General features: G+C 27.1%; 5 protein-coding genes and 1 long non-coding RNA gene across 6 annotated transcripts in view; 3 read left to right on the top strand and 3 right to left on the bottom strand.

The window, feature by feature from the left end:
* The first annotated feature begins 1190 nt into the window (after positions 1–1190).
* LOC136083407 (probable serine/threonine-protein kinase drkA) lies at positions 1191–3060 on the top strand. Its single transcript, XM_065802803.1, has 3 exons — positions 1191–1860; positions 1997–2881; positions 2989–3060. The coding sequence occupies exons 1-3, from the start codon at positions 1645–1647 to the stop codon at positions 3058–3060; spliced, it is 1173 nt and encodes a 390-aa protein (XP_065658875.1). The 5' UTR covers positions 1191–1644.
* Positions 3061–8023: 4963 nt separating this feature from the next.
* Positions 8024–38299, bottom strand: LOC136083934 (intraflagellar transport protein 140 homolog). Its single transcript, XM_065803892.1, is given in 15 exon segments — positions 8024–8137; positions 8405–8546; positions 9117–9282; positions 12388–12423; positions 12426–12603; positions 12681–12883; positions 12960–13140; positions 16687–16741; positions 26086–26159; positions 26352–26628; positions 29365–29460; positions 29538–29644; positions 30116–30199; positions 34091–34271; positions 38145–38299. Coding segments are annotated over 15 exon segments (1986 nt in total). The 5' UTR covers positions 38270–38299; the 3' UTR covers positions 8024–8056.
* A 1217-nt stretch (positions 38300–39516) lies between these two features.
* LOC124817685 (uncharacterized) lies at positions 39517–40416 on the top strand. The gene has a single exon (XM_065802804.1). It carries the CDS (start codon positions 39517–39519, stop codon positions 40414–40416), a length of 900 nt encoding a protein of 299 aa, XP_065658876.1.
* Positions 40417–46178: 5762 nt separating this feature from the next.
* LOC124817685 (uncharacterized) lies at positions 46179–48021 on the top strand. Its single transcript, XM_065802806.1, has 3 exons — positions 46179–47523; positions 47657–47718; positions 47830–48021. The coding sequence occupies exons 1-3, from the start codon at positions 46179–46181 to the stop codon at positions 48019–48021; spliced, it is 1599 nt and encodes a 532-aa protein (XP_065658878.1).
* Positions 48022–58361: 10340 nt separating this feature from the next.
* Positions 58362–58894, bottom strand: LOC136083935 (uncharacterized). The gene is made up of 3 exons (XR_010640219.1): positions 58812–58894; positions 58582–58692; positions 58362–58448 (listed from the first exon to the last, which is right to left on the bottom strand). It is a non-coding gene; the product is annotated as an uncharacterized LOC136083935 (long non-coding RNA).
* Positions 58895–71573: 12679 nt separating this feature from the next.
* LOC136083409 (zinc finger MYM-type protein 1-like) overlaps positions 71574–72089 on the bottom strand; it is a 1383-nt gene continuing 867 nt past the window's right edge. Inside the window, exon 1 of the mRNA XM_065802807.1 lies at positions 71574–72089. This exon is cut by the window's right edge and continues 867 nt beyond it. Within this exon, the coding sequence (XP_065658879.1) occupies positions 71574–72089 (516 nt within the window).

Below are 72089 nucleotides of genomic sequence, written 5' to 3' on the forward strand. Positions count from 1 at the left end.
GTTTTTAATTTTCATTTATAACCCCGACAATAAATAAACTCATAAACTTTCGTTTAGCATTGTAAACCCAATATTTTGGGCGCCGAAGCAAATTTGTTTTATTATTGTTTTTTTACCAAATATTCTGATTTTGTCGTGTCTTCAATTGATTGCAAACTGTAATTATATGGTAACGTTTGCAAGTTTCATAGTTAAAGTGTTTTGTAATTGGCAACTATTTTTATTGTGTTTGTATGGTTTAATGTGTAATTGTTAATGTGTTTATACAGGTTTTAATGTGAGTTGTTGTGGTTCTGTAATTGTATATAAGAATTTGTAAAAGATGAGTTGAATTTAGCTAGATAAGATAAAATACAAAGAGAAAATAGTAATTTTATTGTTGTACTTTATGAAAGAATATTACACAAACTGTTATATAGAAGATTGCAAACTGCTTATATAGAAGATAGACATGTTATATAGAATAACTTAGCAATAACAGTTGCTTTATTTCTCAAGCAATAGGTTTAAATGTATTTGATTACACTTTTTTTTTTATCGCAAATTAAACTTTATCCATAGTTTGTTTAGCATTTTTAGAATTTAAATAATAACATTAATCGTGCAAATGTTTTAGCTCATTTTTATAAAGCTTTAAACTACTGTTTTTTTCAAGTGCTTAATTAGTTATTTTTACCGACATCTTTACTTTATGTTATTATCTTTACCTGTTATGTTTTTATAACTACTTGATATATGAGCAAATGATGTTAAAAAACTTAAGCTATGTAAGCCTCATTTTGTGAGTTTATAAACCTCGTTTTATCAACCATTGTACTTCTAATTAAAGCTTAAAATTGTTTTCTTTAAGCAAACAACAAAACATAGATTTGTAAACAGTTTTATCTGTTTACAAATCTATGTTTTGAAAGTCGGTATCACACTTTCACTTTGACAAATTCAAATACAATGTATTTCTTTGATCTTAATATTTAGCAAAACTTGACTGTAGAAATTCTGCCTGAAGGTACACTAAATCAAACTTATTCTATGCTACATCTCAACAAAAATACTGCAACCCATACATACAAACATCTCTTTTTGTTATTAAGAAATGCCTTAGACCTACGTTGACAATGCTTATAATAGAAGTGTTGGTAGAGTTGGAATGGTCCACGGAAGCGCAGTTATTTCAAGTGGAAGCTCAGGTAGACAAAGTAGTTACACTGGTCATGCAAGTCACTCTTCTGGATCTACTTCATCATTAAACCGCAGTTACGTAGATAATGCTTACAACCGTAGTGTAGGTAGAGTTGGATTGGAAGTTGGCTCCATGGTTATTTCAAAAAATAATGACAGTTCAACAAAAAGTAATCATCACTCCAATGAAAAAACATACGCTGACAATTCTTTTAATCGCAGAGTAGGTAGAGTTGGATTAGAAGTTGGCTCCATGGTTATTTTAAAAAATAATGACAGTTCAAAAAAAAGTAATCATCACTCCAATGAAAAAACATACGTTGACAATTCTTTTAATTGCAGAGTAGGTAGAGTTGGATAAGAAGTTGGCTCCGTGGTTATTTCAAAAAATAATGACAGTTCAACACAAAGCAATCATCAATTTCCAGAGAAAAGTCAAAAACAAAAATACATGACGAAGAAAGAATGGGGGTAGAAGCTGTTAAATTAACAGAAAATAATCATAAATCAAAAAAAGTTTACGTAGATAACGCATTTAACAGAAGACACGGAAGAGTCGGATTACCACTTGGTACCAAACCATTAAGGAAAAAAGTAGAAGCTGTTGCTTTACCCACCTTCCCCTGCGAAGAAATATGTCCACAACCAAATGACTATAGTGAATATGACAATAAGCTTCAGGTAACTAATATTAAAAGTATTATTTTAAAGCCTAAACTTTGTATATATAAATGTTTTGAATTATTTACAACCTTCCTTGAAAATATAGTATAACTTAAGTTTTAATATATTTAACATTTATTAAATGTTTTAAAAGGAAATTATACAAAACTTGATGGATCGAAGAGCTATTGAAAATAATTTAGCACTTGACTCGCAAGAGTTAATTCCTATAAATACGTTACAATCATTTGCAAACATATCTGGAAAAGATGTTGCATACGAAGAATTGGAGCTGGTTAAAAAAATTGGATCCGGGGGCTTTGGGGAAGTTTATTTATCTAAATGGAAAGATACAATTGTGGCTGTAAAAAAACTACGTCTTCAAAGAATTTCAAAAAATCGTCTAAAGGATTTTACAAAAGAGGTCACAAACTATTATATGTTAAATCATCCAAACGTTGTCAAATTTTTAGGTGCATGCACAGTTACTCCGAACTTATGCATTATAATGGAATACATGGACATGAGTTTGTTTGAAGCTAAGATTGATATAGACTTTTCTGAGGAAGAATGTCTTAAAATCATATCACAAGTATGCAAGGGTTTACTTTATTTGCATGAAAACCGAATCGCTCATTGTGATTTGAAAACTCAAAATATTTTGATACGTTATAATGAAAAGGAAAACGTTTGCGTTGCAAAAATTTGCGATTTTGGATTAAGCATCATTAAACATAATACAGAAACTTCGGGCTCCAGTATTAAACAACATTTTGAAAATATCGGAACACCGCGCTATTCCGCTCCAGAAGTGTTAAGAGGGGAGCTAATAGCTGCATCTGCGTGGTTTATGTGCGACATTTACTCGTTGTCTTTAATTCTTTTTGAAATAATTTATGAAGAAGAGCCATTTAATAATCTTTCATATGTTAAGTTGCAAAAGCAAGTGGGAGAAATTGGTATAACTCCTGACATTCCAAGAAATGTCAAAACTGCTCTTAGCCAATCTCTTTTTTCTATTCAAGAACTTGGGAAACTCGTAATGTTCTATGTCTTCTTGATCTATGGTTTGACAAAGAACCTTAACTTTGCACAGCTTTGTAAAAAGATCTTGAATGTATTTAAAAGGCATAACTTAATGTGCAGAGGTGGAGTGGTGCAGAGGTGGCACTTTCTGAGGTTCTATCAGTCGCTCAATTTAAGTTTGCAAAAGAGTGAAAAGATTATCAAAAAAATATAATATAGTTGGAGGGGAAACGAAGTTTAATTCATTTTTCAGGTTCTTTGTAGTCTTTCAAAGTCTTTTTAGTAACATAAATTTTAACAAAATAACGCGTAACTACCATAATTAAAATTTAACCAGTCACATTCCGCTAAGCTTGGTCGAATCCATTCAAATTTGTTCGAATATTGATTTGGAAAATGAAATTTAAAGTGATCAAAATTTGTCTAATTTGAATTTGAGTCAAATTCGAACTAGAAATTTAAATTCAATTTTATTCAAATTTTGACAAATATTTTCTTTTCAAATTTTGTTTTTTTCAAATTTGTTCTTTTCAAATTTTGAAACTTGTTCTTTTCAAATTTTGACGAATTAATATCGATATCATTAGAAATTATTATCAATATCATTAGAACTTAATATCATTATCATTAGAAAACTTTTTAATATAAAATTGGCATTTCAACTTTATATTCGTCAAAGATATAATCAAAAATCGCGCTCGAAAACATGAGCGCTCTCCGTTAAATGGAATTGGCAACCAACTATATAAATACTAATGATGTGGCGGTGCTCAGTGATAAGGTCTTCTAATAGGTTTCTTAAAAAAATTGCATTGAAAAACTAAATAAAACAAAAAAAAAAATTTTTTTGTTGTACATTTTACAGATTTTTCAACAAAATAAATCAATTTTAATGCTTTGAATATAAATGTTTGATGAGGTTTCATTTCTGAAGGTAAAAAAAAAACTAGGACTAAAATCAAATTTGCTTTTTTTTTTTCTGTATTCGTCTCCTTGCCAAAACGATTTTGGCTGAACCTTCTACTAAGACGTTTTTTAAATTTTTTCCTCATCAAAAACAAAAACGCCAATAAATCCTTGGTAAACAAAGGTTATTCTAAAACAAAGGTTATTCTAAAATTTTCCAAAAAACAAACAAACAGGCTTATATAATAAGTTTCTCAAAATAAAGATTTGCAAATGAAACCAAGTATAAAAACTACAAGCGTCTTTTTGAATCAACTTTAGACGTTCTAAAAAAATGCAGGGCGTCGAGAAAACAATCCGGCTTCAACAGCACGTCGTCTGATTGTTCGGTCCGATACAGGCAGCTCTAATTGCTTTTGTATCTCGACTGATGATATTCAGGGATCCTTCTTGACGGATCTGACGATCATAGAATCCTCTCTAAAAGTGGTGGAACGCGGTCTTCCACCTTTGTTATCTGCTGCCAACTTCCCCGTAGAACGATATTTGGAACATAGTCTTGATACGGTCCATGTTTTCACGCGATATTTATCACAAGTACTTTTTTGTGACATTCCACTTACGTAATCACCATTAATTTTCTTTCTTAGTTTCAATCCAAGACTGTCGGATAATCACGCTTCTCAAGGCTTACCGTGTTACATTTACCTTGTGATGACACAATAATGCTCTGTGGAACACAACGTCTTGGTTGGATGTGGGCTGTATTGATGTAATGAAACACTTGTTGTATTTCGCTTCTTGTATTGATGTTCTTCGATAAAACACTTTGATAAAACTCACTTCAATAAACTGTCTTGATAATACTGACTGATTGACTTCCATATACTGACTGAATTACATGTCGATTTACATGTCTCTTATATAGTAAAATGAACCTGTGTGAACCTGTTCTGGAAGATTCTAAATACTTCTTTTTGATGCTTCTGGAAGCTTCTGGATGCGTCTGGATGCTTTTGAATGTTTCTGGATATTTCTGGATGCTACTGGATGCTTCCAGATGCTTCTTCTCGACACTTTTGGATACTTCCTTTAATTATTAAAAAACCTCCGTGACGTTGACACGGGCCAGACTTAAGAAAATGAAACAAATCAAAAAAGTTGCACTTGTTTTGTCCGCTGCAAAATGGCACTTGTCAACAAAATTCTGCCTGTGTGCTGTCACCTGTCAGCTGATTGCTCATGTCATTGCATGCTATGACTCCAGACTCCTGAACTGTTTGCTGTGGTAGTAAAGTTCGTTTCGTTTTTAAGACAAGTAAAATTAAGAACACTTTTTAGCATTGTTCGATGTTGGTTGCAAATGTTTTGTCCAATACTGTATATCGTATGATGAAAAAAAAAATTAAAATATATGACAGTCACGTGTGATGTTCTTTAAAGACCAATACTCGAACCACTACTCATTATCGCTTATATAAACAACCTATATAAGTTTTTTCTAATATTTTAACTTCAATTTTATTCGCCGATCACACAAGCTTGTTTTACTCTAATAGTAATATCGATCTCTTATTTAACACGGTCAATAAGGAACTCACAAATTTAACTGATTGGTTTATGTCAAATGAACCATTCTTAAATATAAGTAAAACCAGATACACACTTTTTCATAGACTCCACACAAAAAAATTATTCTTTTAAAATTTCCCATCTTGATAATAGTTATATAAAAAGAGAGCGCTCTTGTGCGTACTTAGGAGTATTTCTCGACGAAAATCTTTCGTGGTGAGAACACATAAGTACAATATAAAATAAAATATAAAAATATATTTCCTTATAATGAAAGGCTCAAAGATTTTCAAACCAAAACCGTTTATTTAAAATTATTTAAGAAAAAATTATTTTTATAATTTTTTTTATTTAAGTCAACTCTTTTATTTAATTTTTCTTCGTACATCGCAAGGTTTTTATTGTCTTTATTAAATTGTGTCAGCCTTTTTTATTTTTTGCTTTTGTTAATTTAAATTAAATATCAAGTAATTTTTAACGGTGTTAAAGAAAAATTATATCTTATAAAATAATTGCTTGCAATGTAAAAATACGGGGCTTAGTGATAAGATTACTGACGTCTTCTTTTATCCCGGCCATGTAAACATTTATACATTTTGGTTTGGTAGCAATATTTAAACTGCAAAATATATATAAACAAACAAACAAACAAAAGTATTTTCTATTCAGCATTCTCCTCTGCTTCATTTTTATTGATCTTTGCGAAGATCTTCACTCTCCGTCAAGTTGAAGTACCTGTTCATTTCTAACTGCATAGGGCTGATGGCTGAATAAAAACAGTGACTGGGTGGACTGGCTCGATTGAGAAGACCTTGTTCTTGCTCTGAAGAAATAAGATTATTAAATAAAATGATTTTCTTTTTTAAAAAGCAAATTTTCTCAATTTTTTTAAATTCCATTTTCCTAATTTTTGCTTCTTTGTCAAGTTCTCCTCATTAAGTCCTGGGCTGGTCCAACTTTATTCTCTTTGATCATCAGCTTAATTATTTCCCAGTAAGTCACATTTTCATATTGGGAAATGTGAGTTTTTTGTAAAATGGGTGAAGAATTGCTCTATAACCATAAATCTATATTTATGGTTTGTAGGACCAAAAACAAGCTTTATAGAGGATTTTATTTGGTCCCAAAAATTTTGGAAAACACTTTGGTCTCTTTGCTGTTTGATGACTTATTAAGTTGAGAACTCAGGTGTTCTTCAATGTTGAAAAGTTTGGACACCACATGGCAAATGGCAGGTTGTTGCTCAGAGTAAAAATATACACAAATATATTAAAAAAGACATCTTTTTAATCTTGACAAGTAAACCAATAATGACAACAATTTGTAAGAAAAAAAATTAAATTTTTTTAATATTCATAAAGTTTTGAATTATTTGGAATAAAGAATTTTAATAATTTTTAGTTCTGAAAAAAATCAAACTCAATAAAAATTACCTGTTCAAATTCCTCTTTAGGCTAGACCAAATCATTATCAGGCTAAATTTTGAGCAGGTCTTAACATTTATTATACAAAATAAATTGTAATATAAATTGTCTCTTAGATCTGTTACAATCTTGTTGATTTCTGCCTTCTTTACGAATTTTTTTTTTTTTCATAATAAAAAACTTTTTGACATACCCCTGTTTAATATAAGTTACAAACAAGAACGTTGGAAAGTATGGCAAGTTAAAACTTTTTGCTTGTTAAGCGAAACAAACAAATTAGAATGTTTCAAACGACATCTCGTACAACCTAAAGTATTTAAAGATTTCAAGTCTACTCAAAATTTTAACAGCGGAATATATTTTAAGCTTAAGATATATTCCGCAATTAAAAACTTAAGTAAAATTTCGCTATTAAAAATACGTAATTATTAAAGGAGATAAAAAAGTAAAGTTTCTATTTTATCAGGTTCCAAAATATTCCAAATTTTTTAACGATTCTTATCGAAATAGCTCCTCTTATAAGAGAGCTATTTTGAAAAGAATTTTTCAACGACCCTTATCAAAGTAGCTCCTCTTATAGGAGAAGCAATGATCGTTGATTTGGATTATTTTGTTTAGAACCTGGCAAAACAGAAATTTTACTTTTCGATTTTTTATAACCCTTAAGAATAACGTATTTTACAGATATGTCCTTAAGTACATTGATACACATCGGGAATCCCGGAATACAAATTAAAAATAATGTTATGGACGTAAGACGTAACTTATTTAAAGTATTTGGAATATTGCATTAAAAGCAAGAACCTTTTTTTAAATTCATTACGTCAATTTAACATATTTAAATATATTCGATTAAGTTATTTAAATTGACTTCAGACACAAACCAAATAAGGAGACAGTGAAGTAAAAAAAAGCTTCTTGGTATTTCTATATTATATATTTTAAATGTTTTAAAAATCTTCACTGAATATTCTTATTTACAATAAAAATTTACAAATAAATTATAGTTTTTTTAAATTAAAAAGCTGTGTGCGTACGTGGGCGCATATCAACGTAACTAAAACTATTGATTTGCAATTTCCTTTTCTTTTTATGAGAAAAGAAAATCAAATCCTCAATGTTCTTAATCCTGAAAAAAAAAACGTTTTTATAACTAAACGCATCCATCTTTTCATCTTTTATAAATAAATGTATCCATCTTCTTCATCTATCTCTTCCTCTGGATCTTTATCTACTTCTTTGTCTTTAGTTGGTTTTAATGCGATTCCAAGATCTGTATATACTTTTTAAATATGCCCTTTAGAAATAACTTTTTCAAGTTTTACGGAAGGACAGCACTTGCGAAAATCTTCCATTAAATGATATGCCTAATAAATATTTTAGAAGTTTAATGAAAGTACACACAAAACATTAAAAACGTCTACAAAAGAAAAACGAGATTAACAAAAATAACTTTTCTCACAACAATATCATGTGTATGTCAATAATATTATTTCCAAATTACAAACAATAATCTAAAATATTGACAATAACACCAACATCGTAACCTACAACATTAAGAACATCACAACTTCTACAAAACGATGCAATAGAAAATTAACTACAAAAAACACTTAATAAAACAATATTTTTACTTTTTTATAGTTACGAACATTAACGTAATGCTCTATTAAGAAAGCGTAAATATGTTTAACTTGAATTGCTACATTAACATCCGGATCTTCTAAAAGCAATTCACAAGAGCTGACGCTTTCATCAGGAGTGCTCGAATACTCTCTATAAAAATTTATCTATATCTATATCTATATCTATATCTATCTATCTATCTATCTATCTATCTATCTATCTATCTATCTATCTATCTATCTATATATATATATATATATATATATATATATATATATATATATATATATACACATACATACATAATTCTATATATATACATACATATATAAATTAGTAAAAAACACATATCTAACTTTTATCTTCTACTTTAAGTTTAACCAGTGCTGGATCATCAGGAAGAGTTATATATATCCAAGAAGGAACTCTTCCTGATGATCCAGCAATGGTTAAACTTAAAGTAGAAGATAAAAGTTAGATAAGTGTTTTTTACTAATTTATTATTGCTCTGTTCTTTGAGAACATTGAGCACTCTATTTGTAAAATACACTAACATAATTTATATATATACATATATACATATATATATATATATATATATATATATATATATATATATATATATATATATATATATATATATATATATATATATATATATATATATATATATATATACATATACACATACATACATTTATATACGCTGAAAAAACTCACTTTCTTGCATGTATATATTTTTTCATGAGAGTTAATTTTGTTTTGATTAATGCAAGTTTTTCTTCTTGAACTGTAACATTTTTTGGTTTAGCTTTTGAAAGACACTTGTAAGCCTCAGTAAGTGCACCAAACGCTTTTTCATAATTCTCAAACTCAAAATCTCAACCTGAATAATAGTACATTTATATAAAGGTAGTTATTAAAAAATCAAAAAGTTTAGATGAGACATTAGATGAGGACATGGGAATATCTCAAGGGAAAATTTAAACGTAAAAATTAATTAGTTATAAATTTCTATTTACTACTTAACATTACTGAGCTTTTGAATTTTAGAAGAGTTGGTTTTTTTTTGCAAATTATTTGTGAATATATGTATATATTTTTTTAATGTTAATTCACCTCCTCAAGGTCTAGAAGGCCGCTTCAGTAATACATATATGAATTTTCATATATGAAATCCCATATATGAAAATTCAACAAGTTTCTTGAACTTCAAAAACATCACTAATAGTAAATACTCATGTATTGCCTGCTCTTATTTTTTTATTTATGTAGTTTTTAAATCTTAAATTACTATCTGTGAGAGATATTTAAGTTTTTAAAGACTTTTACTAAACTTAAGCATTTCTTTCCACTAGTAGGGTTAGATTTTGTTTAAAATGAAATGTAAAACAATTTCTTTAGATAAAAGTTTAGACTGTAAAATATACCTGTCAGTGTCTAATTCAAAGGCTTTTTTAGGGAATTACATAATTTTTCAATGAGGTTATTTTCCACTTATTTATTTTCCACTTATTTTTCCTGATTTTTTGAAAAATCAAGATGAGAAGTATGTCTTTTATCTCCCAGTGTGGTTTTTGTATCTCTCCCAGTATGGTTTTTGTATCTCTCCCAGTGTGGTTTTTGTATCTCTCCCAGTGTGGTTTTACATTGAATAGTGTTGTTGTTTACTAATTGAACCAATGATAATTTTTTTTTTAAATTGTGGTACATGATGGAAAATAACATGTACTTTTTGTGTGACTGAGACAGAAAGATTTTTTTCAAAATCAGGATCCAAGTTATTATTTGACAACATCTCTGAACAAAGCAAGGTATAGATGAACAAAGTAGATTGATAGAAGCTGATTTTTTTCAGAGAGATTCTTTAAAGGATACAACTCTCTAAAAAGTTTTACACATTACCATTAAAATGCCCTCCATAATATTTAAAATTACCATTAAAATGCCTCCATAATAAGGTCGAATTGGAATATGCAGTGATGTTTTGTTATTTGACAAAATGATTCACTACCCCAAGTAGCAAATGAAGCTCCATGGGTGGAATAGCTTCAAGCAAAAGCTTGTTACCAGGAAACTCAAGCAATGGCTAATGGATAACATTCTTGAAGTTTTTTTACAATTTATGTCTCCCCAGAACTTATAAGATTTTATCACTATATTTCACAAAAAGTTTTAAGCTGACCACGGTTCAATAGTCAACATCATACTAACAGTATGGATGCTTATAGCAGTGGAAATGTATGCCATAAAAATATTTGCAAGTTTTGACATCTGACATTTCTCTTCAACCTCACTTAGGCTTGTGACAGTAAAGTGGCCATTTAGCTTTTTTCCAGCTTCAACAAACTTCAGCTGAAAGTTTATTTCTTACAATACTATCAATGCTAACTTGATTTAGAGTTAATCCAAGTTACTCATTTTAATGTTAGAATGCTCACAAAACTATGCCGAATATGCACTATATTTTGAGCTGACAAAAGTTCTCTTAAAAGTCATCGTACAGTTAATGGTTTTATGATTACAAAAAGGTTCTATGACTACACATGATGCAATACTTTTCAATATTTTGATTTACCTGTTGATTCTTTGCTGTTAAATCTTTATAATTGAAAGGATGCTTTTCTTTTCTTTTTAATCTGGAAAATTAAACACACTTTTGTTGGTAAAGTTTTGCCATTTGCCATTGGTTTTCTTTATGCAGATGGTGTAAACAGATCTTCTGCACACTTCATGAGTTTTAGAACATTTTGGTATTTTGTTTTGAAGTTTTTAACCTTTTTTACTAAAGTTCAAACTTTATTCTTGATAAAGTATTTTTACACTGAAAAATTATTTAATAATTTAATTTTTTTTTTAAATATCAAAAAAGAGATTGATTAGAAAAGAATTTAATATGTAGCAAAAAATTTACTATAAATTTTTTTTTATTGGTAATCACAGGTTGGTGTACCCTAATGAGACCCTAACCTATAATAATTAAATAAAAAAATTATTATTTAATTAATTAAAAAAACAACCTCTTAGAACAAACCATTAATTAAACACTCTAGTGTAGTTGTTATTATTTCCTAAACTTTTATCCAAAAATTGTTTTATATTTCATTTTACACAAAATCTAACCATAAAAGTAGAAAAAACACTTGAAATGAGTAAAAATATTGTAACTCATAAATCTCTCTGTTTGATTTTTATTTATTTCAAGTATTTTTTCTACTTTTATTGTTAGATTGTGTGTAAATGTAAAATAATGAAATATAAAATCTTACATGTGAAAAATATAAAAAATCCCAATTATAGGATTTTAAAACCACTTGAAATAGATATCTACCGGAAAATGTAATTAACCTTAGAAAGGTTTTTATTGGATGTTTTCTTAGTATCAAGTCCTAAAATTTCAGGGTGCGTGAAATGAAATGGGAAACTGTCTAAATTCATTCCTGCTTAAATTTACTATATTTTTATTTTTATAATAAATTTTTTTTTTGTTAAAAAAATCAAAAAGAAATTTTTTATGTTTATAAGATCTCAATATTTATTTAATGTTAATGTTTTTTTATTATGGAAAAAAAATTTATAAATAAAACAATATTAGAAAAGTAAAGTGGCTCCTAAAATATTTTATTTTGCTTGACATAAATAAATTATGCATATTGATATGTTATGGTATATTATGAATATTGGTATGTTATGGTATATTATGAATAGAAGAGTGAATAAAAAAACACCTAAAAATTTTTTTTTCTAAGTTCACTCCAACCTTGTCCCATACCATCCAGACACAGGATGATGCAACAAACAGTGTCACATTAAAAAATTAATACCATGATTTTAATTCAATGATTAAGTAATTAGTTTTGTAACCATGACAATTCATTATTCTATAAATTCAACACAAATTTTATGGTACTTTATGGAAAAAAACACAACATGAAAACGAACATTCATTCTCACCCCACTTTCCCCTGACATATTTGTAGAGCAAAAAAACATACCTGAGCGCAAGACTTATAAAATGTTGATAATGATCAAGAGCACGTCCTTTAGTATAAAAACTATTAATATTCTTAAGAATTTCTGGATCTTTCTGCCAATCTAAAGACTACAAATAGTTTGCAGCCATTACATATATTTCTTTTTGTCTTGATACACCAGCAAAAAATACTATCTTTTCTGTATCTCCTGATTTTAATAACGACTTCATAGCCTAAGAAATAAATTATAAACATATTAAAAAACCAAAAACAGGAAAATGTTAAAATAATAAAAATTAGACGCAGTAACCTTCATCTTGTTTCCAGCCTGAGTAAATTTTTTTGTAGCAAGGTGAAAAGAACCTTGTTTGTATGCACAATCTCCAATTTTTTCAAGTAAATATAAACGATATTTTGCATCAGAGTGTTCTTTGGGAAAAGTCATTTTTTCTGCAATTTCTTCTGTTATTTGGATATCATGATCAAGGCACATTCGAAGTGCTTCTTCAAATTAAATAAGAATAAATTATGAAATAAAAAATAACTCAAATAAAAATTTTAATTTTCTAAAAAATCTACATTTTCACCTTTTTTGAAGCAATAAGAAGGTTGACTGCTTTGTCAAACTGATCATTTTCTATGAAGAAATCTGCACATTTATGTAGTACTTGTGGATCAACATTCTCATCAAGATCATCTGATATTAACTGCAGAGCACCAAACTGCTTTGAACTGAAGGCAAGATCAATAGCTTTTGAAACACTTCCTCCCTGAATCAGAATAAATTAAAAACACTATATTAAATAAATAAAAATGTAACAGTCATACAAGCTTAAACTTCTATATTATAGTTTCTTATAAATAGTTGAATTTCATTGTTTTACCAAAAATATCAGTAGGTGTTTTAAAATTGGTTTTTGATACACAGAGAAACATTTTTAAGTAATCTTGGACATATTAAAGTTTAATCTCCTTAAACATGACACTCACATTTTCTTGGTACCGAAAATTTCTGAGAGGTATGAAAGGTTTAATAGAGAGAGGTAAGAGAGGGTAAACAGAAGGAGGTAAAAGACGTTAAATAGAAAGAAGTACAAAGGGGTTAATAGAGGGAGATAAGAGAGAGTAAATAGAGGGAAGTGGGTTTACAGAGGGAGTTAAGAGAGGGTTAATAGAGGGAGGTAAAAGAGGTTAAATAGAGGGAGGTAAGAGAGATTTAACAGAGGGAGGTAAGAGAGGGTAAATAGAGCAAGGTAAAAGAGGTTAAATAGAGGGAAATAAGAGAGAGTATATAGAGAGAGGTAAGGGAGGGCAAACAGGATTTCTGAAAATATGAAAAAACAACTGTTTGGTGTTTTAGCTTTTTCACAAAATAGCTTTCTACTTTTTTAAGATTTATGTTTGTTATTTCAGGATTTAAAAATAACAAATGTTTTTCTATTTTTTAACATTTTGGAAATAATAAATTTTTCCTTGGTAATAGCTTATTAAAAGAATAAAGTTTTTTTTTGTACTTTATTATTTTTGTAAGTAGTAACATGTCAAATATTCACATCTATAAATGATGGTTTAATTTTTAATTTGATAGAAATTATGAAAGTATTGGCAGTGGCAAACTATTAGTTTAATAATTTCAACCCCATCTACAACAAAAAGTTGAGAAGTCAACATTCTTGCAAAATTTATTGCATTATTAATGTTATTTATGAATTATTTTTGTATTACTGTGGTGTATTTTTTATTATTTTTTTATTTTTGCAATGTTGCTGCTTATTACATTTGTTGCCATAACTCAAATGATATTTCATCTTAATATTTAAATATATCCATGCTTTATTTTTATATTTTACCATCCTTCTGATCATATCTCATTAAACATTGTGTTTTCTCATTCATTCATTATCTCTCATATCATCTCATCCACTCATTTTCTTTTTTCTGATATTAGTCTTGCCATTTTAAATACTATCGTTGTTCTTTTTGTTTTTTTAAATCTTTTTTATTACTTTTTGTTCTTTTATTTTTTATGTAATTAAGGTGTCACTTTAATGACTAGTTATGTAATTAAGGTGTCACTCTAATGACTAGTTATGTAATTAAGGTGTCACTCTAATGACTAGTTATGTAATTAAGGTGTCACTCTAATGACTAGTTATGTAATTAAGGTGTCATTCTAATGACTAGTTATGTAATTAAGGTGTCACTCTAATGACTAGTTATGTAATTAAGGTGTCACGCTAATGACTGGTGTTTATCTAGAAGAGTGACAATGTAAAATTGTAAATGAGCTTGTAACTTTTTCAGTTTTATTGTTGAACAAATGGATAAAAAAAAGTTTTTTATCATAAAGGTTGATTCAAAACTATCTTCATTCTCTTAAAGTACTTCATTGTTCATTTTCATTGTTCACTAATTCATTCATTCATACAACTTCATTACCAGTTCCACACTTTTGATTGTTTTCAATTTATTAAGTCATTTTTTCTGCTTTTAATCAAGGTTTTTATGGATAAGTAGAATTCAAAAACAATTAAAAAACCATAAAAAATTTAAGCTTCTATATCAAAATTCAATTTCATAATGATTAAACTTTTTATTAAGTCTTGTACATAAAAAAGTATGTAATGAGATTCATATAAATATAATTCAGAATTTTTTCTATGGTTTTATATGTGCAAACTCAAAACAACAAAAGAAGAACTGGCTAGCAGCTGAAATTATGAAAATAAAGATAATGAAAAAAGAAAATCTTGACTCTTCTTTAACCTTTATGAAAAGTCCTCCTAAAATGCAAGTCTTCATAAAATGCATCACGTGAAATTTAAAAATTGCTCGTTATAAATAATGAATTATAACAAGCTCAACAATGAAATGTTAAACTGTTAAAAAAAGATCTTACATGCAAAAGCATTTGTTTTTTTTTTAAACACGTATAAAATAAAAATAGTACATAAGATACATATAAGGTAAGCATAAAGTATGTATTTGCATTTACCATAAAAATGTCAAGTTGATCATAAGTGCAGTTAAACTATTAATATTTTGTTTTATCTTCTATTTTCTATTTTTTAATGGATTTATTGATAAGAGCTTTTTGTCAATTTAAAAGCTCTCTTGGCTTTTGTTGTTTCAATTGAATAATTTTACTATTTTATTATTGAAAGAATGAATTCAAGAATTATAGATAATGAAAGTTTGTATCTGTCTATATATTTATTGCAAGGTCTTCCTTTATGCATGTTAGATTATTATTTGAGTAATAACTTAAATTAAAATTTATATTCTTAATTGCTGAGTTGCTAGGATGCAATTTAGATTTTATTACATGGATATTTCATACAACTTTTACAAAATTGTAATTCATTTAAATTTATTTGTTTTGATTTTCAGTTTTGTTGATGATAATGACAACTATTAAGATGATAATCCTAAAGATGAAGATGATAATCCTAAAGATGAAGATGATAATCCTAAGGATGAAGTTGATAATCCTAAAGATGAAGTTGATGATAAAATATATGTTAAGAATAACATCTTAATAAAATTAATAATCTTAATAATAAAAAATCTTTCCATCATTGTTTAAATGAAGTCCTTGATAGGATCAGAGAATATTTTTAACTTTTTGTTGTAAACATAAAAGTTCTACTTTTTTGAACTAATATCTCTAAGAGCTATAGATACTTTGGTTGTACTTACTACATTTATATTGAAATATAAATACATACTTTGGTTGTATTTACTATATTTATATTGAAATTTTTATTGATATAGATACTTTGGTTGTAATTACTATATTTGTAATGATATTTCTTAGAGCTATAAATACTTTGGTTGTACTCACCATGGTCATATTTGTACTAAGTCTAAATATGAAACTATAGTGCAGTTAGTATTTCATTTAATTAAAGTATATCAATTAATTGAAGGCTTAATTTAGATGTTTTCTTTTGATGTGCACTTGCAAAATTGTGTTGTCCATGCTTTTTTATTATGTGTACTTGCATGCTTGTGTCACCTTTATTCTTCAGGTCATCAAGTTAAACTTATTATCATATATTTAACTTATTAAAATAGTGGCACAGTAGTAGAATGCTTCCATCATAAAGGAGGTACAGAGTTCTAGTCTGCCAAATACCTAGAAGTACAGAGCTCAAAACAATTCTCAGCGCAGCAGACTTGTTTGTTTATTATTGTGTAACAAGAGTTTAAGGTTGGAAGAGGGTTACAACAATTTAAAAAAGTGTGCCTCCCTCATCCTTTAAAAGTAAATATGTAAAAAAAAAAAAAGAAGGAAAAAGAAATAGACTACAAACCCTGTGATACAGTGCAATAGCTTTATCATCCATACCTCCTTTTTCTTCAAAATACCTTTAAAAGAAATCAATATTATATGGTCAATAATTTATATATATATATATATATATATATATATATATATATATATATATATATATATATATATATATATATATATTATATATATATATATATATATTTATATTTATTTCTTATCAGTATAAGATATATAGTGCTTGAAGCGAGAAAAAAAAAAATTTTTAAACATCTTCACTTGCAACAAGGCCGAAAGCAACCACTGGAAGAGAAAAGATGAGGTTTATAAACAAGATAACGATTAACAGGCAACTTAAAAGGTTGCAAATTATATGAATCAGGAAAACAAGATGAAGGAAGCAAATTCCAAAAAAATGAAGTTTGAGGAAAAAAACTAGACAAACTAGGATTTTCGGAGCACTTTGGAACATTCACAGTAAAATGATAACACTTAATTAAATGATAAGCAACACAAGAGTAAATTTAAGTAGATGGCACAAGAGGCGTTGACTCTTTAGAGCAGCACCCATTGCAGTATTAAAAATAGTATATAAAAGAGAAAAAGAAGCAATATTACAAAGATTTGACAATGGTTTAAAAGCGAAAGAGCATCATTTAAAGATCTGCTACAGATATGGCAACAGTATTCCACACAAGAAAGAATTTGAGATTTATAGAGACAAAGAATAGAACCCGAAGTAGGAGAGTGGCAAGCATGATAAAGAGATGCAACCTTAGCATGTTAGAAGCTAATTTTGCAATTGATTTGATATATGGTTTCCAAAAAAGATTTGAAAGTTAGAAAAGACAATGGGTAGATGCCTCGAGTACATAACTGTTCATAAATATAGGAAGATCCAGATTGCTGCAATAACAATTAGCTAAAAAAAATTGAGTTTTATCTTCATCAGCCACTGAGAGCCCCATGCGGTAGTAGAAGTGAGAACCTTTTCAAGCTCAAAGTCCCCTCCAAGCAACCAGAGAGTGTTGGGTTCTTATCAAGACAAGAATAAATGGTAGTACATCAGCAAACAATAGCACTTTAGATGTAAGAATTAGGTATAGGGCCAAGGATTAAACCTTGAGAAACCCCTGAAATTACAGGATATAAAGAGTGCTGTCCATTGAGGATAACTTTTATACTACGATTGGTAAGGAAGGATTCAATAATCTTAAAGATGTTACCTGATACACCGTAAAAAGAGAAGTTATGGAGAAGACTAGTTTACCAAACTTTATCAAAAGTTTTAGAAATGTTGCGAGCGATAGCCCTAACCTCTCTAGGTCCATATAATGGACAATAAAACCAATTGATTATTACTGCTAACAAATAAGCAGTATAACAAATAGAATGAGAATATTGAAATCAATATTGCTGATTAGAAAGTAAATTATTAGACTCAAGATGAGAAATTAAGTTTTCGTTAAATAAAGACTCAAAAGCCTTACTTATGATAGGAATAAAACTAATGAGATGGTAGTTAGACTAGTCAGATATTTCTCCAGACATTTTAAACATAGGGATAATAGATGCAGACTGGAAAACTAGACTCTGTTAAGCACTTGTTAAATAGTTTTGAAAGTATAGACGACAGCTCTGGAGAACACTTCTACAAAACTATAACAGGTATGTTGTCCAGACCATAAGCTGTAGAAGAGTCTAAGCAGGAAACCACTTTAGATACAGAAGCTGTAGTGATACGAATGTCAAGCAATGGATCAACCTGTTTGTCGACTATATCAGGTAGGATGTGATTAGTGAAATCAAGAAATGAGATTGATGAAAAGTTCTTAGCAAACAATTCAGCTTGGTCTTTAGGTGAGGTAACAAAATCTGAATCATACAAGAGAGGTGGAATAACAGATTTTCCCTTATTATAGACATTGTTAAAGATTCTCCAGAAGTGTGCGGAGCCTAATTTTTGAGATGAAATACAAAATTTTGTGATCTGAGAATTGCAGGCTTTGGCATTAGACAAAACCTTTTTACAATGATTTTTAGCAATATTAAACAGATGTCTGTTTACTGGAGAATAGTTTTGGTGATGGATATGGAAGTAATAGTTAAGATTGGAAATTGCAGCAGCACAATGAGAGTAAAACCATGCAGAAGAGTGAGACTTGAGTTGGAATTGTCAAGAGGGAATAAAAAATTCATTGCCAGCCAAAGTCCAAGAAGTCATTTAAGAAGCAAAATTTGTCAGCAGGAAGACAAAAGATTTCTACCCAAGGGTCATCACAAGAAAGAAAAATCACAGAAAGAATCCCAGTCAGTGATCAGTTTCTCCACATTCACCCTTAAGTTCTTCTGATCAAACCATGATCAGTAGAACTTAAGGGTGAATGTGGAGAAACTGAGCACTGACTAACAGGTGAACAGTAAAAATATGAGATTTTTTTAAAGGTTTTTATTTTTGAATTTTTTTTTATGCACTGATTCATTTATTGTTTCTATTTAGAGCCCACTCTCTGTGCCTGCTGCTGGAAAAGTTTTATGAAAATATTCTTAATATTTTGTAATCTACATCAAAATGAAGCGTGAAAGTTTGATTGCTCATGTGTACAGGTATTGTGATTCGCATTTCAAGGAAGGTAGAAAAGTCGTCATGGATCATTTTTTGAAAGAAAATCACCCAAGAGCATGCATTTAAAGATACATTTCAAGATACACCCAAGAGCAAGCATTTACAGATACATTTCAATGTGGGAAAAGGCAAATCAAAACTTCATGTTGTTGGTTCTGGTCGAAAAGCTAAAATAATGACTAAAACCAAAATTACCAAATTGAAAAGCATGACTGATGGTCGTTCTGGCATTTCCACCCAACAAATTGCTCAAAAGCTCATGTGCAGCCAATCTCATGTTGTGTATACAATTCAGCAACACGCAAATATTGTTTACTGAAAAAAACAGACCATTCCAGGACATACTCCTGAGCAAGTTACAAACATGTTGTGGCAGATTGTTTAGAAAATTTTATGGGTGTGATTTCATAATTGATGATGAATCATATTCACAGTTTCTCACTCTGATAAGAACTCAAACGTTGGGTATTGGTCAGGTAATCCAAAAGCAGTTTCTTGTGGTGTGAAATACAAGTCCAAGGCAAATTTTGAAAAGAAAATGCTTGTATGGTTACAATTTCACCTTGAGACATCTCAACACCCTATTTTGTTACTTTGGGCTTTGCTGTCAAACAAAATGTGTATTTGAAAGAGTGCATTATCAAAAGACTGATGCCTTCTATTACAAAACATCATCCTGAGGGTAATTTGTGTTTTGGCCAGACTTGGCTTTGGCCCATTATGCTAAATTAGTGACAAGCTACTTGATCTCAAAAAACATCACTTTCGTACAAAAAACCGATAATCCTCCTGCAGTACCTGAACTTCGCCCATTTGAGAACTTTTGGTCAATTTTGAAGGGAACGGCTAATAAAAACAATTGCCAGGCTACTTCAGTTGATGAATTAAAACAACGGATTGAGTATTGTTTGAAGAAAGTAGATGTAAATGATGTACAGAATATGTGTGGAGGGGTGTATCGAAAGCTTGATTTTGTAAGACGAATCGGTGAAACAAGTCTATTGCAACTTCATAAATAAATTATTTGATCATAAATCTACGAGCTGTTTTTTATTTTATCAAAAAATATTGATCCACTGCAAAGTTAGAGCGTTTCAAAAAAATCTCAAATTTTACTGTTCACCCGTTAGGATCAGAAATTGCATTTCACATATGCGAAGAACAAATTTACGTAAAACTACATTATGTTAAGCTAAAATCTTTTTTAAAAGATTTTAAAGAGATTGCGCAGTGGCCTTGTTCGTCAAGGTTCATGTTTTGGAGTTATAGAGTTGAGAGAGGGTTATAACCACAATTAAGTAGACTCCTTTCTGTAGTGGCCTTCTTGGCCTTGGGGAGGTGAATTAACATTGAAAAAAAAATTTAATGCTGCTTTTTAAAGGATTTGAATATGTACAAAACAAGGACATTATTTATTAAAATGCAAGTATATACTAAAATAATCTAATCTGAGTAATGAACTTAAGAAGCCTATAAAATTGTATCATAAAGGTAATTACAAGTTATTTTCAAAGTATATTGACAACGCCGATTGGGTTAAGGATTTTAACAACAAATTAATCAATGAACACTATGAATTGTTTCTGTTTCATTACTATTATGTGTCACAAGAATATATTCCAGTAATTGAAAACTCAAAAACTAATAATAAAAAAAAAAGTAGATGACTTCTGCTCTAAAATCAAAAATTAAGTTAAAAAATTAAATGTGGCTATTAAATAAATCAACAAATAGGGAACATGAATCAAATAAAACTCAATATAATCGTTTAAAGATTGAAATCAGAAACGAAATAAAGAAAAACATTAAGTCATTAGAGAGGGAGATTGATAATAATAGTAAAATAAATCCAAAGTTACTTTATATGTATATTATTGAGAAAAAATTGGTAAAAAGCCAAATTATATTGATCAAGAACAGTGACAGAAAAATTGTCACTGATCAAATGACTATTGCTGAAGAATTTAATAAATATTTCCATTCTGTATATGAAGAAGATAAAGATGTAAACAAAAATATTGAAAACTGTCAACTAAACACAATATTAGAAGCTGTTGAGATAACACAAAATGATATAGAAAGAAGAATAAAGGCTCTTAATATATCAAAATCAATTGGAGTTGATTTAGTACATCCTTTTGTTCTAAAACAATGAAGTTCATCAATTTCATATCCTCTTTATTTAACATTTAAAAAATCTACAGAAGATGGTACTCTACCTAATATTTGGAAGAAGGCTAATATAACGCCTATATTGAAACAAGGGAGTAAGTTGAAACCAACAATTTACAGACCATATCTCTGACGTCAATACCATGCAAAATATTAGAAAGAATAGTTGCTGATAATATAATCAAGCATTTAATAACAAACAAGCTATTAGCAAAGGAACAGCATGGCTTTCTGAAAGGTAAGAGCTGCACAACGAATTTACTAGAATTTTTTGATACCTTAACAAGCGCATTATTAAACAGTATTTCAATTGAGGTTTTGTATACCAACTTTCGAAAAGCATTCAACAGAGCACCACACATAAAATTATGTGCTAAGGTTTATGCTTCTGGTATTGTTGATATGCCTCTTAAATGGATTGAATCTTTTCTATCAAATAGGAAACGGGTAGTGATGGGAAAATGCAAGGCAAATTGGGTTGATGTGTTAAGTGGAGTACCACAGGGTTCTGTACTTGGCCCACTCCTTTTTTTGATATTCATAAACGATTTACTGAGCAAACTTCTTAATAAATGTTGTTTGTATGCTGATGACAATAAAATAATTGCTCCTATTCATACTGAGGTTGATTCAAAATCATTTCAAAATGACATAAAAAAACTTGATGAATGGTCTGTTGAATGGAAACTGGGTTTGAACTTTAAAATACGCAAAATTTTGGTGCAAGTAATAAAATATTCTTATTTCAAGTAAAATGATGGTGAACTAAAAGAAATTGAAAAATCTACTCTCGAAAAAGATTTAGGTATTTATATATCCAAGGATTTCAAACGGGAAAGACAAGTAAGGAATGCTGCCAGTAAAGCAAACAATATGCTTGCAATATTAAATAATACTTTTAGGTATAAAGATAAGAACCTCATGAAAACGCTTTATTGCACGTACGTTAGACCTCATTTGGAGTTTGCAATTCAAGCTTGGAATCCCTATTATAAAAAAGATATCAAAGAACTTGAAAAAGTTCAAAGAAGAGCAACTAAATTGATACTAGAATTAAGATATCTGGGACATAATCAAAGACTAAAAACATTAGATTTAACAACTTTAGAAGTTCAAAAACTGAGAGGTGACCTTATACAACAATATAAATTATATAAAGATTTTGAATCTATTGATATGAAGAAAGTCCAGATACAAATGCATTCAATCAATACACCAGGTCCAGCATCCAATACTAGAGGTTATAAACATCGTGTTAAATCAGAATTTGTTAAAAATTGTTTAAGTAGACTACGTTTCTTTACAAACAGGGTTGTCTTTGGATGGAATAATTTACCGGAATCAGTAGTGAAGTCTACATCAGTCAAAGAGTTTAAATCCAGACTTAAGCTTATTGACTTGCAGATAATATTGAACAAGAAAAACAGGTTGAAGCCAAATTATTAGACAACTATTGTGTCGGGTGTCATAGATATTGCCTGGCGCTCTATCTCAACGGCATTTGAATTATTATTATTATTATATATATATATATATATATATATATATATATATATATATATATATATATATATATATATATATATATATATATATATATATATATATATATATATATATATATATATATATATATATATATACATATATATATATATATTAAAAATCATTAAATTAGTTTTAAAATTATTTCAAATTTGTTTTTACTTTAGACTAAAATATACTGACTGACATTGCTTAATTTTTTTAAAACAACATTAGGCAAATTAGTTTAATATTTTTTCTTAATTAAAACAATTTAATAAAGAAAAATTTTAATTATCTAATTTAAATTTTTTTCTTAATTAAACATAAAAATTTTTAATCTTAACTGAATACTACCTGATTTTTATGATATCAAATTAAAAGTTGTACACATTAATTTGACGTCAATTAATGCCAAATAAATTGCATTGAAATTTTTTTTTAACATTTACTTTTTTTTCTCTCACTAAAACAACCATTAATCCTTATTAAATTGATTATTTTTAAATTTTTTTTGCTAAGATCCCTTTTAGATTGATTATAAACAAAGTTCATTTTTTACTTTTTCTCTAAGCAACATAGTTTTCAAGTTTTCCTTGGAAAACAAAAAAAAACAGGAAAACAGATAACCTCTATGTTACATAGAGGTTAAAACATAAAAACATTGTTTTTATAATAAGTGTTTTTGACTTTAATGGTAAACCTATTGTTAAACTAATGAGTTAAAGTAGAGGTTTATATATATATGTTTTAAAGAATATATATATGTTTGCAACAATAACTTTTCATTTAAACGAAAATTCATTCTTTTTGGTGGTGACTTTGATGCTGCCTGTCGAGAAAAGAAAAAACTGGAAATATGAGAGTACACGATGGGAAAGGAGAATTTTCCCAATTTCTATTAAAACTTGGTAGTGGAAGAATACCTGTAAAAGAGGAGGATCCTTTTAAAGGATGCATTGAAATACTGCATCAGTGCATTATTAGAAAAAATGACTTAATTGTTGATAAGATATTTGAAGATGCTGAACAAGATGATTAAACATGTGATTTTAACACCCGCTAATGTAGTTTCAACACCCACTAATGCAGTTTTAACACCCACTAATGCAGATTTATCACCCATTAATGTAGTTTTAACACCCACTAATGTAATTTTAACACCCACTAATGTAGTTTCATTATCAATCAATGAAGAAGTAATTGAATAATATTTCTTTCATTATTGTCTGATGACTTCAATGAAAAAAATTTTTTAAGCTGGAAAAGGAGTTAAGCTGTTTCAAAACTCAACTTTTCTGTTGAGTTTTGGAACAGCTTAACTCCTTCAGGTATGTCTCCTCATTGTTTAAAATTGAAAATTGGTTGTTTAATTATACTACTTAGAAATCTCAAAGCTGTTGGTTATGCAATGGCACGCTAATGAAAGTTAGTGCTCTTTAAAATAGTTATATTGATGCAGAGGTGTTTTCTGTCAGTTTCCTGTCAGATTGACATATTTAATGACAATGAATAAATGTCAAATATTTGATAGTTGGTGTATATCTAAAAAAAAATGTGTTTCTCTCATGGGCAACTATATGTTGCATGTGCAAGAACTTGGGGATTTAATAGTTTTTTAAAATTGATAAACATCTAGTTCAAGGTATGATAGGTGAAAAAAGTTACACAAATAATGTTATGTGTCCTTTATTTATAGTCTTAATATTTTTTATTTTGAAAAAATCATAGTTCACAGGTATGTATATATGTTATAACTTTTAGTTATTAATAGAACTTTTTATTTATCATTTGTACTTTTTATTTATTTGAATATTATTTTATTGCATTATCTAACTAAATTAGTAAAAAACTCATAAATTGCAAGATTTTTATATTAATGAACTAGTATTGTTTCAAAAATTCCATATAAAATTCGAAAAGCTGGATCTTTGAATGATTTACAGTATGATATACAAGTAATGTTTTATTTACAAATAAACTTAATTTATAAACAAATATTTTTTTTACCATTACACATCGCATTTTTTGATAAAAAAAATTTAATAATAAATAGTTTTTGCTGCTTTGCCTGCTGTTATAAATGATTTTAAAAAGTTACTAATGTTATTATCTACAGAAAATCGTGTAGAGCAAGGTCGTAAAACTAGCCACTCAAGTGTTGTGTGTTGCAGTAAGTGTAGAGCTAGCCTGTTAAATTAGCCAAGCAAGTGTTGTGGCTTGTAGTGCAATTGTTTAAACCTCAAATTCTTTTTTTATCATTTGTGTTACTAATAATTTTGCTTTTCGAAGAAGATATTATTGGTTTTTCATTAAAGAAATTGATTTGGAAATTGATCCTGTCATCAAAATGTTTTCATAATAAAGTAATATTTAAAAATTTGTTTTCTATTTTATTTGAGATTTTTTCAAATTTTTTTTTAATTAATAACTTCCTGTTACTATGGAATCACAACTTTTTAATACACATTAACTGTCACCATTGGTAGTAAATATTTTTAATTATTATAATATGGTTTTCTTTACTATAATTTGTGCTTGAATTTTACATTCCTGTAGATGGCGGCTGTTATAACTGATTTTAAAAAGTACCTTCATTACAAAAGATGTGCAGTCTTCAACATTAATTTTTTTCTAAGAACAATGACAAGCATTGTGCTGCATTTTTGTTTTTTTTGTTTGTTACATATTCAACTATATATCATTTATGTATTGTAAGTAAATTTGCTTTAAAAATATATAAAAGACTTACTGTTTTTACAGATTTTCAAAAAGTTTTCTGTGAACTCAATTAAATAAATTTTTTTAATATACTTTTTTGAGATATATCTGTTAAATATTTTCTGCATCAGTAAAATATGATATATATATATATATATATATTATATATATATATATAATATATAAATATATAATATATATATATATAATATATATATATATATATATATATATATATATATATATATATATATATATAATATATATATATATATATATATATATATATATATATATATACTTATTTATATGTATTTATTATTATATGAATAAACTATTATCATTAAATAATAAATAGTAAAGTAATAAAAATATTACTGGGCACAGCTTAGCATATCTTCTTGAGTACTAAGCATGAATAAATTCATCAACTCTTGATCTAGCTGTTTTTCCTAGCAAAATGAATTTGAAATTTTAAAATATATTCAATATATATTTTACCCATTAATTTTACACAACTGGCATTATAGCCATCACAATTTTACATAAAACTTTAAATACTCACACAATTTTACATAAAACATGCAACAAATACATAAAACTTATACTATTTTACATTTTACAGTTTTTTAAAAAATTTTTACCTTTGCTAAACGAATTGCATTTGAATAACATTGTGCACAAGAAAAAAAATGGATTGATTTTGGTATATTTCCAGAAATTTCAAATTGACATGCAAGATGGTAGCATGCTGCTTTATCTCCAGTATCCTGACAAAGCTGCTCTGCTTCTTTCATATTTTCACAAAAGCAGTGTATGCGAACCATTGATAAGTAGTCTTCAGATTGCTTATAAAAAAACAATGCAGCTTCCATATCACCTAAGCTTTCAAGATATCGGGCCCACCATTTCATTAACTCCCTTCAAAAAATTTACAAAAATGTTAATTTTTAACATTGATAACTAGCTAAAACAACATTAAAAGCTAAACCATAGCAAGTCAGTAGGGAGAGGAGATAAAAATTTTAAAAGTCAATAAGATGATATAAAAAAGCATAAAGATATTTATCAAAAAATCATTGTAATAATGTAAAAAGAAAACCTAGAATTATAATAATAGGAAAAAGATGTCATTTTTAAGAAATGATTTATTATTTAGCTGCCAAAGCAAATCTATTTTTTTTCTTATAATGATGGCATTAATGATATTTCGATCAATTGCACTAGTGGTCTTGCGTTTTTGTTCTCTACCAGCCACACTAGCAACAGTTCCAATAAGATTATGCTTCTTAACAATTGAGAAAATGAAGTTATGCTTTGACACAAATAACATCAGTCTTTTGGAACGGCCATCTCAAAGTACGGACTTGAATCCAATAGAAAATTGGTGGTATTTTTTGGACAGAAAAATTGGCAAACAAGCATTTAGACGTAAAGACAACTTGAAAGAAGCTATAATGAAGGCATGGGATAAAATAACAATAGAATAACATAACGCTTGATATATACAGGCCTTGTTAAGAAGCGTTACGCAGCTCGCATTTTGCTTGCGAAAAGGCAATTTGCCTATGCCTTCAGCAGTTTTGCGCTATGCAAAAACCTTTATCTTTTAGAATATTTAAATTATCTTTTGATGTCGTTAACGTGACGCTTATTCAGAATAAATAAAGTCGTAAGTAAAAGCATTTAACCGCAATTATAAACTAATAGATTTTTTGTTAAAGAAACAGTTTGTTTAACAATTTTTTTTTGTTGTTAAAAGTCAGTTAAAAAAAAAAAAGTATTTTAAGTTTCAGCTTAAGGAATTAAATATATAAATTACTTTTAAATATAAAAATTATTTTTTGTCATAATAGTTTAAAAATTGCACAATTTGTTTTGATTTAAATATTTTATTAATAAGATATTTTGTTTATTGTTAATTCAATAACGTAAAGTTTTAATGACGTTCGTTTAATTTATGAAAATAAATTATGATCACGAATATGTTATTTAACTGATAAATAATAAAAAAAAGCTCTTTATTGTTTAAAAACATTATTAAAAAGAGTTCACAAAATAAATAAGAAAAAACTTATTAACAGTTCATAAAAATAACCAAAAACTAACTGTAAAATTATAAGAAAATAAATAAATATCATTTTACATTTTATGAAAAAAATATATTTTTCAAAATAAAATTTAGTTCATATTTGAAAAAAATAATAAAAATGATTTTTCAAATAGGAACTTAGATTTTACTTGTAACTTTTGTTATAGTGAGAAAAAAAAAAACTGTTTGATTTTTAACGTGTTAATAAAATAACTTTAATTACAATGTGATACTTGAAAAGACGCAAGTGATGCAATATAACTTCTAACAATACAAAATATATTTGCAAAGTTGAGTTACTTAGAAATGCGCTAGGCGTTTGCGTTACGCAGCGAAATCTCATAACAAGGCCTGATATATATATATATATATATATAATATATATATATATATATATATATATATATATAATATATATATATATATATATATATATATATATATATATATATATATATGTATATATATAGCCTTCTTTAAATACCAATCTAATAAGTAATTGAACCTTTGAAAAGTTACAAAAAGAAAACTATTGTACTAATAGTTTCGTAGATCTATTGAAGTATTTAGAATCAGTGTTTCTAATTATATCAAATCTTAAAGCTTTCATTTCTTTCATTTTTTCTCTGGGAATTAGGGTTAAACACCCAAATATATTTGAGCAATAAAATGTAGTAATAACATTTCTTCTCACATACATAGTTTATAGATAGATCAGAGATTACCAGATACCAGATACAAGATCTATTATCAAAGACCTTTTCTGATACTTGAATCCAATAATCACACTCATTGTGTTATTTCAGAGAAACAAGTGTTTTCCAGGATTTTCTTTAATACTCTCTGAACAAATTATTTTCTCTCTAAGCTAAATAAATTAAGTTAATAACTGAATCTTACTTTTTCGCCTGCTAAAAAATGGCTCTTGTGGTTGTAATTTTTATAAAATCTAAAGATTGCTCTGATCTCTCTAGCTACTGCCCAATTCCGTCTTTTTTTAATATAACACAATGTAACGAATTTTTGTTTTTGTTTTTTCCTTTTAATTTTTTTAATTTGATAATTTAATATAATGGAGATAAGTTTAATCTTTACACAAAATTTCAAATTTATAAAGCCATTAAAATAGAATTTAGAAGTATGTGGATTTATTATATAATCCTGTTTTTACAATAAAACTAATGTCAATCAAAGGTATTTTTAACATTTAGATTCGTGGCATCGAAAAAAAAAAAAAAAATCAAGAATGAAACACAAATCTATGAACAGTTTTATAATTGAAAAGAGTTAGTTTCAGACTTTTTTTTAACATTTTTTTTAGCATGCTGTTAAACTATATGATTTATTTGAAAATTTAAAAAATTGTTATTTGTATTAATAATGTTCAACTGGCAATTTTAATTAAATAATATTAATAATGTTCAACAGAATTAGACAGTTAATAATGTTGATTTATTCTATTTATTAGATATCATGTTGTTTTATTCTCAGGTTAAAAGTAACTGGTAAAACAACAAAAGAAACATTATTAACGGATTAAAATCTTTAATAACTAAAACTCATACCTGTCTTTTTTTTTGAGAATATATGCTTGTAGTTCATTCACATCATCCATCATCATTCTTGGTACTTCAAAGCGAAAAGTACCAGATTTTTCAAAACTAAACATGTTAATAATTTTATTAAACTTTTAATATATTTAACATGAATATTTGTACACTGAAAAAAAAAATCATACTTTTCAACGGCACCTTCTTTATTACCCAGATCTTCAAGGTATTGTCCATAACAGTAGAAAGTGGTTCTTAAATGAATTCTATCATGCTTTTCAGCACATTCAATAGCCTATTACATAAATATTTTATCATGACGTTGTATTTGAATACAAGAAAATTACAAGTACAAACTAAAAGTACAAATTACAAGAAAAAACTGAAAGTACAGAATACAAGAACTAATTGAAAGTACAGAATACAAGAATAAACTGAAAGTACAGAATACAAGAACAAAATGAAAGTTTAAGTTACAAAATCAAACTGAAAGTACAGAATACAATTACTAATTGAAAGTCAAGTTACAAGAACTAATTGAAAGTACAGAATACAAGAACAAATTGAAATTACAGAATACAAGAACAAACTGAAAGTACAGAATACAAGAACTAATTGAAAGTAAAAGTTTCAAGAACTAATTAAAAAACAGATAACAAGAATAAAATGAAATTACAGAATACAAGAATAATCTAAAATAAAATGTTACAACAACAAACTAAAAACTTTTATATTATAAATTGACTTTAATAATTAAAAAAACAACCTGAGTCCAATTGTTTGAAGCTTAATAAAAGATATTAAGAAGATCATATCGATGACAATTCTTGTACAACTGCTCTGCTTCTTCCTAATTTAACACACATAATAAAACTGTAATTTATTTAAGTAATTACTAATATGACATTTATAATTATGTTATCCTCACAAATAAGAGAAACAGAGATTAGACCCATCAAATCCCTAGAAGTATTTTAAACTTGTTTCTCTTTGTAGCCGCCTTGCTCAGTAAAGTTTCAGGGTTATGGAGTTAAAAAAGAGGTATATAACAACAAGTATAAATAAAAATTAAAACCCTCTGGGCCATAAGGAGGTAAATATATTTTTAAAATATTAATTATGCAATAACATAAAATCAACTAAGTTCATTCACCATATATGGTGATAGTTATTACTGCAGCCATTAAAAAATAAATTGTAAAAAAGCATAAATCTTTTTTAGCAATAATAATAATTTTGCAACTTCATGTACATGAAACTTTAAAAAAAGACCTTTATTTGTTATCTGCTTAATTAACTGATTAGAAAAATAAGTTTTTAAACCATGGATTATATTGAAATCTAAAACAAGCAAAGTATTAAGCAAAATGATCAAATTTAGTATTGTTAAGGTTAATGAAAATAATTATATTTTCAAGAAAAATATATTTTGATTTTTAATTGTTACAATATTTCATTTAAAAATTAGTGAATTTCAATCATTTATGTATTATGTGCCTATAGCTGTTGTTATCAAACAAAAAAATCGACAGTTTGCAAAAAAAAAAAAAAAAATTAATAACAATATAAGTTTTGGTTTCATTAATACATCGATTGAAAAAAATGTTTATTATGGCTGATATTAGTCTGCAATAATGTTTTTAATAAATGTAATAAAGAAATCATTTTTTCATTCTAAAAATAATATTTTTGACAAAAAAAAAAAACATTTCATAAGGTCACTAAACATATGAGATAATATAAAAAGTTCGAGCATTTTAAAGTATACAACAATTATAAACAGTATTTTGCAATACTAAACAACTTTTCTTTTAAGTACGAATATATCTTCAAACTGAAATTAACTAGGCATGAAAAATTACTGCTGACAGCATACTGTATGTCACATAGGCAGGGGCATTCAATACTGCAGCAAATGTTAATTTAATGCCCCTGCATTAAATTAGCATTAACATTTAAAATGCTAATTTTTATCTAAACAGATTCTAAGACAAAGAAGAAAAAAATAATGAAAAAATCAAACTTTTATTGCCATAATAAATGTTTTCCATATTGTCGTCTGTCAGGTAATACTTCCTATGAGTAAAAAACACTTTTTTTTTTTTAAGTTTAATGGAATAGAACAGAATTTGCATAAAAAATATTACTGAATTTTTGTAATAACTCTTAATTGAAACGCACTGCTAATACCAGTACTTACAGTGAGTCAGCACAAGCCATATTTTACTAATTGGTGACATGCTCATCATTTAGCAAAATAACAAGCGTTTAAGATTACCTGACAGACAATGGTATGTAGATTTCAGTATTACACTATGAGTGACATTTTATGCACAGCTATATCTGGATTGAGACGCAAGTGTGTGTGGGTATATATAAAAGAAATCCTTTTGCAATGTAAAAAAAAAAATAAAAACTACTCTTGACCTGCAAATTGATGCTTTAACAGTTAAAAAAAAGCTTACTTAACAACATGTTAAAGCAAAGGTACCAAAGAAGTGTCCATTTTTATCACTAAATAATATTAAAAATAAGAAAGATTTTGCAAGAGAGCATGTGGGCAGGCCATTTTCAGAATGGCAAAATATTTTTTGGTCATATAAGACCAAAATTAACTTGTTTGGGTCAGATCAGCAAGACCAAAAAAAAAAGAACATGATTCTAGATATACTGTAAAAACGGTCAAACATGGTGGTGGAAGTATTAAATCATGGGGTTGCTTTTCATATTATGGAGTAGGCCTCCTTTTTTGGATTAATGAAAATATGACCAAAGAAATATACTTAAATATACTGGAGAATGTTATGCTACCATTTGCAGAAGAAAATCTACCTTTGATTTAGTCTATCAACAAGATAATGACCCAAAGCATACAGCGAAGGTAGTAAAAATTTGGTTCCATAATGAGATAATTCGGATTTTGAAATGGCCAGCCCAATTACCGAACATGAACTCAATAGAAAATCTCTGAGTACACGTAAAAAATAAATTAGGAAAACTTATTAAGACCCAAAATAAAAATGAATGTTGGAAAAACATTTCAATAAGTACATTCCAAAAATTAGTTGATACTATGGCAAAAAGATGTGCAGCAATAATTGCAAATAACGGGTATACACCCAAATATTAATAAATCATGAGTAAATTAAATTTTTAATTATCATTGTTCATTATTTTAAACAAAATATGTATTTAATTTTAATTTACCTATTTTTTTGCATAATATATATTTGTAAAAATAAAATATAGTAAATAAATTTTGCTTTAATCAAATAAATTAGATTAATATTAAGTACTTGTTTCATACAAAAAGTCAAACTATTCAACAATTACTTATTAGTTTGCACACCAATGTGTGTGTGTGTGTCTATATATATATATATATATATATATATATATATATATATATATATATATATATATATATATATATATATATATATATATATATATATATATATATATATATATATATAATGTATATTATATATATATATAAATATATATATATATATAAATATATATATATATATAAATATATATATATATATAAATATATATGTATATATATAGTACTGTGCTCAACTTGTTACACCGCGTGGCGGCCTTGTTCACCAAGGTTTGTGTTTCGGAGTTATAGAGTTGGGAGAGGGTTATAACCACAAGTAGCCTCCTCATCTGTAGTGGCCTTCTTGGCTTTCGGAGAGTGAATTATAAAAAAAAAATCATATATATATATATATATATATATATATATATATATATATATATATATATATATATATATATATATATATATATATATATATATATATATATATATATATATATATATATTAGGGTGTTTCATATTTTATCAATTTTTGAAATTGAACTCGCAAATCGATTTATAAATTGACCATTTATATGAAAATAAGTTAGAGTAAAAATTATATATATATATTCCATTTTTAGGGTTAGTTTGATTTTGGGCAAAAATGTTGGGTGTTTTAAACGCCTGGCGGGGACTTTAATATTCATCCTATAAAATTTTTTATTCTAAATAATAATATATTTTGGATTGAATATTAATTACATAAAAGGAGCATGTTGAAAAAATTAAGAAAATATTCTACAGAATCTTCTGAAATTGGTGAAAAATCCAAATTTTTCTTTACTAAAACCTATTTTATAACTCGGTGGTGTATTTTATAACTTGGAGGCGTATCTTAATTTTTTCAACATGCTCTTTTTATGTAATTAATATTCAATCCAACATATATCATTATTAAGAATAAAAAATTTTATAAGATAAATTTTAAGGTCCCCCCCAGGTGTTTAAAACACCCAGAATTATTGCCCAAAATCGAACTAGAGGGGACCCTAAAAATGAAATATATATATTTTTTGCTAAAACTTATTTTCATATAAATGGTTAATTTGTAAATCGATATGCGAGCTTAATTTTAAAAACTGATAAAATATGAAACATCTATATATAATATATATATATATAATATATATATATATATATGTATATATATATAATATATATATATATATATATATATATATTATATATATATATATATATATATAATACATATATAAATATATATATATATATATATATATATATATATATATATATATATATATATATATATATATATATATATATATATATATATATATATATGAGCACATTTATATATGTGTGTGTAAAGATGCATATTGCATATACTTTTTAAATATATCTTACATGCATTCCCACTTGTATGGCAAGCATTGCAACATGGGCATCAACTTCAACTTCTGATAACTGAGCATCATGAATTGCTTTCACTGCTGCTGCATTACCCATGTTACCTAAGCACACAAATGCAACATCTAGACGCTTTGTCTTAACACACATTCATGCCATATTTTCCCAAACAGATGGACTTAGAAAAAAATCATCATAATTACTCATTTTTATCAATTTTTAAACTTTTTCTTAATCATTTACGCAAAACTTTATTTTTTTATAACTGAAAATACTATTTTATTTCTGGTAATTTGCACAAAACATTTAAACTTCCATTTTTCACAAAAATTAATTGACAAAAAAGATTGCTTCATATTTAGAAGACAATTTACAAGCGCCATACTGAATGAATGATCTTGTCAAGTAGATAAGGAAATTTTTATTTTTAAAATGTATGCTATTAGTAAGAGTCAAATTTAAATTATCTGTCATCAGTACTAAGTAGAAATCTTTTGAAAAAGTAAGTAAAATCTATTTCAAACACTTATTATTTCATTCACATACTTTGTATGTAGTTTTATATACTATTTATTTTATATTTATTATTCCATTCACATATATTGTAGATAGCATTATATATTTAATATAAAATACAGTAAAATGGGATAAAATATAATAAAGTAAACTACCAATAATTCAAACCTCTTGGGGTGAAAAAAAAGGATTCAAGTAAATGTTTGGATTCAACAGGACTTTGAAAATACTTAATTAAAATTTTGAGTTCAGAGAGAGGATTCCAGTTATCAAAAAGATCAATTAAACTATAGTTTACTATAGTTTAATTGATCTTTTTTACATAAAAAAAAAGACTATTTTTTTTGAAACTGTGCAAACATTAAAATATATTTGAATCTAGTCAAATATATTTAAATGTTTGCTACAGAAACTTTATTTAATTGAAATAAAAAACATTTTATTCTATTCCTACATCATAGGAGAATGAAATATGCAAGTCAAAAAGCAATTTAAAGAATGCCTAATTAAAAAAAGCAACCTATAATAACAAATTTAAAAAAATACAAGTAATTATCAAAACAAAAAACTTATTCCTGTGATGTCGAGTCATTGAGAGGGTCTAGAGGATGTATTGAGCTATCCCTTGTGCACTTTTTGGTGTAATAAAACCTGTCGTCTTTTACAATTACTTTTGGTATGCATGTTTGACAAAGCCAAACAAAGCATTTTCATTTTTTGCATTTTTACCATTCCCTGTTTTGGCTTGTTGCAGCTTTGCCTAAAACTAATTTTACACTAGGCTTGCTTTGTTGCTGTTGGAGTCACTGTTGTTCTTGATTTATTTGCTGCTCTTTATCAAAGTTAAGCTTACGCTGTTTTCAAACATTCTTTGGCGCTTTTTTGCTATCATCATTCAATCTCTTGAGCATTTTAAGTTTGTTAAGACACCTCCTTTTGTTAAGACACAGTCTTTGTACCCCTACATTTTTTCATTTTTTTGTGTGGACTTGTTGGATGCATAACATTTGTTGCATAAGCTGTTGCAAACAATTAGGCCAGTTGCAATCACTTATTAACTTCTTTTTATACAGCTTAAAATGCAATACTGAAGATTAGTTGCAGACAAGTTGACTTTTGGCAGATACTATACAACTTTATGCTGATGTTGGATGTTTTTGATTTTGACGGTTGAGATGATGGTGTTTCAAATAAATTAGCAATTTGTAATTTTGAATTAATGGATTTTATAGATGTTAAGTGAAAATAAATCATTATTTTAAAATCTAATGACTACATGCATGCATGTAAAAACTTCTCAAGAGCTGAAAATTATGTTTGGAGCTGACTAATGCATTCTTTTGATAAATTGCTAAACTTTGTCTCTGCAATTTACACTTTGCAGACTAAACTGCAATTTGCACTTAACTCTAATGATATGGCAACATCTAGTGGCTGTAGAATGTGTAACAACTGAACTAGTAAGCAAATTAACAAGATATTATTTTTAATGCTAATAAGTATGACATGAAAGGTAACATGTGTCAAGTGTCCATCTAAAACTAAAATAATAATACATGGATGTATATCTAGATGTTCTCAATATGTTTAGAGTTACCCCAATCTTTAAAAGAGTAGAATTAACAAAACTCAACTCAAAAATTTTAGAAAGATTTTTGTATAATAGAACGTATAACCATCTAACTATAAATAAGATATTATATGATAATAAATGTAGATTTAAAAAAAATAATTTGGCTGAACATGCAATACTTCAGCTAACTAGAAGTATTTCAAATTTGTTTAAAAAACCACAATATGGTGGAGAATAACAATATGGTGGAGAATAATAATATGCTGGAGAATAACAATATGCTAGAGAATTCCAGAAGGACTAAATCCTTTAGATTTTACTAGATCCTTTGCTTTTATTTACATTAACGTTCTTTATAAAGCATCAAATTTAACAACAAATATTTAGTGATTACACAAACCTTTTTTTAACTGACAATAATTTATCAATATTATTTGAAAAAAATGAATAGTGAACTCCATGAAATAGATCCTCTTTTATCCAGTTTGAGAAAAAAAAATCTACTTCAGAATATTCCTTTTCTGTTTATTGATAATACTGAAATAAAGAGAGTCAAAGTTAGAAATAATTTAGATGTTTATTTTGATGAATTTCTCATGTGGAAAAATCGAATTAACAATTTAAACAATAAAATAGCTAGAGGTATAAGAATGATATACAAGTCAAGAAATCTCTTAAGTAAAAATAATTTAATAGAATATTACTACTCATTTGTTCATTGACATATTAATTATGCTAATACTGCATGGGGTGGTGTAAACAAAAGTATACTAGAACCTCTTTATCATTAAAAGAAGCTGTATGCCTTATAAACTTTAAAGACCATTTTAATCATACCAAGCCTCTCTTATTTAAAATGAATATTCTTAATGTAAACAAGCCTAAGGTTTATAATGTTCTTTGCTTTAAATATAAATGTAAAACCAACACCTCTCCTTTTTCTTCTTACAATTTATACTCACATAAAGAATAAAAACAAATACTAACTTTGAAATGAAAAGTTTATCCAACAACCTTTTTTGCATAAAAAACTTTTGTAGATAATTTTTCTCAATAATGGAATTACAACACTTTTAAAACTTAAACAAATATTTTTATCAACTAATAAAATACTTTTATATTTTTAATTTTCATTAGTAATTTTCAAGTAAAATCTTTATAACTCACTTCTAAATATTTATATATATGAATTTTCACTTTCTACAAAAAAATATAGATTCAACACTATAAACGTGACAAATGTAATTAAAAAACAAAGCTAAGGGTCTTGTTGTCAATACCCTTAGGGTCTTGACAACAAGACCCTTAGGTCTTTTATGAGTTTTTCTTCTTTTTATAAACCTTTATTATACTTTTATAAACCTTTATAATATATTATTGAATTGATTATAATTTTAAAACGACTAATATTGTACAACATTTAAAGTTTCTTTGATGGCTACTTTTATGCAGTTAAAAATTTAACAATTTATCAAAAAAATTATTTATTTTGTATAAAAATGTTACATCATTTTACTCAGAAAATGATTCTCAACAAAAAATTCAAAAAATATTTGTAAAAGGTTTATTCAATAAATTAATTAAAAGCAACAAATAAACAATGTCATAACTACTTCATTATATTCTTTACCTCATTCTATTCAGTTCTACTTTAATTAATTAAAAAAAGGTTAAATATTTACCTTTTTAAAGAAAAAAAATTATAAAAACTATCAACTGACAAAAATTTAATCTAACAATGTAACAATTACCGAGTTTTTTCATCATGTCTAACCTGCATATTATCTTAAGAAGGAAAAACAAAAGCTTCTAATGTTGAGCTATCTAAACTACATAAAACTTAAGAATATAAAAAATACTATTGAGCAAAATGATATTTTACAAATCAAATTTCTGCATGCTTTTATGGGATCTTTATTTAAATTTTAAAAAAAATGTCAGTATAAATAAAAAAAAGTATACCTTTTGATAGACTTGATAGCTTTAAAAGCTTCATCCATATTACCAATTGCAGATAAATAGCTGTAACTCATCATGGCTGCTTTAGTTATCTGGTCGCCATTCTCAAATTCTACAAAGTCACACATTGTTTTTCTTGCCACACATTGATCTCTATGCTGACCCTGTCATGCAATTGTTTACTGAAGTTATTTAAAATTATTCTTTTTAAACAGAAATCAAAATAAAAAAGTGAAAAATATTAACTTGAAAAATTAATAATTTGATAAAAAAAAAGTCTTGTTTTTAATAACATACTGATTAAATGAAATAACAAAAAGGCTTATCCATCCCTAATAACCCTGTACATAAAAAAATATATATTATTCAAAATAATCTTTTCAACTTTTTCAAATAATGACAAGTGTAACAACAATAAATTGAAATTAACTTGTTAATTTCAAAGGCATAAAAATGATTAACCTAACTATGGAAAATAATTAGGGCATAAAAATGATTAACCTAACTATGGAAAATAATTAGGGCATAAAAATGATTAACCTAACTATGGAAAATAATTAGGGCATAAAAATGATTAACCTAACTATATTAAAATAATTAACTATGAAAGAGATTAAAAAAGTAGAAAATAAAAAATTAGAATAATTTATTTTAAAAAAGCTACATTTATGCATGAATTGTGAAGTAAAAATTGTCTTATAATTAAAAAATAAACATTTAAAAATGTATGAACTATACATAAGAAAAATCTAGCCATAAATCTAAAATAAATGTCATCAACAAAGAATTAGCAGTCAGCAGGTAAACTTTATTTTTATCGTCTTGTAACATGTTATAGTTAAAAAGCTTCAAAATTAAAAAAGTATAGAACAATTATTTTCTACTTTCTGTTTTAAAAAGTTTCTAATAACATTTGTTTATAGCATATAAAACTTACTATTTTAAATAAAATGACAGTTAACTGACAGCATTCTAAACTGCTTCAATGAGGTAAATATTATACTTTATAATTAAAAAAAATGCATAAATGGCCAGTTAGATGGTGAGTATTATTTTTTGAATAGAGTTTAATAGTTTAATAAAACAAAACAAATAGTTTAACAAAACAAAGATGTAAATATGTAAAAAGATAATAAAAATCATGGTGTTGTAAGATCCAATTAAAATTAAGTAGTGGACTAATGTAGGTGAAACTCCATCCTCAGGGACACAATATACTTTGTATAATATACTTTATAACTAGTTTATTTAATCATAAAGTTTTGGACTTTCAATAACCTAGATAATTTAATGAACACATTTGAATCAGTTTCAGGGCCAACTACTTTGTTTAGCTATTTATGCGCTTACATTTTATTATTGATTAATTTTAAAAATGGCAAACTTCAGTTTTCTAAAATCCAAAGGCTTAAATCAGATTGAGCAAGAAAACAACGAATTTATCGTAGAACTACCTCTAAACATGCCTCAAGATGCTTTTATTGGCGAAGGTTCTTTTGCAAAAGTTTATAAATTTGTTCATAAAAAGAAGGTTGTTGCTTGTAAACTTTATAAGCATCAATTCCCTAAATCAAAAATGTTTCTTATGTCTAATCGTTTTAAAAAGCTTAATCATCCAAATATTGTTGCGTATATTGGCTTTAGTATTAGACCTCTAGCAATTTTTTTTGACTACTGCTGTGTACTAGTAGAGAATACAGTATGCCATTCATTGCCAGAATTATTAAATTTGTTTAATGAAGAAAGCTATTTTAATTATATGGAACGGTTAGACTACTACTTACAAGCAGCTAATGGATTAAAATATTTGCACGACTTAAACATTGTGCATCATGATTTTAAGCCTGCAAATATTTTAGTTCATGGCACTTTAAGTAGGATAGTTATAAAACTTACTGATTTTTGTGACCTTGCTATAATGAAAGAAACAATGGCAACAAAGACTAAGGTAAAAGCTGGATTTGCTGGTTTAACAATAGCTTATCTTTCTCCTGAAATTTGTAACTATACAGTAAATACTGTTACAAAAGAATCAGATGTTTATGCCATGTCATTATCTATTTTTGAAATTATGTCAGGATTAGACTCACCATGGCAAAATCATTTTTCTATTTATAAAGATATTTTTTTAACTCAAGCTCTTGAAAAAGGAGAAAGACCAGATACAAATATTATTTCTAAAATATATTTGGAATCTGACACAAGACATCTTGTTGAAACTATTGTTAGAGGATGGTGCAATGATCCAGAAGAGCGATTAACTTTATATTTTTGAAACTTCAAGATTTTGAAATTTTAGGATAAAAAACAACTAACTTTGTTTTTTTCAATGGTATGTATTTGCTACATTTTTTTTTTTTTGTCTTTTTCTAATAGAATATCGAATCAATTTTCTTATTCGATATATATATCTATATATATGTATTATATATATATATATATATATATATATATATATATATATATATACTATATATATATATATATATATATATATATATATATATATATATATATATATATATATATATATATATATATATATATATATGTATATATATATATATATATATATATATGTATTATATATATATATTTATATATAAATAAATATATATATTTATATATAAATAAATATATATATTTATATATAAATATATACATATATATATATATAAATATATACATATATATATATATATATATATATATATATATATATATATATATATATATATATATATATATATATATATATATATGTACATATTTATATATATATATATTTATATATATATATATATATATATATGTATATATATATATTTATATATATATATATATATATATTTATATATAAATATATATATTTCAAGGTTAGCAATTTTTTGCCAACATTAGTTTTACTTATTCCAAGGGTTCTATATATGTAATTATGATTTTATACATATACACTTATAAATAATGATTTTTCTTGTTTTGATTTACATAAATTATAACTTTTTAGATTATTGGTAGATTAAAAGAATTAACAATGGTAATGGTATCTAATTTATTTCAAGTACTTAATCACAACAATTTAAAAAATTTAAATATGGAATTTAAGATAAATTAGCATAGTTCAAATTAAATTTCTAATGATGGTTTAACGATGACTACATAACTTTATTATTCATTATAGCTATATTTAAGTAACTTAATGTTTAATTATTTTGTAGTCATGTGGCTTTCGAATTTTAGAATATGTCATTGAAAGAGTCCAGCAACGAAGAAGTGTTTGAAATGTTAAAGGAGCCTTTATTTGAGTAATTTAAATATAAATTTATATATAGTTCCTTCCATTTCTCTATATGAAAAAAAAAGAAATATTATATATAAATAATTGTTAATCATAAATACTTCGACATAAAGTTATGATATGTGTTATGAATTGTTATGTTTTATAGATCTAATAAATGTGCTAACAGTTTAAAATTGCTGGTATGATTTATTTTGATGATGATAATCATTATTTTTTTATTTTTTAAGAATTTGTTAAATAAATGTTAAATACATGCATTTTAACTTAAGTTTTGGAAATAATTTTTTTATTAGAAGGTTTAAAATATTTTTATAAAGGATTTAAACTTTATAGAATTTTTAAAGAATGTAAAAGTTAATCAGTTTAAGTCTTGGCCAATTTTAGTTTATAAAATATAGTATTTCTCTTTATATGCCATGCAATGCACCATAATTAGATAATTGACTTTTAAGTCAACTAAAATTTTCAGCATTTTAGTTAATTAACAGTTAAATTTCTCAGATAAAATTGTTTATAAAAATGTACTCAAATATGTTTTTATTTCAGGATGATAATGTTGAAAATAGTAATGAAGAAGACCAGAATATGCCAGTTTGTTTACCTAATTTTGTATTTAAATTAATATAATTACTTTTTTTTTTTTAATATACCTTAAGCATTTAGGCAAAATTTTACTTAGGTTGTTAAAGAAGTTCATAGAACTTCATCTATAAAGATACAATGAGACAGGAAATAATTTAATATTTATATATCATTTTAAACTGTGTTTAGTTATTACATTTTAGGTACTTGTTGAAATATTTGAATGTTTATTAAAAAAGTTATTTAAATTTTATTATATATGATTAAAATAAAAAATTAAAGATGGAAAAATTTGAATATCGAGGATATATTAAAACCCATGCTCTGCTTAGGGTTTCAGCACAAGCCATAACTGATGAATTGGTTTTAGTTCATGGTGACCAAGCTCCAAAATATAGTACAGTTGCCAAGTGGGCTACTTTATTTAAAGATGGTAGAGAGATTCTCAGAGATGATCCTTGCTCAAGGTGCCCTTAAACCACGTATACAGCTGAGAGTATAAAACGTATGTGAGCCATAGCCATTATTGAAGAAAATCCACATGCAACACATGATATAATTGAAGCCCTGACATCAATCAATTGTTTTACAATCAACAAAATCATTAACAGCGCACTTAAAAAAAGAAAATTAACATCGTGTTGGATACCCCACGAGTTAATCGATCAAAATCGCAAGAATAGATTTGAAGCATGTAAGGCGAATTTAGCCCTTTTCAGAAACGGCCCATGGAGACTTTGATATTATTACAGGGTATAAGTTGTGGTTTTATTTGAGACAAGTTGGACACAAGTTGGCTAAGGCTAGTTGGGTCGGTGAAGATGAAAGTCCAAGAACTATAGTAAGATGCCACAGGTTTCAGCTGAAAAACATGTTCTACATCTTCAAAACAACAAGTGTTGTTCATTTGGGTTATGTTGAAAAGGAAGACACTGTTGCTAGCGAATATTATATAAAAAGTTGTTTGAAACCTCCTGTATGCGAAATAAATAATAAAAGACCTGAAACAGGCTCTCAAAATTTCAAATTTCTCATAACACTCGACCTCATTTGACTCAAACCATCACAAATTGTCTAAAATAAGCTGAAATTACAATAATTCACCACCAAACATACTCACCTGACTTAGCTCCATCCGATTATTGGCTATTTGACTTGATAAAAAAAAAAATCTTGACGATGATACTGACGTCAAAAGTAAAAAACTTGCACAACATAGCTACTTCAAAGTATACCCAAAGAAGAGTATAAAAAAATGTTTACAAATGGCTTGAAAGGATGCAACTTTGTATAGATAATAATGGACATTATTTTAAACATTTAATAAAATAAAATTAATAAGAAACTCTTTTTTTTTAATTATTATTATAGGGGAGTTCTATGAACATTCCTAATGACCTAAGTATTTACACAAATCCATGGATTGTTGACAGTTATTTATATACAATCAACTTTATTGTCACAGACTGGGTAATAAGAGTTAAGACCTGTATACAATCAGAATGCCTACATAATAGATATATAGTTGTTAATTATAATTTTAGAATTTATTTAAATATCCTGCTGAGTTTAAAGGCCCTCTACTTGCCATAGATAAGGTTTAAAAAAAAATTTAGTTGCAGTTTTAATTTGTTTAATTTTCTTTAGAATTTTTTTCTCATATAAAATTGTTTATAAAAATATAAACAAAAATGTTTTTATTTCAGGATGAGAATGTCAAAAATAGTATTGAAGAAGACCAGAACACGCCAGTTTGTTTACCTAACTTAGTATTTAAATTAGTTCAATTACATTAGTTTGCATAATTTAAATAAAAATCTAAAAAACACGGAATATGATTTTTTTTTTTAATATACCTTAAGCATTTAGACAAAATAATATTTAAATAAACCAATGAGTTATTTACACTTATTTATATATAATTGACTTTATGTATTATTAATACAGACTGGGAAATAAAACTTTTGACCTGTATTTAATAAAAATGTCTGTATAATAGATTTATAGTTGTTAATTGTATTTTTAGAATTTAACTAAGTGTGCAGAAGAGTTTAAAGGCCCTGTACAAGCCGTATATGAGGTTTTTTCAAATAAAAATTCAGCGAAAGTTTTTAATTTATTCAATTTTGTTTAGAAATTTAATGATATATATATATATATATATATATATATATATATATATATGCATGTTTGTTTCATTTTTCTTACATGCCTTTAAAAAAGGATAGTATAAACTTATGGTATAAACCTTGATATTTTACAATTTACAAACACATATAACATTTTAAAGTTTAGCCTAAATTTATAATTTTAGGATATTGAAAATATGTTTTCCGATGGTGAATTTGATGTAAATATTTCAAAATTAAATATTATGATAAATTTTTTTTGTTTATTTGTTTGACTCTGATAAAATATATTAACATAATAATTTTAGTTTCTTATTGAGAAATCTTTGCCACACCAAGAAATTGGTAATGTTCATGTTGATAATAATGTAAGTTTGTTATAAATTTGTTTTCAGAATTTAATTAATAAAAAAAACTTTTTATGTTGTATAAATATTACTTTTTGTTGTTACTTTAGAAGTTTCTTACTTCAACACCAAATAAAGTTTTTACCTACAAATTAAAATTACGGGTATCTAGAAAATTTTCAAAAGTAGTAAAATTTTAAATAATATTATTTGTTAAAGTTATAAATATATTAAAATCTTTTTTTTTTGCATATAGATTTGAATAAATTTTTTAAATCTTAAAATCTGTTAAATCTTTTATATATTATCTAGGCTAGAATAGAAACTCCAGCTTCTCCATTAAATGAAGTATGTTTTTCGATTTTTGTATCTCCTAATTTTACAAGTTACTGATGAATCCATTACATGCCAGTTTTATTATGAAACAGTTTTTTATAAATTATAATTCCATTACAATATCTATTTCAGACCGAAAATGCTGAAACCAGCGCTGAAGAAGACAGTGGCTTAGAAATACATTCAATCAATGTAAATACTTCATGTTATTTTACATTTTACATTTTTGTTACATTTTCATTCAATGAAAAGTTGTTTTTTTTAATCTTTATTTAGAGTTTTGTTGATGTTGAGCAAGATGTAGATGAGGTTGATGTATGATGTATTTCTATATCCTCTTAATTTATAACAATAACTTTATTGTGTATATATAAATATATAAGTTAAAGGTTATAATATATTTATTTTTTTTCAAAGATTTTATGTTTACATTAATCAACTTATTTTAGAATGACAGTAGTGATGGTGATTATCAACCAAGCAACCTAAGTTCAAATAGTGATGGGAGTAGTGATGAAAATGAGGAAGCAAATGTTTCAATAGAAAGGGGTGATGTCAGTGTATCAACTATCCTTAAAGAAATTCCAAAGATAAAGACCATGCTGCAAGATTGCCAAGCTTCTTGTAGCTATTCTGATATCAGCAGTTCAATGACACTGAAATTAAATAACTGTGAGCAGATTGTAAACTCTATTGAAAATTTAACTGAAGCAGTTGTCTGCAAGAGTAAGGGTGATGCTGTTGGTAAATAATTTGTTGTTTTTTTAATAACTGTTAAATAGTTTAATTATTATAAGTTTAATAATTGATTAATAATTTAATGGTTAATAGTTTAATTGATAATTTAATTGTAAAAAAATAAAGATATTTATTAACTTTAAATTCATTTCACTCTTAAATTATTTATGTTAGGGTAAATACAATAAAATAAAATTTTTAAAATAATTTTAGGTATTCCAAAAAGAAAAAGTGGTCATAAATGCACTTTTGTTTATATTGTAAAAAACACGTTTGGAATCCTCCTCGACATTTTATGAATATTCATAAATCAGAAGATGATGTTAAGGAAGCTCTATCACACCCATTAAGAAGTAAAGAAAGGTCTCATGCTTTGAAACTAATTACCAGGCAAGGGGATTACCTAGCTAATATAAATCTTCTTAAAGATAATCAAAATAATCTTTTTGTTGTCAGAGAGTCATCAGCCAAAGTAATGGAGCTTGTACCTTGTATAAACTGTCATGGAATGTTTAATGCTAAAACTCTTTACAAACATGCTAAAAACTGTAAACCAAAATTTTTTGAAATAACTTCAAATAAAAATTTATCTTCAAGTCGAGCTATGCTTTGTGTTGCTGTAGGTGATAAGAAGTTTGGTGAAGTGCATGAGCTCATACTATCAAAAATGAAGCGGGACGATCTTCACCTTATTATTCGTAATGACAATTCATTGTTAATGTACGCTGCTGTTGAGATGCAAAAAAAACAAAAAGATAGATATCATGATATTAGGTATTCTTTGCGTTGCCTTGCTCGAATCTTGCAAATATTTCGAAGGAATGAAATGCAAGAAAATGCTGTTGCAAGTTTGTTGGTGTTACCGGAAAATTTTGATCTTATTACTTCAGCAGTCAAAATTCTTTCTGAATATAATGGCCCTAGAGATATTGGGAAACCAAATACTTTTCTAAAGGCAGGATTTTGTTTACGCAATCTAGCACTTACTGTAAGAGCACTTGCTTTGAGAGAAAACTGCAGTATTAAAATCGAAAAAATAAGAAACTTTTTAGAGTTATATGATAGTGACTGGCAAGTTATGGCAGGAAATGCAAGGTCAACTTATGAATCTGATAAAGCTAATCAGCCTGAAGAACTGCCATTGGAGGGTGATATAATGATTTTAAGGAAACACATTTTGGATGAAATGAGAGACTGTGTTTATCGCATTGAGTCTTCTAGTTTTTCAAATAAAGATGTTAAACAACTTGCTAAATTAACTTTGACACGAGTACTAACTTTTAACGCTAGACGTGGTGGAGAAGTATCAAAATTAAAACTTTTGCAGTGGCAAGGTGTCGAGGATGGTAGATGGAAAAGGCGAACCGATATTGACAATCTTGATGACCCTGTAGAAAAAATTCTTGCTGATCGTATGCAGGTTTGCTATATTGAAGGGAAAAATAAAAAAGGGAAAAGTAAAAATGCGTTGGTGCCTATACTTTTTACCAGTGAAATGATAGTGGCCATAAGGTTAATTGTAAAACATAGGTTGTATCTAAAGGCTCATGATAGTAACCCTTATGTTTTTGCGTACGGTGAATTTTATTTAAAAGGTTGGGATACTCTTCAAAGCATAACTAAGAGTGTTTCAAATCTTCAAAAGCCAAGACTTATAACACCTACAAGAACACGCAAACTTTTGGCAACAATGATGCAGCTATTAGATATGAATGATGCTGAATTAACATGGCTTACAAATCATTTTGGTCATACTAAAGATGTTCACATGAATTGGTATAGAAAGGAAGACGCTACCATAGAGCTGACCAAAGTAGCAAAAGTTCTTGTAGCTATTGATGATGGGAAATCTGTAAAGAACAAGAAGATTGATGATGTTCTTAAAGAAAATAATAGAGTTTTAGAAAATAACTCTCATGTTGTTAGTGCTTCAATGGGTAAACAGTCAGGTAATAGTTAATGGTAATATTTAACAATAAAAATTTTCAATTGTTTTTACATGGCTAAAGTGTTAAGGAATAAAAACACTTTATGCTGTAATACTCTGTTTTCTTATTTTATTTGATAAATGTGTTTCTATAGGAAAAAGAAAACAGTACACACCAAATAATAACTGTGAGGACATGCTAAAACCTATTAAAAAGGTATTAATTGCTATCACAACTGGTTTAAATGTAGTGTTATGAAAATAGTTTTCAAGTTTGTAAACTTTTTTAAAAATTGCAACTTATTAAAATATGTTTATTAATTTATAGAAAAAGACATGGGAAACATGGACTGAGGAGGAAAATGATGCAATTAATAAAGCTTTTCGAGCTCATTTATTACAGAAAAAGATACCTCAATTGCACGAGGTGTTGCTAGCAATTAAAAACTTTCCTATTTTGGAAAAAAGAGGACATAAAAAAATTAAAGATAAAGTTAGAAACAATATTTTAAGAATGTAAAAAGTAGCTTTCTATACTAACTATACTGTAATGTAAAGATTTCACCTAAAGTGTTTTAATGACATTTAAATAAGCGAAAATAGTTTGTAGTTTGTAATAAACTGTTTTAGTAATTTCAGTTCTCTAATTTTAGAGAGTTAATTATTAGATAATCTCTTAGACTAGAGTTATTTATCGGATTAATTTCAAGACAAGAGTTATTTATTAGATTAATTTCAAGACTAGAGTTATTTATTAGATTTATCCTAGACTAGAGTTATTTATTAGATTAGTTACTAGACTAGAGTTATTTATTTGATTAATTTCAGGACTAGATTTATTTATTAGATTAATCCTAGACTAGAGTTATCTATTAGATTAGTTTCTAGACTAGAGTCATTTATGACATTAATTACTAGAGTAGAGTTATTTATTACATTAATTACTAGACTAGAGTTGTTTATAAGATTAATCCTAGACTAGAGTTATTTATTAGAATAATTTCTAGCCTAGATTTATTTATTATAAATATCAGATTTTTTTGAAGGTCTCACAAAAGTAACTGTCTTTCCTCTTCTTTTTGTTTTATTTTATTTATTTATTTGATTAATTTAAAATAAAAAAATGTAAAATGAAATGATCATTTAGAATTTTCATTGAAGAAGAATCCTATTACATGATCTAGGGTCATATGATTCAATATTTAAAATGGCATTCCATATGCAGGTCCGAAATAGATTTCTTAACATTGCAAAGATAAAGGAAACATTATGTTAGAAAAATATGTTTTAGTTAAGGTAGTTAAATTTTTCGACTCGTAAGAATTTATCTATTGCTACTTCTTTTACGTATTTTTACATTATGTTAATATGTTAATAAAATTGTCTTATGTTAAAACCAAATTGATTTTCCTTTTTTTAGGGAAGTTTCTACATAATTATGACGCGTATTTTAAAAATGATTTCATTAGGTGAAACTCAGTGAAACTCTGATTTTTACCTTTTAAATCATAAATTAATAGCTATAGAAAAAGACTACACAAGTGAAAAGGAACAAAGGCAACTTGCAAAAAAGAAAAGCAATTAGTAAGTTTTATTAAATTTTTTAAATTAGTTTCTTGTTTAACAACGTAAGTTTTTATATTACCCCTAATATTTTGACATTGAAATAACATTTGAATACCTTAATCGTGGTATGTATTCAAATCGAGTTTTTCTTAGCAACGTGACGTTATGATAAAAACATTGAACACATTTTTAACGAGGTGATCAGTTAATAGGAACTACCAAGTTCTTAATAACTGATGAGCTCGTCTTTCTTTCAAGTGATGAGCTCGTCTTTCTTTTAAGTGGTGAGCTCGTCTTTCTTTCTTAGAAACGGACTAACTTAGTTCAAGTTCTTGTTAATTGAAGGACCTAAGTTTTAAGACCATAGACTAAATATCATAAAACTTTAATTAAAAAAAAGATTCACGAAAACTGCTATGAAAATATTTTTGCTATATTTCTAACAATTTTGATGCATTGCCGAACCTCGCTTTTAAACGATAGTAATCATTTATATTTCATACGCGTTAGTTTGCTTGGTGTCAAATTTTATTCATTATTGACACACGTAGGTATGTGGCACTTAGCAATCAGTTTTCCCCGTACGAAAATAATCAAAACTTCTAAACGAGGTTGAAGGCCATAGGCTAATTAACTTTATTACTTATTAAGCTTTATTCATTTTAGAACAGTCAAGAAAACTGCTAATGAAACTATTACTTATTAAGCTAACAATTTTGATGCATTACCGAACCTCGCTTATAAACGATAGTTATTATTTATATTTTATACGCGTTAGTTTGCTTGCTGTCAAATTTTATGCATTATTGACACACGTATGTATGTGGCACTTAGCAATCAATTTTTCCCGTACGAAATTAGTCAAAACTTTTAAACGAGGTTGATAGCCATAGGCTAACTAACATAAAGCTTTATTCATTTTAGAACAGTCAAGAAAACTGCTAATAAAACTATTACTTATTAAGCTAACAATTTTGATGCATTGCCGAACCTCGCTTTTAAACGATTGTAATCAATTATATTTTATACGCGTTAGTTTGCTTGGTGTCAAATTTTATGCATTATTGACACACGAAGGTATATGGCACTTAGCAATCAATTTTCCCCGTACGAAATTAGTCAAAACTTCTAAACGAGGTTGATAGCCATAGGTAAACTAACATAAAGCTTTATTCATTTTAGAACAGTTAATAAAACTGCTGTTTAAACTATTATTTATTAAGCTAACAATTTTGATGCATTGCCGAACCTCGCTTTTAAACGATTGTAATCAACTATATTTTATACGCGTTAGTTTGCTTGGTGTCAAATTTTATGCATTATTGACACACGAAGGTATGTGGCACTTAGCAATCAATTTTCCCCGTACGAAATTAGTCAAAACTTCTAAACGAGGTTGATAGCCATAGGCTAACTAACATAAAGCTTTATTCATTTTAGAACAGTCAAGAAAACTGCTGTTTAAACTATTATTTATTAAGCTAACAATTTTGATGCATTACCGAACCTCGCTTAAAAACGATAGTTATCAATTATATTTTATACGCGTTAGTTTGCTTGGTGTCAAACTTATGCATTATTGACACACGTATGTATGTGGCACTTAGCAATCAGTTTTCCCCGTACGAAAATAATCAAAACTTCTAAACGAGGTTGAAGGCCATAGGCTAATTAACTTTATTACTTATTAAGCTTTATTCATTTTAGAACAGTCAAGAAAACTGCTAATGAAACTATTACTTATTAAGCTAACAATTTTGATGCATTACCGAACCTCGCTTATAAACGATAGTTAATATTTATATTTTATACGCGTTAGTTTGCTTGCTGTCAAATTTTATGCATTATTGACACACGTATGTATGTGGCACTTAGCAATCAATTTTTCCCGTACGAAATTAGTTAAAACTTTTAAACGAGGTTGATAGCCATAGGCTAACTAACATAAAGCTTTATTCATTTTAGAACAGTCAAGAAAACTGCTAATAAAACTATTACTTATTAGGCTAACAATTTTGATGCATTGCCGAACCTCGCTTTTAAACGATTGTAATCAATTATATTTTATACGCGTTAGTTTGCTTGGTGTCAAATTTTATGCATTATTGACACACGAAGGTATGTGGCACTTAGCAATCAATTTTCCCCGTACGAAATTAGTCAAAACTTCTAAACGAGGTTGATGGCCATAGGCTAACTAACATAAAACTTTATTCATTTTAGAGCAGTCAAGAAAACTGCTGTTTAAACTATTATTTTGGTAGTTTAACAATTTTGATGCATTGCCGAACCTCGCTTTTAAACGATTGTAATCAATTATATTTCATACGCGTTAGTTTGCTTGGTATCAAATTTTATGCATTATTGGCTCACGTAGGTATATAGCAATTTTCAATAATTTTTTTTTATAGGTTTTTTAAGTAAGAATTAAAACTACAGATTTACAAGCTTTAAAATTTAAGAATATAGAAAGTAAACGATTCATTTAGTGTATCACTGCTCATAAGTGAAGCAAAATAAAGGTTATTGTAATAAAAGTTATTTTTGAGCTGAGAATTATTGAGTTGAATTTTACCAGCAACTGAAATCCTGTAACTTTTTTAAATATTCAATACTCTAATAAGCTCTTGTTAATTAGTGATTGACAGCGGTTCTGGAGAAGAAATTTTCATCTCTGAAAATTATTTTGTCTGGACCATAAGCATGGCCGCCGAGTGAATCATGAATTTTCCATTGGACCCTGGTAAAGTCTCAAAAAGAAAGAAAATTATTAAAGTTATTATGAAGTTTCAAAAATTTTTATTTGAGCAACGGGAATCTTCCTGTTGACTTCCCTCTCTCGGCAGCCATGACCATAAGCTGTAGAAAAGTCGAATCATAAGGTATCATAATTTCACAACCGAATTATTAGGCAGTAGAGAAATCTTAAAACGCTTGTACTGAAAATTTAAAGTTTGTGGCCCTCGCCTAGCCCTTCTGAATGTACCGCGTTTACATTGTTGCTCTGTGCAGCTATCTAGTTTTTCATTTTTTTAAAGTTGTTGAAGAAATAATAAAAGTGAATAAAAAAGTCTCCTTGACTGTTGTGGCTTTGGTCTTTAATAGAAATAATTATGCCGCAAAAAAATCTAAATATGACTCTAGATACCATTGGTGGATACAAAGGAAGAAGGGAGAAGAAAGGGGGTCTTCCCCCCTCCTCCTAGGAATTTTCAAGCTCAAAATATCATTGATAAAATTAATATATATATGTATATATATATATATATATATTTATATGTATACATATATATATATATATATATATATATATATATATATATATATATATATAAATGCATATATATATATATATATATAAATATATATAAATGTATATATATATATATATATATATATATATATATATATATATAATACATATATATATATATATATATATATATATATATATATATATATATATATATATATATATATATATATATATATAACTATGTTGCAAAACTAGATTTTTACGCAAAAAAACAGTTATTTATATACACATTCAATATATTTATTAGTAAACTAACTTATAAACATTGTAAATGATCAAATGATATAGTAGTTTTATCTAAGAAAACGGAAACCTTTTTTTTATTGATCTACCTCTCCCTCCTAAGATCCTGACTATGATCTGGATCTGCCACTGATAGATTATAAACTGGTATAAGAGTTTTGTTTTGTTTTGAAGAGATCAAAGTATGGTATTTCTTAAAGGTGGATGATGAGAAACTGTGCATTATTTAGGATTAGAGTAGAGACGGAAGTCAATTAGAGAAAGTAAATGTTTTTGGTTGCCTGAAAAGTAATTACGAGGTTTACCGATTCCTATAAGAAATTAAATGAAGACAAATTTTAGAAGAAGTAGCACGCAGGATATCCGAGCCATTCTGTATGACAAGCATTAAAGTATTTAAAAACATTAAGTGTTGGTAAAAATTAAAAATTAAAAAATACGAAAATAAGTTATATTGAAAGCGGAGAAGTCAGGTTATTTCAAACTAGTTTAAAAATAAGTAGGAGCAATTTGTACATATCTTTGCGCCGATTGTAACTTCGTATAACATCGTCAAAAATCTGCAACAATACACTAAATACTTAGCTAGCATACTACGTTGGCCCAACGTAGTTCAGACCATAACTCAACGTGGTTTGCTGGGTAGGTATTTTATATACTAAAATAACAACATGTTTTACTTATATGCCTAATATTTTATTTTAATATATTATTATTTTTATTTGGGGGGATAGCTAAAGATCCTTAAAGATACACGGATTTGCAATATTAATAAAATAAGGTTCTTTCAAGGTATGTTAACCTGGGTCTCAAATGAAGTGTATAATCATAATATTTTATGAAAATATCTACAAAAAGGTTTGTTTTATACATTAAAAAAAAAATACAACTAAAAAAAAATTCTTTTTAGAACCGTTTTGGAATAATTTTGAATAATGTCATTTTTAATATTAGGCATCCACATTATGCTAACTTGCTAACCTCGGAGATGATATAATTTGCTTGATATCACTAAATTGTTCCCGTACTGCTGTTGCTATTTATTTAGTACCAAATAAACAGTAACCCTCTTAACCATACCGTGACCATCAATTTGATTGAGTGTTATTCGTTTAACATTATCCCTGTCAAACCCTGCTTTAAGAAGTTTACTATTGTAAATTTTACTATTTCCAAAGTCATCAAGTTTTGTAAATTTGCAGATCTATTGTAAAGATATTACGTTTTAGTTGATTTATTGCTGTTGCTTATCTAACATACTTAAATCATGACCTCTTACTTGATTTTGAACAGTCTGTATGTCGTGAGTTCTGTTTCATAAATTTCGGTCATGGTTTTGTATAAACAGGTCGTATCAGCTATTTTTTATTCAGAGTTGTTAATTTTAGTCTTTATTTAGTCAGAGTTATTTTTCAAACAATCCATGTAGCGCAAATACATAATTGACTAACCAGTTCGGTGGGTTAATGATGCACTCGTTCAACTATTACAGTCACTTTAAGATACGGAGACAACACTGGGACTAAACAAGGGCGAATCCAGACCATGTCGTAAGGATGGAAGAGGGCAATTTTATTATTTTTTTGATTTAATGATCCCAGAATACATAGTAATGGGGAGGGGGAGTGATTTAATTATTAGTAAGCAAGTAGTTACTCAATTTAAAATTTTCACCACACAATTTTATTAAAAATTCTATTTTATTTAGACAACCTCCCTAATTTACTTCCGTTTTTAAACAAATTAGTGTGTTAAATATAAAAATTTACAAAATTAAAAAAATACTAAAATATCTAAGGATGAGGAGGGTGTGTGATCGCCCGCATCGCCCCTCTATGGATCCACCCTTGGTAATAAATCCATTTTATACTGGAATGGTTTTTTTTTAATTGTTTTAGGTTTAGATAATACTACCTCAAAACTACTATCACACGGCTCAATGTATTCATTTTCAAATATGGAGAAAATATCATTCTTATTTGATAACTAAGATATTTTTACTTCATTTGTTATAACACAATATGATATGTTTCATAAAGTTTGTCTCATAAAAAAAACATAATCCTAAATATTATTCAATGCCTGGGTCCCGCTTCCCCCCCCCCCCCCCCTCCTAACGGTTACGACTACGGTATCTCTTGTATACATATAACAATACCATCATTTGTATATTACCCACAACTTTATTGATTGTATCAATAGCAGAATCCCATCATCTGGTTCGATAAACAAATTCTATTTTGTCAAGAACAGATTAAAATAAATTCACAACCTAACTTTTAGATTTTATTTTTGGCAGTTTTAACTTTCAAAATTTCAAACAATTATTATGAGGGGTCACAAATTTAAGCATCAGGGTCTCCGAAGACCGTTAGAGTTTTCAACTTTACCCGCAATTTGATGGGTTTTAACATAGATAGCGTTAGCCTTCCTCAAACCCCTTAATCAAAGTATTTTATTTTTTAAGTAATACCATATAGCAAAAGATTTTTCGAAATTTTGGGTCCAATATGTTGGTTTCTTTTGATTGGTTTTAAAATTAAGGCTCTTTTTAGGGAGAGTTGTGGTGGCCGTATCCGACCCACTACACTGCAAATGCCACCCTTCCTCAATTATTATAGTCATTTCTTTTATCTCATAAAACGTGAGTGGCCTTTATAAAGATAAGTAATAAGAACATACATTAACAATATTAATAAATGAAACATATCAAGTAATTTTTAAAAATTTTAAATAAATCAAAATTTGTAATAATGATCCGGTAAGTACCAATTTTTGAAAAATTATGACGTAGTTTCTTGAAACGATAATGGGGAAATCATACTTTTAAAAATTCAATTACACCAACTTATCGGCCTGCGACAAATGCAAGTATTAAATTATAAAAACATGAAGCAAGTTTATTACTAAAGTTTACTTTATCGTATTAACTTATAAAAAATTTATTTAATTGAATTATATTAAAATCATTCCTGGTTCAATAAAGCGGTATTTTAGTAGGAGCCGATAAGTCGGTTTTAGTTCCTATGTATGTATGTATGTATGTATGTATGTATGTATGTATGTATGTATGTATGTATGTATGTATGTATGTATGTATGTATGTATGTATGTATGTATGTATGTGTTGTTTTACAATATAAAATTCAAAAAAAAAAAATTGAATTAACAGCTACCAATATAACTAGGATCTATTTTTAAATGATCTTGGACAACCAAGCCATATTCAGGACAGCTAAACATTGTAACAATTAATGAATTTTAAAGTCGAAAAATTATTAAAAATTATTTTCATAAAAGTATAACAATTTATCTATCTATAATAGTTCCATTAGTATATTTAATAAACATTTTAATATTTTTTAAAAACATCAAAAGAATTAAAAAATAAAAATAAAATAGATAAAAAGGAGAAAATAAAATAAAAACAAATCCTAAAGATAAAAACAATATTTTAAGGAGGCGAATAACAAATTCTAAAAATTACATTATCATAAAGATCTTTTTCAATACTTGTTTCTTCTAGGTTAATAGAACTCATTTGAACTGTCTCACATACTAAAAGTTTTGGCTCAATAGAATCCCAAAATACTGATTTAGGCACATAACCTAAAACATAACAAAGGATTAAAAATATATATGATGTATGTTTGGAAACACAGTGCAAAATAAGGTAAGCCCATTAAAGCATTTAGAACAGCTACTGAAAAAAATACGTTTACTGATTTATTCAAACATTCAACAACTTTGCTACAGAAAAACTTTATTCAGAAGGTATAAGTGAAATTGCTTTTTAATATAAGTAATATAATTTTGAAATTAAAAATTTATTTTATACATAGATATTAATGGTCAACACTCTAAACCCATTAGTAGATGTGTGTACTTGCCTAATACTACTTAATATACAAAATCCTGCTGCCCCCCAACCCCAACTTTAATCTAAGTACTTAATAACACATATAAAAGTTGTAAAAACCTTTGATAGCATCTGTTAGCTGTTGTTGTGTAGTTAATAAATCATCAAGTAATCCGTAGTTACTTTCTCCAGACATAAAATTGAAAGATTGAATTTTATCACTCTCTACTTCCCACACATACAAAACAGGGGCAGTGATATAGTTGCTTTAGTAAAAAAGCAAATCTTTGTAAACAAATTTAAAAAAAACATCCAAACAAAAAGAATAAAGACTGAAAATTTCAAAAAAACACAAAAAAAAAGCTTTAAACAAATATTTTTAATAAGGGATGGATCTTAAAATATAATCACTTGGAATTTAACCAGTTCTATTGTATTTGAAAAGCTTTAAATTTTTCATATAAAGATTTTCAAGCTGTTTAAAAAAGAACATCGAAAAAATCACCATCCAAAAACAACCATCAACTTCAAAAGATTTATTATCAAAAAATCTTTTACGTTTAATTAGTTAGAGACTAAACTTTTAAACATTTGAAGACTGTTAAACTAACTTTATAAACTAAACTTATATTTACACTAAATTAATAAAAAGAAAAAAAAAAACTCATAACATTAAAAGATTTTAAAAATAAATTAGGTCTGAACCTGGTTTAAATAACTCTGGATTAAACTAACAAGCCAGGACTTCATGTCACATGTCACAACACCTCTGAAAGACAAACACTAAAAATTGCCTAAATATATGAACAAAAAAATCCGGTTTAGCTTAAAAACCAATGTTTTTTTTAAAGAACTTTTATAAATATTTAACATTGAGTTATGATACAACACTATTTTTTAACTTTTTGCAAACAAATAAAAACGTCTTTTACATTAGTTTTTATTTCCTACTAAATAGTGTATTTTTTAATCTTTTACAAATATGCAGATTCAAATAACTTGTGAAACATGAAACTTGTAAATTTAGATTTATAACAAAATGCAGACATTCTGATAATTAAATGCTAGGATAAAAATTTCATGCTAGGATAAAAATATAATTCAAACATTTACACACATTTTGAGTTAATACAATAAAAATTAAATTCATATGTTTACGCACATTCTGAGACAATACAGCAACTTTTGTACCGTTGCAATTGATTTTATTCAGATGAATTTTTCCAAGTTTTGAAATACAATCTTCCAAGTACTTGGTGACACTTACTTGGCAAGCTTCCCTAAAAATTGTTTTAAAATAAAAATATGCTTCATAAATATACTAATGCTAATTATCATATTAAAACTTACCTCCGTGATAAATCATATATTTTAAGTGCACCTCTATTTGTTGCAACTACCATATGAGATCCACATATATCCAAATCAAACGGGTCACCTTCTTTTTCCAGAAATGTAAGATCATGTTTTACTGTGCCCTAGTCAAAGAAACATGAAAGTATAATGAAGTGATTTGAAAGGACTTAAAACAGCTTGAGTATAACACTACCTGAAAATGTTCATTACCTGAAAATGTTCACTAAATAAAAATGATCACTACCTAAAAATTTTTACTACATGAAAATTTTCACTACCTAAAAAAGTTCACAACCTGAAAATGTTCACTACTTGAAAAGTTCTAATTGATATTGAATGTGAATCAACCAAATAAACATTCTGTTAATACACTGCAACTTGATGGGCATCACAAGTAAAACTTCCTATAAAAAAATAGAACTAAATAAGAGAAAGAAAATTACTATTATTAAAGCATTAAAATTTGTATCGGGGAGGATATAATAATAGGATAAAACATATGCAAATAAGACAATATTTAAAAAGTACCTGCAGATCTGATAAAAGATTTATTTTCAGGTATTTCATAAATTGCAACTTTTTTGCCATTCCATATTGCAGCATGATTCTAAAAATAATTCCATAAAAACAAAATGATTGCATTTAAATTTTTTAAAGTAAAATTTAAATTAGAATACATGAAATTTAAATTAGCAATATAAAAAGATTATCAGTAACGAATATAATTTTTCAAAGGATACCTTATTACAGTGCACACCCTTTATGTGCATATCTGTTTTTAAATCTTCCACATGCAAAGATGGAAAAAACTTGATCAGCAGATGAGCAGGTGATAATTGAACAGCAGCTATCTAAAAATGGAAGAACTACATAAATAAAAAAATTAAATATTTTAATTTTGCTATTACTAAATAAGACTTTTACTAATTGTTCTTGTAAATCTATGTTTTAAAAATAACAAAACACTTACATTTCCACTGAAACTATAACTCATGGTAGCTATGTTTAGTATTGTAACTGAAGATACACAGTTGACAGCTATTAGCCCCAGACTGGCACCTCACTAGAAAGTAGAAGTTTGTTAATAATGTATAATGGACTGGGGTTAGTTAAAAGACTTTTACATTTTCACAATTTTAGAAAGATTAACAATTGCTGATTTTTTAACTGTCATTTTTAAAGATTTTTGTAAAATTTATGAAATATTGTTATTTAGTATATGTATTTTGTATACAAAATTTTAAGCACAATTTTGAGTTTTGACAACTATCTGCCTCTAGATAAATGGCCAACTACTTTAACCATTTTAACAACTATCTACTGATTTAAATGATTCTCATACAAATCTCATGTACATATTTATTTATACATGTTTTTTACATAAAAGTTATTGAATAAGGTAATTTTTATTTTATTTTAACATTAAAACTTAGCATTTCAAAATTAACAGTATATATAGCATTCTTTTCAACTACAAAATAAGAAGCAAAGTAAACACTGATTTGCAAGTTGAATGAGAGAATTGAGCATTCATACAATACTTGTAAAACTAAATTAATAAATATTATTTAAAATAAAAAGGTTGGAATATATTTACTTCGAGACGAGTAACACTCCCAACAACATCAGATGGAGGTCATCAAATAATTCTATTTTTTGATTTTAGTTGTTGTTGTGAGAACCTTCATCTCTAAAACTCAAGCTGTGACAAATATTGAACCTGGTTAAGAACGGTACTACCAGGGGAATGTGCAATCTTTGTCGGAAATAAACCCTTTCCCTAATACTACCAAAGACAGGTTTCTTTTCAACATGTACTACAACTACACCTCTTATTCAACACCTTCGCCTATTCTATTGTATAAAGAGTATCTCTCTAAATTTACTGTTGACTAAGTTGTAAACCATTTTTTCATTAATGCAGTTATTTTGAAATTTTTAAAACCATAAAAGTTTTTGTCAAACTTTATTATCAAGGATGTAGCATTTGAGTATATTAAAAAAAAACACAATTAATAAAATTAAATAAAAAGATGACAAAAAAAAATTAAGATGATGACAAAATAAAGTAAAAAGATAACAAAGTACATAAAAAGATAACAAAATAAATTAAAGGATGACATATTTACTTTATTTTGTTTATTAATTGCCTTTAATTTTGAATTTGACAATAATACATGGATTGCATATCCTAAGGTAGCATTGAGTTGTCTTTCACTGTTCAATTGAATTTTTTTTCTTAATTCATAATTTTCCATTCTTTCAGTGCCTGATAGATAAGGAGAAATAAAACCACTTTTTCAACTTGGTTTTTCTATCACCTAATAGCTTCGTTTTTAATAGTATTTGATTTCTCCCTGATATTGCATTTTTAACGGCTCAATTTAATTTTTTATAAAGCCCCAGACAAAATGTCGGATCGAAACTTGTTTGGGTCGGACAGTGTCCAATCAAATTTTTAAATATATAATTTTTCCGGTTTTACGGAACCTTATTATGCACTCAAAATCTGTGTCAGTTTATTTAACGATAGTCTAGTGAAGATGTAAATTCTTCCCTTATTATTTTAAACTATTTTATCGCAAATTTTTTTTTTCTTAATAAAATAGTTTCAATTCAATATTGTATACTTTTTTTAGATAAATCTAAATTTTTATTGAGTTTAATTTTTGAAAGCTTTATTAGTTAACATTGAATAAAACAGTTACTTAAGTATTTTTATCCAACCAAATCTCATCTATTTATATGTTATATATATATATATATATATATATATATATATATATATATATATATATATATATATATATATATATATATATATATATATATATATATATATATATATATATATATATATATATATACTTATATATATATACTTATATATATATATATATATATATATATATATATATATATATATATATATATATATATATATATATATATATATATATACAAGTATATATATATCAGGCTTAGACAGGAATGGCATGTGATCGTACGCTGAAACTGACCATGCTTATTTTTTTATGACTGCTTTGATATTTTATAAAATTAAACGCATAACATAAGCTGTCCGTAAAGAATGGTGAGAGGTTTGAAACAGTTTATAAATTGGTTAAGGACACATCTCTCAATGGAGATTACACGAGCCTACCTCTCTGCCTTAGAGGCTCACGAACTCCATTTCGGCACTACCACACTGATGTTGGTTTAGAAAATGCGCAAAGAGAACTTATTTAGATTGTATTTGTAAAAACAAATTGAAAAAAAAAAAATTCATTCTAAATTAAATTAAAATTTTAAAATCATTAGAGAAAAAAAGAAAAAATTTAAACGCATTAAAAAGAATTGTTACAAAACAAAAAACTTATAACTATGGATCATTTTTAAAGTTTTTATTTTACGGTAAGGCTTTAAATAAAATAAAAAATTATTTACAATAATACTTTAAAATAAACGCATTACGTGTAAATTTAAATTTGATTTTAGTAGGTATGTTTTTTTTATGATAAATTTAAACACTTAAATCTATTTTTTCATGTCTTTTTAAAAATCTTTTAAAAGATTATTTTTATAAGTTACTTTAAATCATGAATAAATTAAATTAAATCTTCCAATGATTTAATTGCTTTATTTTTTATTTTGTTAAAATTTTTACAAAAAAACTATTCGAAAGTTTTTGTTAAACTTGACTAAACTTGACTTGTTAATCAGAGCATGAAATGATTAAAAATACAATTTTAAAGACAACGTTATTTTTTTAAACAATTTTTTTTTTGTGCAACTTTTTGAAAAAAATGTTTATACAACTTAAAAATATCATACTTTTTTCTTCTCAAGATATAATTTAAATAATAATAAAAATTTATTTTGTAGAATTTCATTCTTGTCTGTCCAAATGTCAGATTATTTTATTAATTGATTGGACAATCTGAGGTTTTAGCCGGGTAATGTTCTATGTCCGACCATCAAATTTAGCCCTGATATATATATATATATATATATATATATATATATATATATATATATATATATATATATATATGTATCATTTGGTTACGTTTATTATAATTTTTAAAAGGGTTTTTTTAACGGTTTTATTAGTTTGATAATGGCTTTCACTATATGAGCTGAAATATTACTTAAAAAATAAATAAATAGTATGATACCGTATATGATGTTTTAATGCTTTTAATATTTTTACACATACTATTAAAGATGTCGCTTAAATTATATATATATATATATATATATATATATATATATATATATATATATATATATATATATATATATATATATATATATATATATATATATATATATATATATATATATATATATATATATATATATATATATATATATATATATATATATATACATATATATAAGTCAAAATGTGGAAAAGTTCAATCATTATCATTATGTATTAGTAGCTTATAGTGAAAATTTCAACCTTCCAAATCAACTCTAAGGTAAAAAAAGTGGCAATTTTTATATAATTAAATATTATATTGCGAATTTATCATTTTATAATAACATTTTTTATATTAGGAGAATTAAGCAAACATTTTTTTCAATTTAAATGTTTTATTAAAATTATTTATATAACTATTTTTTAGTTATTTACATATTTTTATTTATAGTACATAACAAAAAGCATTAAAAAATAATATAATAAATAACTTTAATAATACGTTAGAAAAAAAAGAAGATTTGTTTGCTAATTCTCCTAACATTAAAATTTAAATTTATAGATTGCTCGCCGACAAATGAAAGTTTAACTTAATAAGTAAATTTTCATTTCATTAAAGTTTATTTTTCAATTGTTTAAGAGACTTTTTTCAAATAAATTGTTAAGTGTAGATAATTATAATAAAAAGCAACACATGTATGCTGTGTATGATACGCATTTTGTTTTTGCTTAGCAAAAAAATTATTTTTTAATAGATTTATTTGCTGTTACAAAACAAATACTATATTGTAAGCTACATTTTATGCTATAAATTTATAAATATATATAAATTTATAAACTGTACTGTTAGCTATATTTTCAGACAATGGTTTCATGAAAAAAAATGCCAGAATACAATACTAGAGCCAGCTGAAGATTTGAGAAAGGCTTCAAGAAAGCAAAGACAGTTTAATTTATTAGGCTTTCTTCTGCAAAGCTCTGCTCCAAACCAACTTCCAATGACTGGAGAAATGCTCAGAAGGTTTTACTGGCTCAACATTAGGAAAGAAACTAGGTAACATCTGAAAGGTTTCTGAATTTTATCTGTTTATTTGTACATAACTATTTGATATTTTTTTAGCACTACCAAGATGAACTGTAAGAGGAGTTTATTGAGTAACAATCCCTAAAAAGACTAAAGACTCTAAGTCTACCAGAAGGAAGCTACTGCAAGAAAGTAAACAACTTTCTAAATGAAACAACTTCTTATTCCCAATTCATAAGGCCAACACCTTTGACTTGATAAAGAGTGATCCAATGGGAAACAAAGAGGCTCGAAAAGAGGACATTAAATTCCTAAAGCATTGCCTTAAAAGACACATGGTCAATATGGCGGGTATTGATAACACATTTCAAAAAAATGCGTGTACGATAAAATACAGCACACTTGGTATATAGCTTCCCAGCTTGTGGTTTTGCCTCATGCTGACAGGATCTAGATGCCGACGTAAAGAACAACATCCTTAACAAATTGCTGTATTTTGCTGTTCCAGAAAAATATTTATGGTACTTGAGAAACCTGGAATTCAGTCAGTCGTTGTTCCAATGTCATCTCTTGATAATTTTGTCACGGAGCAAAGTTATCTTTTCCTTTTTCTCTTAGAAATCACTAAGGAAGAGATGTGAAAAAAGAAACATTTTGCAAGCAGCTATACAGAAAAGTATAGCTGCTTGTGAAAGTGAGAGAGCCACTAAATCATTTGTCAAGGTCTCTGCTTGTGCAAATCAGCTTGCAGTGGTAAAGATCGGGTAGAATGTCACATAAAGCTGATCCAAGACTTTATTGGAAGGACAAATAATGAGGATAGACTTCAGGATATTCTTCAGGCAATTACTAAACACTTTTATACAGGTCTGCAGCATGTAAATTGTTAGGGGGAGGAAGTCATTTCTGAAAAGTTAGGTAATTTAGAATAGCAAACACATATCATGCTTATCTTTAATAACAAAAAAAGGAAGTCAATCCACTTAACAATTTACACATAACAACCCCTTCCCTCAACCAATGCACGTGCATGCTAAACTATAATGTAAACGTAAAAATTGTTTTAAGTATTTCCATATTATTTTGTTTGATAAACTAAACTATTAATTTTAAATACTAAGAATTTTAGAATTATTTAAGAATTTTAGGAATGGCTAAAATTCCGTACATTTTTAATGCCGGGATATCGTGATTAGAAAGGTTGCCTTCGGGAAATCCTGGGATATCCCGGGATTGAATAAAAAAAAACACAATTCTAGAAAGAGAAGTATAAGAAAAACTAATATTTTAAGTACTCGTAAGTATAGAACTACTATGTATCTACAACTTTATTTATTCAAAAAAAAATAAGTAATACGTTTTAATTATTCATCAAATACTTAAAAGTGTTTAATTTAGTTATGATATTAATAAAGTACTTAATTCATTAATGAACCTAAAGTAATTTAAATTATAAAACAATAACTTAAAATGATAACACAGTATAAATAAAAATAATAACTAAAAATAATATGAACATGTATGAATATAAATGAGTTATATTTATTTTTGAAAGTACTACCCTAAAAAATCAAAGTGTCAATCATTTCATCGCTTAATTCTATTTAATTTTTTGAACATAAAAACTGAGAATGCTCTTTCAGACTCCTTAAATGTTGGCCATATAGATAATATATGTTTATTTTTTTTTAAAGGTGGTTACACCTTAAGCTACTACTTTCAAATAACAGTATTTTACTTTTAATTTCAATAGTTATTTTTTTACCTTTATAGTTTGTGCTTGCATTGCTGTCAAACTTTTTTCCATCACTTCATTTAAGTTGTTCATTTTCATTGTTTTGACATTATTCTACTCAAGTATGCTGCTGTTATTATATCTGCCGAGTTTAAACACTTTATTAGGTTTATCATAACTTTTTTATTTTAGGTTTTTGTATTTGATAGAAGAACTTCCGGGATCTTTTATGAAGTAACCTGGTCATGAAGATATACTAAGCTTCTTAACGCTGTTTTACACTGTAAAAATTGGTGACTCAAAAGCATCATATAATTGATTTCTAATTTTAAATTGTTGTTCTTTTATTTTTGTCAACATAAACTTTTATGCATTGTCAGAAGCAGGGATGCGGAATCCCAAAAGGACTCCGGCTTTATATCTCTACTTTTTCCAAGTCTGTAATGTCCAGAAGCTCAAAACATGTTTATTGACTTATGATTGGCTATAAAAAATAAATTTATGAGTTTTATGACTTGAAACTTATTGTTTTTAAGCCCGGAGTCCTGGAGTCCCGGAGTCCTTGCCGCCATTATACTTAAGGACTCCGGGTTCAAAAAATGATTGTTCCTCTAACCTTAAAGTCTTAATTTTTTTCTTGTTAGTAGTCCATAAACTTATTTATATTTTTAGAGCTCCTGGATACCAAAAACACGGATGAAGTAATCTTTTTGTGACTTTCAAATCCGGAGTCCTTTTTGGGACTCCGCATCCCTAGTCAAAAAAAATTAAATTTGCGTCTTGCTGACAAAATGCTACCACAATTGTTTTATTAGAAGAAAAAGTACTACTAAATCAGATATCATTCTATATTCTTTCTCGTTCACCTTAATTGAATCATCAATGTTAGAATCCACTTCTAAATCTAGAAGGGCCTTTTTAACACAATAATATTTTTTATTTTAAATTCACTGACTGCTCCATCATAAGTAACGAGCTGCGCCATCGGGTTTTGCAATCTATGATTAAATAAATGATCTTTCTAATCTTAATTTTTACGTACTTTTGTAAATAACTTTCACTTTTGTTTGGGGACCTCTTAAACATTTTTACTATTTTCCTGACATTTTTGTTATAACCAATAATTTAGTGCCTAATTTTAACTTCAGATGTTTCATTAATTGTCAATGAATCATTTGAATCTCGAATATAATCTTCCTCTTCAAAAACAATTTCTGCTTAAAATAACGATAGCTAAAGTTTATTTAATAAATGAATTTAGATAAATTCATTATTTAAACAGACGTTAAGTAAACTTTTGTACTTTAATAAATCTTCTGTTTTTCAATAACTTCATTAATTAAACTGATGTTAAATTTATGTAAATCACATTTGTAATTAAATTGAGTGGATATAAAAATGAAATTAAAATCACGCAAATATTGGAATTAGAATGAATTAGAAAATTTAAAATAAGTAGGCATTTCTTCTATCAAAAATGTTTGATCTTCTAATTTGCAAGTGCTAAACTCTATTAATTTTTGATATTATATTAGTTTTAATATTATACTATAATTACATTTTTTATGTTTAATCGTACAAAATCTGTACAATGAAATATATAAAAAATGTAAACATAGTATAATATTGCAGATAAGCAATAATGTTTTTAGTTTTCATTTTTAATAAAATAAAGAAAGAGGGCGAATAAAAAGAAAACATTGCAAAGGGGATAAAAAGCTATAAAACCAAGTTGCTACAATTCCAAAGCCTATATTTACATTTTATGACGTAAAAATTTCTCAATTAAAAATTAAGCTTAAACTTCTTGTACTTTTTTCATGACGATCCCGAAATCCCGGGAAATTTCGAAAACTAATCCTAGGATTTTAGGACGAACAATTTGTACAAAATCCCGGAATTTTGGGATTCCAGGATTGCCATCCCTACTTGGATTATTTAATTATTTTACAAAACAACTTGTCTTTTTAAGTTTATTTGTTATTGTCTAGGTTGTCCATAAAAACAGACAGCAAGTATCCAAGAAAGTTACAAAGAAGTACCTGCAGAAAATACAATAAGTATCACAATTGTCATCACATTTTTGTTGCCTTTCAACTCTATTTAGAATTGTTATATGAAATAAAATTGTCACACAAAATCTGTATCTTCCTTATTCTATTAGATATATTTTAAATGGAAATAAGTATTTTGTGAGTGTTTTAAATTTAGAACTATCTATATTCGAAACTTTAAAATATGATATTTGGGAAAAATTCTTTTATATAGAAATTGTTTAAAACCATTTATTAAAAATATACATATATAATAAATATATGGGTCATTCTCCTGAAAAGTAACATTTTCAATAGTTAATTTTATAAAAATTAAATATTAAATTTTTTAAACCAAATTTTTTGTGGTTATAGCTTTGAGTATATGTAATCATTTGAAATTATCCACACAACTCGTCAAATGTCAGTTTACTAAAAAAAAGTTTAAAACTTATAGCGTAATCCACAGACGTGACAACCTTACCAAAGATGTGACGTTAAGAGTAATATCACTTATGCTGTAACAGCTATAAATGTTGTTAAAGTAATTTTCAAAATTGATAATCATCTGTAATCAATAGTTTTTATTAGCTAACATAAAATAGAATAAGGTACAAGTTTTTAAAATTTTTTAAGTGTAGTTAGTACGTATATTAGCAAATGTTTTTGAATGGTAAATCATGTGGAAAACTGTATTGCCCCCTGTTGTTGAGGTTTAGCTGGCACAATATAAACACTACATCGCCTTTAACGATGACAGAGATGTCATCTTTCTCCAGAAACGTGAAAAATTCCTGGCCAGATCTTCTCAAAAAATTTATGACAAACTCATTTCCATCTGCAACTAAGGCTTGAATTAACCCAACATAGTATTTGACAATTTTTTGGAAGTTTGAAACTTCACAATCACAAAGTCATTCATTTTAATAGACAAGCTGTCCTCCTCACCATCGCCATAGACACTGTGATAGCTTAGTTTTGTCTTTTTCTTTTTACATTTACTTGGGCCTTGGTTTTCTTTTGCCAAACCTTTGGATATTGTTCCTTCAGCAAGTGCTTTCTTCCTTTTCAAGGATCGTTGACCTGGTAAAGTATGTTAAGGAATTTTTTAAAACAGAAGCAAATAAAATTATTTATAAAAAAAAAATTACAAAATTAAATAACAGTTAAATAAGGTTTTTGATGCACAACTTATTTCAATATTTTATGAAAATACAAGGCTTGCTGAAAAACTAAATATTAATGTTCAAACATTCTTAATGGCTAAGTACCTAGAACATTTAAGCAATGCAAAAGTTTGCAATAATCAATATGAGCCAATTTAAATTTATACAATAAAAAGATACGAGGATGAAGATCTGTCAAAGATTCAGTAGGATTAGTACTTCTCCAATACTATAGTGATTGCATTTTGTACCATTGCCACATTCAGTGCATGTCAGCCTTCTCATATACAAAGTTTCTTTTTTAGTGGAACTCCAAAACACCTCATGAACTTGTTCCCTTGAAATTTGTTGAATTTCCCTCAAAAGTTGTTAGGTTTTTGGGTACACATTTCTCATAGAGATTGAAACCTATTTTTTTAATAGTATAGATGGTTATACTTCGACAATTTTCTTTTATTTCTTCAACCAAACAATTAATATCAGGAATATCTTTCCCTTGTCCTATTATTCTGTTTGCCGCTCTTTCGATACATCCCCCTATTCTATCAGGGGCACCTTTTCCGTGCCCCTTTTCTGTGAAATGCCATCTCATTGTTTTAGCTCCAAACTCTTTTCGAAAAAAAAGTACCTAACAAATAGAACATGGACTTGTTTCGGTACTGTTGAGAAGTACTATCGCTAAGAAAATGAACTATTTCAATGATAGGCAGCTTTTCTTTCAAGTCATTAATAACAGGCTTTAAATGTGCACAGATCTCAACAAAGTTGTGTTGCCTGTTATCTGAAAATGTACAGTAAGATTTGGCCTTTATTTTGTTTTCAGAAATACTGTAACAGTACGCCACAACTGTATGGATTGACGCTTGGTTTCTTGATCCACCAAAATGGAGCGATTGAATTTCTTTTGAGTAATTGCAATTGTAATTTTCTGAAAAATCACAATGAATTAAAATATCCCTAGGCCCCAAGTTATTTTTTATTTCTAATGTAGCTTTGCACTGGTGTTTTATATTGCATACATGCCTCATAAACTTTTCCAACATGTTACTAACAAAATGTAAAAACAACTGTTTTTTAGTTAATGTTAACTCTTCTTTTTAAGTTTTGAAACATGTCTTTATTTTACCTTTTACCAAAACTTCAACTCTTTTTTTAGACCATTGGGGAAAAGTTGCTTGTTCATTCTCAAATTCTTTAAAACTATATTTTCGTTTAAACAGCATACTCCACATTTTCTTTCTAGGCACAATTCTCACAGCTCACCATCACATGTTATACTTTTTAGTAAGCCAGTAGGATATTTATATGCCAACATCTTTAAAGTATACAACTTTTCAAGAACCAAAACAAAATTCTCATGGTCTATACAAAGACAAGTATCTTGTTTACGGAAGTCTGGTTGAACTACCCAAAAGCGTCTCAATTATCAAAATGTGCTACAAGATGTTGAATTGAACTTGTTTGTTTGTTTAAAGTCATTATACAAATTTAACATTGTATCATTTAATAGTCTTTTCTGTTTTTTCAGTTTGTTTCTTGTTATTGTTTCTTTTTTCCCAGCAGTAAGCCTACTAGAACTATCTTTTTCTAAAAAGTTTTGTACTTCCATCTTAAGTTTTCGTTGTTTCAGTATATTTGAGAGTTGATGTGTATGGTATGGATTGCGTGGTAAGATATATCTAGAAGTAAGATTGTTAAGGCTTCTTTGAAGTCTGTACTTCTTTATTATCTTTCCGTCTAATACCCTGGCAAAAACCTTTTTTTTTGGTAATACATCTCTCAGAAGAAAAATTTGATTGTATTTGTGTCTTTAACACTTCGCTAAAAAGCAAGCTTTTCTTTACTTCCTTTGAGCATTTTGTACCATTAGTCATTTTTTTAACCACCTATCGAGGAGTATTATCTTTTGCAGACTGCAGCCTGTAGAATTTTTGTTTGTATTTATTACCTCTTTGCTTTAACAATTTGTTTTTTTCTTCTAATTTTTGGATTTTTTTCTTTAACCTATCTCTATACTTTCTGTTGCTTGTTGCTTTTTTTCTTTCTGTCTTTTTGTTTTTGTTCTTCGTACTTTTCTGGGTTTTCAGCTTTCATCTTCTTCCTCGCCTTTCTCATACTTAGTTTTTTCAATTCTCTAGTTTTTTCTATCTTTTCGATCTTTGTAATCTATCAGGCTAGAAACATTTATCTTTTCTCTAATAATTAATTGGCTAAGTGAGCAAAGTTTTAAAATATTAAAATAGTATAAATAGACATTAAAAAATCCATATACAAGTAAAATTGTTTTTTGTTGTCACGTCCGTTCCACTCGTGTCACGTCTGTTGCTTCCTGTATACCACAGATGTGACATCCACAGACGTGACAGATTAAAGGAAAAGCCTAAAAGGGTGCTATGTTTTGAGGCTAGGACTCTGTTCCCCTTGGAGTAAACATGTCCAGGTAATAGCTAGTAATTAAAATTATTGCTTATAAAAAAATAAATTTATATACTCTATAAATGTTTACCACAGATGCGACACACTCACACTAACAAAATCAACTTTTTAAGCTTCAATGCTTATTAACGCAAAACAACTCCACCAAACCTTCCTTCAATTTTACTCATTAATAAAAATGTCTCATATTTCATATTCTCTATCTACAGACATAACACTTGAGCTGGTGACACGAGCTTCAATCACATAAAAGTTACTTTAAAAATATGTATTATATATATACCTACTAATAAATATTATTTTTATGAAATATATTTTATCAACAATAAAATTTTTAAAAATTTTTCCGAACACAAGCTGCTATTGAAGAAGACCTAAATTTCTATCCAGACCAGCAAACATATAGGTACGAATATCAATTATAACGTAGCCTTTTTATAAATTTCTCTTTATTAATCAAACTGTTAGTAATCAAACTGCTTTTCTGAAATTTTTTCAGCAGCACTCTTGGTACTTTGCCCCAAAGGTTGCTGTGTTAATACTGGAAGATCCAGATTTTGAAGAGAAGCTTGCAGTTCTAGACAAGCTGTTGACCTTTTAGGTACCAGATATCAACTCTATTTCCAATGGTAAACCTGATGCTGCCCTAGTTTCACCTACCTCTGAGGTAACAGAGTTGATTACAGAGGAAAGTTGGGCTCTGTTCATTGTTCTAGGCATACAGGACAAAATTTCTACCTGGAAAACAGATTTAGCTGCTGGAAAGCTGGAGGAAAATGATTCCTATGTATCATTTTGCGAGTTTGTCAAATCTTTAAATGTTACAAAGGACTCAGCAGAGCGGAATATCAATCTAATACAAAGATATATCAGATAATCAGCGCATTAAAGGAGGACAAAAGGCAAGATATACTGCTAGTTGTCAGAGAGCACAGGGCGTTAGTATCATTAGAAGCTGACCAAAGTGCACTAGCAAAATTGTAAAAAGTCTGTTATGATAACCAGCGACGTAACTAGCTTTTCAGTCCCCTGTACAAAATTTCATTTTTCGGCCCCCTAAGCCTAACTTTTTTTTGGAAAAATTGTAAATAAAAAATATATTTTAATTTATTATTTTTAAAAATTTCATTATTAAAATTGCACTTTTCTCGCTTTCATTTGCGCAAATTCATTTATAACGTCGTCATAATTAATATCTTTAACAATGTTATATTCAATAGATATTATTGAAAGATTAGATAATCTTTCTTGTCCTATAGTAGATCTTAAATAATTTTTAATCAATTTCAATTTACTAAAACTTCTCTCACACGACGCAGTAGTAACTGGAAGAGTGAGAAATATCCGGATAGCAATATTAATATTCGGATAAGACTCAATTAAGCCAAAGTCATGAAGTGCTTGCAAAATATCTAGTGGAGTTGCAGTTTTAATATTAGGTATTATTGTCGATGCTTCAAATTTAAAGCTTTGTATCTCACAGGTGAACTGGTACATATTTAAATCTTTGCTATACTTAATTGCTAAATCTGCAGCCGACTTTTTTAAATCCAAAACGCTGGTCGATTCCAAAGAAATACCATACAGAAAGGAAAAATCTTTGCAGATAGTTCGCAGTTGCTCATAACGCCAATCTAGTTGAGACAA

Source organism: Hydra vulgaris, chromosome 08 (assembly GCF_038396675.1).
Source record: "Hydra vulgaris chromosome 08, alternate assembly HydraT2T_AEP".
NCBI lineage: Eukaryota > Metazoa > Cnidaria > Hydrozoa > Anthoathecata > Hydridae > Hydra > Hydra vulgaris.

What these genes read in the sequence shown, in the direction of transcription:
- LOC136083407 (XM_065802803.1), top strand. Translation starts at nt 1,645, where the DNA reads ATGGGGGTAGAAGCTGTTAAATTAACAGAAAATAATCATAAATCAAAA. An exon ending in AATATGACAATAAGCTTCAG is followed by an intron (nt 1,861 to 1,996) that starts GTAACTAATATT and finishes ATGTTTTAAAAG; the next exon opens with GAAATTATACAAAACTTGAT. An exon ending in TTCAAGAACTTGGGAAACTC is followed by an intron (nt 2,882 to 2,988) that starts GTAATGTTCTAT and finishes CTTAATGTGCAG; the next exon opens with AGGTGGAGTGGTGCAGAGGT.
- LOC124817685 (XM_065802804.1), top strand. Translation starts at nt 39,517, where the DNA reads ATGGCAAACTTCAGTTTTCTAAAATCCAAAGGCTTAAATCAGATTGAG.
- LOC124817685 (XM_065802806.1), top strand. Translation starts at nt 46,179, where the DNA reads ATGCTTTGTGTTGCTGTAGGTGATAAGAAGTTTGGTGAAGTGCATGAG. An exon ending in TTCAATGGGTAAACAGTCAG is followed by an intron (nt 47,524 to 47,656) that starts GTAATAGTTAAT and finishes GTGTTTCTATAG; the next exon opens with GAAAAAGAAAACAGTACACA. An exon ending in TGCTAAAACCTATTAAAAAG is followed by an intron (nt 47,719 to 47,829) that starts GTATTAATTGCT and finishes ATTAATTTATAG; the next exon opens with AAAAAGACATGGGAAACATG.